Below are 72,089 nucleotides of genomic sequence, written 5' to 3' on the forward strand. Positions count from 1 at the left end.
CTGAGGACATTAATTGAATTTCTTGTCCTTTAAAGAAATCAAGAAAACAATTTCTTTTTAAGCAAAACAAATGTAATTGATAATGAAACATGTAGATTTTTTTTTTTTTTTGATAAAAGCACCGCCAGCAATTTAAAGAACAGCATGCTTAGGATTGCTTAGAACTTCTTGAACCTTGATACAGACTTCATAAAAGTGCACTTAAAATAGTGAATGCATACGTAACACTTCAAGGATATTCAAGAACTTTAACCCATCAAGTGCTGTAAGCAATGAAATGAGCTTACAATTAAAAAAATAAGATATATAAGTAGTATTCAACATATGATGATTGCAACTAGAATTTGGGTTGCTAAGCAATACAATCATTAAATGTCATCATGTGACCAGACCTGACTTTATGACCATTTTTACTATGATTGTTAAACAAATCATCACAGCAATTAAGCAAATCTGGCTTCTCCAGTTGATCACATGTTGGAAACCGGCTGGGAAGGTCTCAAATCATGATCACGTATCTGCGAGACACTGCAACTATTGTATATGTGAACCAATTGCCAAGCACCCAAACTGCAATCACATGACCATAGGAGTGATGCAACAGTCATAACTTCAAAAACAGGTCATAAGTCTTTTTCTGAAGCCGTCATAACTTCAAATCATTAAACAAGCAGTCATAAGGACTACCTGTAATTCAATTATGGCAAAAGAAATTCACACTAACAAACTGCAGAGAAGAGGATCAAAGAAACTAAAACTTGAAAATCAGAACTAAGCACATTTCATCCCTCCTTGATCAGTTATAAAAAAGTTGTAGATTCTAGGGTCAGGTGTAATATAGCATCACAATACTTACATGCTAAACTCACTGGGGATAATTCCAGAATATCCCATCTTTGAACAATACATTTTGCATATCCATACACAATAACATTAAATGATTAGTCACCCTACTAAGTGATGAACCAGGCCACAATGTCATATCGGTTTTATTTGCAAAGGAAGCACACAAAGTTCAAAAACATTTTTGTAAAAGGATGAGGGGGAGAGAAGAGCTCGTACTTGGCTTATTAATATTCCAGCTTTTATTTTTTTTAGTTTTTAAAACAAAACATAACACACATACAGACACAGTGTATACTCCTTTTTTTTAACAGCTATTTCATAACGGTAATTTTCTATTATTTACATCCCCCCCTATTCTTCTTTAGATATATTTGTCCTTGTTGTCCCGTTGTTTCTTGTTTACATTTTTCTTCCTTCATACTATACCTCATACTAAAAATAATACATATTATTATTACTATACATTATTATACACACATTTTCTACTTTTGACCTTTCCACATTTATTCTCCTCTATTATTTCTAGTCTCCAACCAGTCATACCACTTGTTCCATATTAGATAGTACTCTGTCTTCCTTTTCTTTTATCTCTTTTCTTAATTTGTCCATCTTAGCACAGTCCAGGACTTTTCTTATCACTTCTTCCTCTAATGGTATATTCTCATTTTTCCAGAACTGTGCATATGCTATTCTTGATGCCGTTGTTATATGTAGAATTAAGAACCGTATTTCTTTACTATATTTTCTGTTTAAAATACCCAGCAGACAGATCTCTGGTTTCCAGTCTACGGGTTGGTCTATTATTTCTTCCACCTATCTTCTTATTTTAGTCCAGTATTTTTTCACAACTGGGCATGTCCACCATAAATGATATTTTCCATGTACTTTTTTTACATTTCCAACATGTTGGCAAATTGTTCTGGAACATCTTGGCAAGCTTTGCTGATGGAAGATGCCATCTGTAAAACATCTTCAACTGGTTTTCCTTGAATGCCGCTGACATAGTCAATTTTATGTTTATTTCCCATATTTTTTCCCATTTCTCCAATTCTATATTATATCCAAAAAATTTTTCCCATCTAATCATTGTGTCTTTGACAACTTCATCTTCCATTTTATATCTCAATAGGTATTTGTATAAACTGCTAATTAATTTTATTTCTGTTCCATGTATAATTTTATCCAATTCTTGCAGCTTTTTGTATTTCATATAATTTTTTGTCCTCTGTATATTTGGATTGAATTTGTGTAAATGTCCACCAATAAATCTCTCTGCCTATATCTTGTTCCAATTCTTGTTTTGTTTTCAGATTTCCCTATTCGTTTACTAATTCCTTGTATCTAATTATCTTATTTATATCCAGTAGGTTTGGGTATTTCAGAGCTTCTGTTGGGAATAACAACATTGGAATTCTTATATAATGTTTTTGTTTTATTTTTTTCCCAAGTCTGTAGCAATGCATTCCTAACAATGTGTCTTTGAAAGTATCTATGTATTTTATATTTTTGTCCCATAGGAATGCATGCCACCCCGCTTGCAAGTCATGTCATTCTATTGTTAAAATTCTGGTATTTTTCAATTCCAACCATTCTTTTAGCCAAGTTAGGCTCGATGCTTGGTAGTATATTTCCCACTTTGAATATTCCAGCTTTAGATGTTAGATGTATTCAGTAGAATGAAAAGCTACAGAATGTCAAGAGCAGTATCCATGGGTGCCACATTTACTAAGCCTGTGTTTTCCAAGAATGAGATGATAGATTTGAAGTTCAACATTAATTAGAACACCACTGAAATAATGACGATTTTGATGTAATTTAGATAAAATCTACCTCTTGGTTTAAAAAGACAAAATTTCAGCTTTTATGACAATTTAGATGACATAATCATACTGAAATTAAGCTTTATTTTCTAATTATGCACCAGATTAAACTTATTATTTAAAACAGAATTTGATTTAATGTTACATATTAATGTCTATTATTTTCAAATCAGTTTTGTAAGAACCTTCAGCATAAATTCACCCCTGATGCATCACACTGTCCTCCCAGAATCTGGATAGCCCCCCCCAAACATTTGGGCTTTCATAAGGTATTAAAGATCTGGATGTTCCCTCAAATATTTGAACCAGGTTAAACCAGCCCTTTTGGTGGAGTTCCTCTCCCAGTTTTTGGTCTACACTGTTGGAAAATGAGTAGATTTTTAGATTCAGAATGTATGTTATACTAGTATTACTGTTATTTCTGATTAGTTCTCAGGATGTTTATGTTGCATATGAAATTGCTGTTTTTTATTTATTTAAACCTCTGTATACCAGTCACAACTGTGGCATAGGCAGCTATGTAAATAAATAAATCTAAACTATTTTTTCTGTTCTGACAACAATCTTATAGCTTATTCTTAAGAACAAACATCACTATTTGAAACATTTTATTGAAAATATTAATCTTTCATAACTGATTAAAATGTATTATAATCTATTCATAGTAAATGCATTGAAATAAAATTTTTATGTAAAGACAAAGAAGAAAAAAAGTTGAAGGGCAAACAATGAACAATGGTATCCAAGTTTACATAGGTGTGTTATGAGGGAACAACTAAGATAAGAAAAAGACTACGTATTGTTCAGATATTAACTCTGAAATGTTCTAGTATTAGATAAAATGCAACAAATAAGGAACAGAAAATAGCAGAAATACAAAGTGGGATACAAGAAAGAATGTTCAAATATCTAACACAAAAGAATTTGTAATCACAAAATGCCACTTGATCATAACCCTCCTAAAATATCTCTTACAGAAGAGCAGGATAGCACACACAGTTTGAGAAGATTAACACCAGATAGTCCAGTGTAGATGAATAGCTCAGCATCCTGGGATAATCTTCATTCCTAGACCGTTTTCAGCCCATTGAAAGAAGTCACACTGTTTATCCTTCCCAAGAGGACACACAAAGAAATTCTTTCCATTATTAGGGCCAATCTTCAGCACCGTCCTCATAATGCAGCGCTTCCCATGATTGCAGAAAGGAAAATGCAGGTCTGCCCACTGCAGAGAGAAATCATTTTCTGTTAACACCAGATGCTGAAGCCAAATTCCTGTTTTAGATGGGAAGCAACAAACTCCCCTTTAATTCTGCAAGGTAGGTGGTGACTAACAGCAATCAAGTTAAGCAACTTTCTCTAAAATTCAGTTTGCTCCACTAGCTGAACTTTACTTGTTTGACTTTGTGGGAGGACAGTTATAAAAAAGTCTTATCTGACTTTTGGAGGAAACACAGATTTAATTTATCCAAGTAAAACTCTTGATAGCTTATGACTTCAAAGCAATAGATCTCACTTCCCCAAACTCTAATGTCTCTCTCCCTTGGAAAATCTGAAGGTCAAAATTACACTGCATTGCATTAGTTACCATATGGTGGAACAGAATCTATTATCAAAGCTGAACGGAAGAGAACAAATACAAGAAAAACACCAGCACTCATTTTATGTTGTCAAGGTCATTAGAGAAAATATGAACTCAGATTCAGTTGTGCTGTTTTATTTCATTAATTTTGCCCCAGAATCTTTGCACACTTGATTAAGCATCCTTACACTAGAATTGTGTCTCCTTTGAAGGTTCTTGCTTTATGTTGCCTAACAGTGTTATTCCTTCTAGCTCATAAAAGATTAAAGGAAGTATGAACATATGAGTTTGATTCACTCACACTGAGTTTGAATCATTTTGATTATGGTAAATGTATTCATAGTGTTTGCCTAATGCTGTAAGTTTCATTGTTTTTTTTCTCCTTGTCTTTGCTTACTGTACTATTATTAAGTTACTACCTGACAATAGTAATCTAAAAAGCACCTAAAAAGAAGGAAGAAAACATAGCAATAGGTTTAGATGAAATGTTCAGAATAAACTAGCTAGGCAAGAAAGAAAGTTAAATTTGCTTAGAGCACGGGTGTCAAACTTGCAACGTCACGTGACGTGTCACGACATATTGTGACTTTTTTCCCATTGCCAGCAATGGGATAGGTACGGTTTTGGCGTGACACATCTGGCTCATGGGCCGGCAGTTTGACACCCTGACTTAGAGGATAGTGTACATCAACAGAATAAAGTCACAAAGTCACTTGTTTTTAGAACTTCAATTGTTTTTAAAAGAATATAAAATGAAATGCTATAATTATTTTCAAAAGTCCCCTTTTAATCACTCAAATACAACTGGGAGGTACATTGGTAAGGAAGAAACCCAAGATAGAAATAGGATAATTAAAATAATAAAATATTGTTATAAAGAACAGTATTATTTTTAACCTTAGTGTAAACAACTAACTCAAAGTCTAACAGTCTCATTGCTTATATATATAATTCAGTAGAGGGCAGAGAACCCATTTATTCTTCCCAAAATGCACTGAGAACTTCTTTAGACAAAGCTATCATCACAGCAATTCATTTTCCACTATGTTAAAATTAAAGAAAGAGTGAAATTTATAAGTAATCACAGTGGTTTGAGAAACCAATTTATCTTTTTCAAGGGTGTATGGTACTATACAAGCTTGCATACTTCAAAATAGTTACACCGGGCTTCTCTTGGCAAAGGACAAGTATAAAATGGCCTGCCCTTGTTTTCTCCGTCTTTCCTCACGATGCGAAGAACACAGAAGCGACTGTGTTTACTGCAGCGAGGACTGCCAGCATTTAATGTGCAAAAGCCATCTGTCATATTATCTGGAGGTGCTCTGTAATGACAGGTAATAAGATAAAAACCTGCATAAAATTAAGATTAGTTACAGCAAAACCAGCATCTTCAGTCTCAATACCATAGCTCCAAAGTCCATATAAACTCTTCTGCTTAAATGATACATCTGATCAAAGAGAGCACCTAGCAATTTTATCTGCTTTACTTTCTCTTTAAAATGAAATTGAAGGGCTCCATGTCAAAAATCCATTCTATTGAAATGAAATGGAAGCAGCACATTTTTTTAAAGTTCTCTTGCTGCTTTTTTAAAAAAACGTAAACTGCACCGTTCTGGCATTGCTAGCATAAATTTTGTACTTTCATGTAGTTTAAAAGGCATCCTGAATTGGCAACAGCAAGATGTACTAGAAAACCAATTCATTCCAATTATATTCTTCCCCTCTGGAAAGTTATTACACGTGTCTTAGACCAGACCATGGGGATATCTATCTACTTGTCTGCTTCAAGACAATTTTCCATGCTCTTTGATCAAAGCTACTTTAATGATCCCCATCATATACCACAGAGGAAGAAGTCTGACTGGCAGAGCAGAAAAGTGTATTTTATGAAGGTGATAGGAAAGTTTGCTCTCCTCTGATGTTAGCATCACCAGAATAGCTGGATAGCATCTGTTTACAATGCACAAAGGCATCTGCCTTGACTGTTAATGTTTAAACAAGTAATAGTAATAGTAGTAAAGTTGGAAGGGACCTTGGAGGTCATCTAGTCCAACCCCCTGCTCGGGCAGGAAACCCTACACCATTTCGGACAAATGGCTGTCCAGTCTCTTCTTAAAAACTTCCAGTGTTGGAGCATTTACTGCTTCTGGAGGCAAGCTGTTCCACTGATTAATTGTTCTCAATGTCAGGAAGTTTCTCCTTAGTTCTAGGTTGCTTCTCTCCTTGATTAGTTTCCACCCGTTGCTTCTTGTCCTGCCTTCAGGTGCTTTGGAAAATAGCTTAATTCCCTCTTCTTTATGGCAGCCCCTGAGATATTGGAATACTGTATCATGTCCCCCCTTGTCCTTCTCTTCGTTAAACTAGACATACCCAATTCTAGCAACCGTTCCTTATATGTTTTAGCCTCCAGTCCCCTAATCATCTTTGTTGCTCTTCTCTGTACTCTTTCTAGAGTCTCAACATCTTCTTTACATCGTGGTGACCAAAACTGGATGCAGTATTCCAAGTGTGGCCTTACCAAGGCATTGAAGAGTGGTATTAATACTTCACGTGATCTTGATTCTATCCCTCTGTTAATGCAGCTTAGCACTGTGTTGGCCTTTTTGGCAGCTGCAGCACACTGCTGGCTCATATTTAGGTGATTGTCTACTAGGACTCCGAGGTCCCTCTCACAGTTACTACTATTGAGCATGGTGCCACCTATGCTGTACTTGTGCATTTGGTTTTTCTTGCCTAAATGTAGAACCTTGCTTTTTTCACCATTGAATTTCATTTTGTTAGTTAGTGCCCAGTGTTCAAGTCTGTCAGATCCTTCTGTATCTTAAGCCTGTCTTCTGGAGTGTTGGCTATTCCTGCCAGCTTGGTGTCATCTGCAAATTTGATGAGTTCCCCATCTATCCCTTCATCCAAATCGTTGATGAAGATGTTGAAGAGTACTGGGCCCAGAACAGAGCCCTGGGGCACCCCACTACACACTTCCCTCCATATAGATGCAGTTCCATTGAGGACCACTCGCTGAGTACGGCCGGTCAGCCAGCTACGGATCCATCTGGTGGTGGTTCTGTCTACCCCACATTTTTCTATCTTGTCAAGTAGTAGGTTGTGATCTACTTTATCAAATGCCTTACTGAAGTCCAAGTAAATTATGTCCACAGCATTCCTCTGATCCACTAATTTTGTCACTTGGTCAAAGAATGCAATAAGATTTGTCTGGCATGATCTATTTTTGACAAACCCATGTTGGCTTTTAGTAATGACTTTGTTTGCCTCTAGGTGTTCGTTGATTCGTTGTTTGATTATCTTTTCCAGGATCTTCCCAGGTATTGAGGTCAGGCTGATAGGTCTGTAATTTCCTGGATCCATTTTTTTTCCTTTTTTGAGGATGGGAAGGTTAGATTGCTTCTTGTTTCTTAGGTTTAGCAGCAGCCAGGGGTTTTGGCAAGTATGTTACTAGTTAAGCTCAAAGGCATTAGATAATTTCACTCTAGGGTTCATTAATATGTAAGCAGCATTTCTCCCCAGCATTACTGTGACCTGATGGTTTTTTATGTAGTTTTCTCTCTAGACCCAGCTGGCTGAAGCTTCTTGAATGCAGCCTGTATGCCATTAGAAGGCCTACAGTATATATTGTTAACAAATGCTGTAAAATGCAGCCCCCAATCATACTATGGCATCTAGCAGCTATCTCTTATAAGGCTGCCTCTAATAATGGTAGTAGCATAAAGTACAATTATTATTATTTTACTGTAGCTCTTTTATCTTTCATCATTCTTAGGAAACTGAAGCTCACACTAAACAGCTGAGTTTTGCATTCTCCCATCTCTCATCTGCGGTGATACCATTAAGGACTGATTCATCTGTCCATTTCCCAACATGATTTATACTACCTGGCAACATCGTCCTTCTGCCATTTACATATGGCCAGACAGGTCAGTGAGACTTAACAAGAAATGGACACAAACCCACAGATTAAAAACGTTCATACTCAGAAACCAAATACTCCAACCCTAACTTAATGTTCTGTACAAGATTTAAAGGTCACCATACCTAACCAAATAATATTTCAGAAGCAACCTTTTTCTATTCCATGGGAACACTACTGAACCAAAATATGAGCAAATTTTATGCTATAGAACTTGGGAGGGAACTTGGAACCTTTTTTAGATATCTTGTGAAAGCTACAACAGTGCAATCAATGCTTGCCCTGTTCACCCAGATTCTCAACTTTGCATGAATAACAAGAATTCTACTGATGTTGCCTGTGTAAAATGTCCCTACTTTCCTTGACATTCAGGAATCTGAGGGGAAATTGCACAGCTGGAGACCAGCTGTGAACAGATTCACGAGCTGTCTAGAATATTCCTCTATGGAACCATGTAGAGGTTCCTCTAGTTTCTCTTTCTCCAAGAGGGACCAAGTTATCTTAAATAAGGCTGTTGGCCAACAGTATGCAGATACAAAAGTTATGCATTTGCTGTACGAGAATATTTATTATTGGAAACCTGAAAATTTCAATTTGTTTAGATTAAACAGGTTATAGAAATGCATTTTTAAAAATACTATTTTATTCCAAGGGTTCTTGTCCAGCATTTCCTGTCAGTTTGCCAGAACTATTCTACATTTTAAGAAGGAGGTAAGGCTACAACTCCTCTTTTTCCTTCCATTATGCCTACCAACTCTGTTCTCCCTTACTGCTTCTTTATTAAGTGATTGGTGACTGCAGATTTCAAATATTTTTCAAATGTTTTTGTTTTACAAGTACATCCCAGATATATACTGTATATACTTTAAACTTTCTGCATCATTTTTAATCATTTCTTTGAATCTAATAAGCTGCCTCGAACACAAGCCTACAGAGCTGTAGGATACAGCTACAAAGTTGTTTCATGAACCGGTATCTGCCAAAATATAAGTAATATTGCATGTTTCAAAGAAAAAATATAATACAAACAAATAGTTTTTCATATGAACAATTTTACCCAATATGTAATTGAACTTAACAAACCTGTTTACAACTTTCTCAGTAAGGCTTCCAACAGATGAGGTTGAACAATCAATTTTCTGCTTCTTTGATGCTGGCTTTAAAGAATTATGTTGATAGGGAAAAGGTATTGATGAATTTACTTCATAAGGGTTGGTACTGTTAAAATTGTTTCTCAAAGGATCATGCAGAGAGCCTCCATCTGGAGTTTGACTTTCACTTCTGTTATGTTCCAGTAGAATGTCTTTACCAGCAAAATCTGTCAGTACTAGAGTTGCTGTCCCAAATACCGTCTTCCTATTTATCTTAATTTCCACTCTTGATTTTCCAAAGTTGTTACATGGATATTTGACTAAGGAACCATTATCTGTTGTTAAACCTCCATTTTTTCCTATTTTTTAAAGATAAAAATATCCTAGTTAGTATTAATAAATCAATTGTTTCCATGTCTCCCTAAATTGTGTTACTCCAGCAATAATATGCTACATAGTGCTTCAATTTATGATCCTGATAGTCCAAGTAATCTACTGTAGCAATACAGAAATAGTTATAGTCATAATTCTGCGTAGAAATGCTTATTCCCATTTATATGAAGATATGTATTAAAGAAGAGCAGTCCACTATTATGGTCATGAACATCCCAATAGACATTAAGTGAATTGAAGGCATGAGAAATGATATTAATCTTAGTAGCAGGTTTTTTTGGTCTTTTCTTGTACAAAGCTGAATTTAACAACTGCTAATCAACTAAGAAGCAAAGGGAAAGCAAGATAAATGTTTGTAAGAATAAAGGTAAGATATATTAATTATAAGCACTGAGCAAAGTGTTTTGACATGCAATATCTTAAAATATACTGAATGCTATTTAGTGGGGGTGGGGAAGGGGATAAAGTTCCTTTATTGAAACACTGTAAAGAAGTCTTCAAATGGCAGGCACTCAATTGGAATGCAAGAATGAAAAGAGCATTATTGTGATTTTGTTCTAAAGCCCTAAGCTGTAGTGCCTTTGTTGCATAGTGTTTGCTTCAGCTTCTAGATCACCAGCTGGGCACATAAATTATAGAGGATAATTTAATTGATGAATTTGGTTTTCTGAAGGGATTAAAACCTTTAGATTCCTGAGGCTGGCTAAAGAATGAACTAAGAAAGGATAATCAAGAACTTACTTTGCAGCTGATACAAATACAAAATGGATAAGTCCTTAAGGCTCTTACTCCCAACACTGAATTAACTACAAAAAGACTGAATCAGCATTTTTTTCTCATGCCAGTCATTGGATTTTATAAATTCAGTTGTGAATGCCTTCTGTAATATCTTTAAGTATTACATATGTAAATCAGAAGCATTTTTACTACATTTTTAAATGGATTCTATGAAATAATTTTAATTTAATAATTTTACCAGTAATAACATATTACATTGTTGTTTTTATGCAACAGCTTAAATCAGGGATAATTGAGTGGGCTGCTGGGGCACATTTAGAATACCAAAAGTATGTCAGAAGACAACCTATTCATCAGACACCTACCATTCACAAACTCCTTTTGGTTCATAGGCAAATAGTGAAGCCATTCCTCGTGATTGACTCCCAATGCTTCACATTATCTAGAGCAAGGATGTCAAACTCACAACGTCACGTGACGTGTCACGATGTATCGTGACTTTTTTCCCATTGCCGGCAATGGGGTGGGCGCAGTTTTGCCATGCCAGTTTTGCCATTCGGCCTGCAGGCCGGCAGTTTGACACCCCTGATCAGAGACATGAAGCTATTTGAGTCTATAGCAGAAAAAAAATACTTAGGTGTTTGGCTTGCACCTGCCAATTCCGTAAGGACCGTTTTGAAAGAATCTGCATTTTTTTCCTGCTTTATTTGCAGACATGGAAAAATACATGTTTAAGTTAAAGAAGGCAATAACAGGAAGAGACAAAATCATTGTACCCTGAGGTCATTTCCTAAATATCTCCTTAATTCCAACACATATTTCCATGGGACTATCTGGCTGCTTTGCAAACCCAGGAAAAGACATACCTTCCTTGAAAAAATATTGACAAGTACATCAAGTGTGCCCAGAGCACTTCCAAAGATCTTTTTCTTTTCATGGGTCTACATTACCTATGTATACCATCCAACATGACCTTTCTGATTATCCACTATTCTATTAAAAAATGCCAATACAGTATGAGGTCAAGAGTTCTTCTTTAAGATAAAAATGCTAGACTATATGTGCTTCACAGCATGCCAACTTTTTATTTATAATTTATAATTTTCAAATAATTTTTTAATCTAACTTAGGGGTTTCTTGGAAGAGATTTCTGATGAGGAATTTGTGATGGACTGATGACCACAAACACAAAATTGCTTATTCCTTATCAAATGCTTTCCCAACAGCATTCATCATTAGAAGCATTCTTCTTGAGGCCCACAAACTACTTCAGCACTACTAAGGCAGAAAGAAAGTCACCTATAGTAGTAAGAAAAAGCTGGAAAGAATCTAATTGGAAATACACGAATAAAAAAGGTAACATGTTTTAAACAAAGGATCTTAAAGTAAATGACTTGGCATTTAAAACTTTGGAAAGAAAAGAATAAGCTAAAAAAAAAAAAGCTAAAGGAAAAAACTCATAGAAGAAAGTAGACGAAGCAAAATCAGAGTAAAAAAGGAGTGCGTGCTTTGAAGATTAGAAGCTTAAGACTATTGCTGAATACTGCCCCAGGTAGTGGAAGGCAATATTGAACACAGCTATTGCGAAGAGAGTGGGATATACTACAAATGGCAGTCTGAACATATCTCCACTGAGAATCTCAATGCTTCAGAATCTCTGTGCTCCAGAATCTTAAGCATTTTATGGATTGAAATTTAGAATCTCAAATATTTTATTGCTAGGTTTAAACATTTCTCAGTGCGCAGACTCTAGTATCCGGGAAATATCAATAAAGTGAAATACAGCAATGGCCCCTTCTAGCTATAAAAGGAAATATTTTCTCCCTGCAAATGTATTCCTTTTCAAATGTATGAAACATTTGGTTTGGCAATTCAGGAAGTGCTGAGACCCACAAAAAGTACAGAAGGTTCAACTCAATAATTCATTCAGCAGAGGATCATAGAACGGCTGTGAAAGTATAGATTTGAGTTATAAAAATAACATTCAATTTTAACGCAAACAATTGTTCCCTAAAGTGCCTGGGTTTATAATTCAGATTTTAAGCACAAGTCTCAGCTCACGATTTCTTATTTTTCCCCATCATGGTTTGTTTCAAAGAGAATTTCTTCTAAATTTTCTTCCTTTCTCAAGAGACAGGATTATATCCCTATGCTGCTCTTTTACAAGATCCATAAGAAGACATTTGCCATTTTATTGTTAATTAAAATTAACAATACGAACTTCATGTTGCTAATGGCATGTAGAATAGCAGTAATGTTGGACCAAAGTTTGTTGTAATAAAAAATGCAAAGTGCAGTACATACATATTAGAAAGCATTTGCAGCAAAAAGAAAATATATATCAACAGTAAATAATATGGAGCTGCACAAACAGCAAATTAATGATATATGTGTCCATTGATACATAATTTCAAACAGAACTATCAGAGAAAACAATATAGAACTGAAACCTTACTATGTTAATTCATATTACACACCTTACGTATGAGAATAAAAGTAATCTTTAGGTTATTGGAGTTGCATTACATAGTGACGCAAATAGGCAATCATAAAGCCTATAATACCTTTGGGCCGTGGAGTCAGGCATGCATCACATATTTTCATAGAAGGCTTGTTTATTAGAGTGCAGAGAATGCAGGCCCACTCTTCTTCTGACTTCTGAGCAGCTTCTCCAGAAGAAGAATCCCTGTTGAATGACCAGCCACTTAAACTACTTCTTCTTGGCTGTCTGCTGTGGGATGAAGGAAGGAGGCCAGATAGATTCAGTTGGTTGAACAACCATATTCAGTGAATGGTCCTTATTGGTTCAATGCTATATATTCAATATGGACGGTGATTAATATTTGTATGTAAGGGTGTAGGTATATACGTATGTTGTATAGGAGAAGACTCCTGCGAGTCCCTTGGACTGCAAGGCATTCAAACCGGTCAGTCCTAGAAGAGATCAACCCCGACTGCTCTTTAGAAGGCCAGATCCTGAAGTTGAAACTCAAATACTTTGCCACCTAATGAGAAGGAAGGACTCACTGGAGAAGGGCCTAATGCTTGGAAAGATTGAGGGCAATAGAAGAAGGGGGCAACAGAGAATGAGATGGCTGGACGGAGTCACTGAAGCAGTAGGTGTGAACTTAAATGGACTACAGAAGATGGTAGAGGACAGAAAGATCTGGAGGAACGTTGTCCATGGGGTCACGATGGGTCGGACACGACTTCGCAATTAACAACAACAATGTATGTTATGTATGTGTATAGTTTTGAGAACAGTAAAAAAAATGACAATAAAGGTTATCTATCCTATCTTATCTAACTTACTTGGAAAGAAATATGCAGCATACTTGAGGTTCTGTCCTGGACCTGGTGATTGTCAATATTTTCATAATTGCTTATATAAGGGATGTCCAACAAATCTGCAGTGACACAAAGCTGGGGGGGATTGCTAACACCTCAGAAACAGACTCAAGGTTCAGAAGGATTTTGATAGCCTTGAACAATGGGCCTTTTCCAGCAAATACAGTTCAGTGGCAAGAAAGGTAGATTTTACTCTATGTTTAACAGCCATTCATAAGAAAAATGGTCTGCTGCTAAGTTCGCCAGCTTAGATGTTCAGTGAAAGGAACTGGACTAGTACTATTCCTCAGAGCTCACTTGATTTTCTTTAAGAAAAAAAATCCAAAAACTTGCATTATCAGAATTACTGATGAATATTTGTGGCTCTATCTTGGCAAATGGCCTACTGCTCTATGGATTATGCACCAGAAACAAATTCCTTGTGTGTCTAATCACACTTGGCCAATAAAAAATTCTCTTCTCTTTCTCTTCTATTCTGTTCCCCAATTGCAATGGTTCAATATAAGCTGCTGTGATTTCACTGGCTGAGCACACATCCCAACTAATATGGAAAGAGAGAGAAGAACAAGGAAAAAAAAAATCCTCTTTAAAATTCAAATATTAAATTGTACTGAAATAATTTGTGAAATACTTCTAAAGGTAATAAGGTCCTTGACATACAACCACTATTGCGCCCAAAATTTATGTTGCTAGGTAAGACAGTTGTTAAGTAGATTTTGCCCCATTTTACAACCTTTCATGCCACTGTTGTTAAGTGAATTGCTGTAGCACAGTTACATGGCTTCCCCATTGACTTTGCTTGTCAGAAGGTCGCAGAAGGTAATCACATGACCCTGGGAGATTGCAATCGTCATAAATATGAGTCAGTTGCCAAGAGTTTGAATTTGGTTCACATGAATATGAAGGTGCTGCAATGGTCATAAGTGTGAAAAAACAGTCATAAGTCACTTTTTAATGTTCCATTGTAACTTTGAATAGTCACTAAGTGAACTACCTGTAAAGACTTACCCCAAATTCCCAGGCTGAGGTTTGTCGTTTTGGCACTGTGAGCAGAAATAGGTCATTCTGTTGTTCTCTCCTAATCGACATACTGTGATTTTTCCACTGCACTGGCGGCAAATGGTGCATTTATACACTCTGTAATGTTTACTTACTGCCAATCTCATCTTGCAACACTGGAATAGACCATTATTATTTATGTGTCTTCAAAAGCCAAAGATGCAGGTCACCTCAAATCATATTTATCTTGCAATGACTGAAAAGAACTTACAAATAAATTGAAAAACCTTCTTTTAAGTGTAATGGACAAAATAAATTATTTATTCTTTTCTTTGCCTTTTAAGGGAAGAGGTTCTCTAGTGATATCTGTCAGCTGCATTAAACTCTTCTAAACATTGTCCAGGAGAAGTTGGATTAAGTAGCATTTCTCCAATCACCAGATTTAATAGAGTACAGCATGTGTAGCCTGCAAAGGTTTTTTAAAAATACGTATCTCTATTCTAATAAAAGTTCAAATATAAAAATCATATTTAAGGGAGTGGAAGTGCAAACTTTCTTCAGAAAGATAATTTTTAATGACCTGGAATATTACATCATAGGATTCTTCTCTCTGGTATCCAGTGACATAGTTCCAAAAAGTCTACTTTCACTATTTTTAATGTGTAAGTTCATACATTTTTTTAGCTCCATATCCTAAAAAAAATTAAACAGGATTGTATTTAACAATGTACAAGGGAGGAAAAATCCTTTTATCAGTTAGTGGAATAATACTGAAAACTTTAAGTAACATTTACTTTAAGGCTGCATATTCAGCTTGTATTTTTTTTTTTTTTGCCAAATTCTTAGAAAAGATTTTTCCCCTACCTTATAAAAGAGAAGTGAGAAATCCCGAGTCATTTTCACCAAATGGCATATTTGCTTATCTGTTAATTGACAAACCTGTAATTTGGAACATTGGTTTTAAAAAGCTATTGTGAAGCCATGGCTCTTTTCTTTATATAACAGTATCTTTCCTTAAAGAGATTTTGATGACTGGATATCTTAACAATACAGGAAACACTGACAATAACAAGCCTACTGGGATTTTAATATAGCAATCATATACAGGAAACTAACTTTTGAATCACTATGTATAGAATTGCTCTATTAATAATATGATTCTTCATTTATGGAATAATTTTTTGCAGCTTTGTTTTAGATATCTACAACATCCATAATGGACTCATGTTTATGAAAAATATAACTGACTTTCTCACATTTCTTTATATTTTAAATTTTTGTTATGAAATTGGTAATCACTGGTTAATGACCATGATTTTGATTTTGAATATAAATTACCTATTGGGATTATCTATGGAAGGTAAGATTTCAATTAATTCCTGATGGAAACATTTTATTTACTATGTAACAGAGCGGTCATTGTGCACGCTACAATTTTCTTTTAGGAGCTCAAGACCTAAATCACTGTAAGCAAAATGTAAAATACAACTGAAAGCAACTAGAAATATTTTACATACTTTAACAATTGGATGCAGACCACTGTCATAAAGTGCTTCATTCTTTATGATATTTCCCACTCCAGGTAGGACTGCCTGATCAAGCAATACATCACATAACATACGACCCTTTTGCTTCTTAATTTCACTTTCTGCTCTTTGGAAGCTAAATTTTGAACAGCAGACATCTAAATCTCCCAGCATTCTAATTTTTTCTTCACATTGAACTGTGTTTCTGTAGGATTAAAAATAAAAATAATTGTCAGATCATAACTGCCCAGAAGGCAAACTCTGCCTAAAATAAAATATCCTATGGGGACTAACCACTTCTCCCCATGGCCTCAGAGAACAGCTGAATGTTATCAGATAATACCTGCATGGGTCTTTGGATGGAAGCCATTCCAGAGGTCAGGTATTGCAACAGTGCAGGCAGGCTTCCCGAGTGCTAATAATACTTATTCTGCCCAACTCCACTGGCCAGGCATAAACAGAGATAGGTGGTTCCTCAATTGTACCATACTATATACCCATCACTGCCTGCAGGACTGCATTCTGGACTAGCTGTAGCTTCCAAGAGGTCTTCATGGGCAACATATGCAAAGCACATTGCAAGAGCCATTGTGAGGTGACTAGGGAATAAGTGTCTGTCTGAAGAATCTTAACACATAGATTTCTGTGGTGTTTCAGCCACAACATCAAGCTGGAGCTATGAATCCAAAATGACTCCATGGGTTCATACCAGGCCCAAGTGGAGAAGTACAAACCAATTCAAGATTAAAGAAAATCCCTGGAAACGGGCACAAATTGCTTCAGCTGCTCAGCATTGGCAGGATTTGGCCGTGTTCACACAGCCTCCAGGCAACCCGGATCAAAATATACAATTAGTTATCATCAGCATACTGATTTAACCTGAGCCCAAACTGACAGATAATTTCACTCTCCTAGTTCTATGAATATGTTAAATAATAAGAAGTAGGTATGACTTCTGGTTTTGATATTGTGGTAAGATGGATGCAGGAAAGCAGGGCTCTGCCTCCTGTGCCCCATCTCTTCCTGCTAGGGGCCTGAAGTTGCCCTGGAGAGGCGACGAAAGAAGAGGGGACCATTGCCGATCGTGGGGAGACGGCGATCGACCTGCTTGATCCAAGGAAGCCCTCAGAACCGACAGGAGAAAGACTGGCTGCACCCACACAGCCAGTCGGAAGATGCTGACCTCCAGAGAAGTATTTAACAAGGGCAAACAACATGTTTGAATCTGGGTGAGATTGTTTTCCTTCCTCTACGATTTTAAAACCTATTTTTGGAAAAAAAAAAAAAAAAAAAAAAACCGATCTGAAAGCAAGGAAACTCCCAGAACTAAAAGTTTTTTTTCCCCTTTTTTCATCCCCTCCCCCAGAATACAAGCGCCAGTTTAAGCTTTCTTGGGGGAAAATAGAGAGACTATAAAATTAATTTGGATACAATAGAAAGAAAAAAAGTTTTGGGGGTTATAATTTCTTTTTTCTTACCTTTCTTGGAGAGTATTGGAGCAAAACTTAAAGAAAAAAAATTTGATTGGAAAATTACAAAATGGATACCTAATGACATCTAGTGGTGAAAAAAAGAACTACACCAAGCTCTATTTATATTTTGTCTGGAGTGAGGGAACTTGGCCTGAAGCCTAGACATAGATAACAGACTAAACTCTTTGTTTCTGAATTTCATAACCTTGCAAATTGCAGCTGAAAAAAGAGAAAAAACTTTTTGGGCTATCTTTTCTGCAGGATGGATTATAACTAAAACTACAAACTAGTTTGAAGCTATCTGGCTTCCTCGGATTATAAATATTGTTTGACCTGTAATTTTATAAACTATTTAGAGACAGACTGAATGGCAAGTAACTATCTAAAGTAAGACATTTTGGATTATAATTTTGGCAGATTGGTAACTTTGCATGTTGGGACAATTGGTTAGAGCTGGAGTCAGAAGATAGAAGTGGATTATAAACTTTTTTCCCTCTCCCCATTTTTTTCTTTTCCTTTTTCCTTTTGTTTTTTCTCTTTTTCTTCTTGTTGTCTGGGGAGCCTATTGGATTATAAACTTTTAGTCTCAGAACTACTTAAGGACAGTGGAAGCTTAACTGTTGGTGATTTTTTTGGGAGAAGGCCCTATGGACTATTAATTTGGAATAGTAGGACCTTGCAGATTATACATTTTGACTGAGCGATAATCTTGGATTTTGGACAACTGCTACGGAATGAGCCTCACAAACAGAAGTGGATTACAATTTTTTCTTCTTCTTTGTTCTCCCTTCTTTTTCAGGGAGTTTATTGGATTATAGAGACTATAGTCAAGAACTATAAGAGTTATTTAAGACAAATGTAAACGATATATTGTGGTATAGAATACAAGATTAATGGTTGGTATAAGGCGGGCATCTGGGAAAAGTATTAGAGTTGATAAAAAAATTTGGGGGTGGAATTAAAAATGGCTAAAATGGGCAAGAAAACACCCTCAGCCCCGTCCTCCACTTCTGCAAGCACTGTGTATCAGAGATCAATCAAATAAATGCTTCAACAAGAAAAATCTAACAATTTTCAGAAGGAGATGCAAGTGGCATTACAAACAATTCAAGAGGCAATCTCCTCCCACAAACAAGATACAAGGAAAAACCATGAGGAGACAAAAGACAACTTTGATAAAATGAATCAAGAAATTCATAACATAAACTCTCAAGTAGAAAGCTTCTGACAGATGGTCACAAAGAATGAAACAAAGAATTCAGAAAATAGAAGAAAATCAGTAGAGACTTATCAGAAGATGGCAGAAATAAAAGATGAAAATCAGAGGTTGATGCAGGCAAATAGAGAACTGGGAGATTCAATGACAGTTTTGGAAATGGAAAAGGCATCTTATTTTTTATGATTTCAAAACATAACGGAGGATAAGGAAGAGGATCTTGCAGATTTGATGATAGAGCTATTGGCTGAAGCACTGGAAATCGGGAAACAGGAAATTGAAGGATAGATAGACCAGATATTTTGAGTCAATTCAAGCTATGCGAGGAGAAATAAAGTCCCTAGAGAAGTACATGTTAGATTCATCAAAAGATCTATAAGAGATGAGATATTGAGAAGAGCAAGAGATGATCCTTTGCATTATAAAGAAAAGGAAAGCAGCTCCCCAAGAGGATAAGAGATTCAAGAAGAGAATACCAATTCCTGACCAGAAAATTAATTTAAAAAGGTGTGATCTTCAGATGGCTGATTCCAGAAGTGAGTTTAATTAATTGGGACATGAAAAGAAACAGATTGGACACCACTCAAGGCAATGAAATTTTATGAGACATACAAAGCATTTTTGGAAAGGGAAAATCCGGAATTTCTTGCAGAGAGAAAAGCAAAAAAACAGGAAGAGATAGCAATAGAAGGAGCAGCTAAACTAAGGGAAGAAGATGGGGCAAAAGCAAGAGAACAAAGACAGAAAAGAACAACTAGGAGAATAAAACCTAAATATAATTGAAGAAGATCGAGAAGGAAAATGGGATTCTTTCAATTAATATAAATGGATTGAACTCTCCCGCAAAAAGGAACATTTTTTTATATGACTACGAAAATTAAAAATGGATATAGTTTGTCTCCAAGAAACACATATTAAAAGACAACATTACAAACTGTTGGAACAACCAAAAATCGGGAAACTTCACTTCTCACTAGTACAACAAAAGAAAAGAGGAATAGCTTTATATATCAAAGAGATAATGAACCCCAAACAAATCTATGCAGATGAAGAGGGAAGAATATTAACGTTGGAAATAATAAATCAAAAACAGATATTAATGGTAGCAATATATACTCCTAATAACAAACACAAAGAATTTTATCAAAAATTACACAAAAATAATTGAATTGGAATATCAAAATATTTGTTTAATGGGAGACATACAAATGCAATAGTAGATGGAACGCTGGACTACAAAAGTAGCAAAACAGGAAAAAAAGGAAGGAAAGAAGTTGGTTTTGACAACTTTAATCATTGTAAAAATGATTAAAGTTGTCAAAACCAAGCTGAACTGAGGCGAAAACAGCCTTGAACTAAAATGGGGGGCAGGTGGAAGGAAATGATTAATTTTTGTTTGTTTTAGCTTCTATCTTCTGGACCCGAAAATGAAAAATGGTCAAGGGAACAAAGATTTAGCAAAGACTTAGGTGTTCTCAGAATAGCAGATCTTTCAATCATAGAATAGTTAAGTTCAAAGATAATACAACAAACAATGGCTTATTAGTAATAAGATTATCTGACTCTTAGATTCTCACAACCTTTCCATTTCTCCTTCTTTGTTGGAACCATGGAGAAATCAGTTTTAGCTCCTGTTTTCAATTAACCATAATACCAAAAGCAGAAATCACATATGTAAATATATAAGCTGCAGTAAATTAAAAATTATTAACCCCATAAAACATGAAAGGATATAAGTGAATGGGACTTACTCCCAAGTATGCTTGCAAGGAACTCAGTAGGAATGATTTCTTAACAAGCATGATCAAGAGCAAGCTGTTAATTATCATATAGGGGACTTAGAGAGACAAAGAAGTAGGGCATGCATTTATAAAGAATGTTTGCCACCTGCTCATTCTTATAATACTCATGCTAAATATTAATAGCTTAAACAAAATTTCTGTTGGGTGATTTTTAGGTGTATTTTTAATCAAACATGGCTTAAAAATCAATTACCCTAACTTTTTTATGAATACAACACTAGAGCTTAATACATACAAACATTTATGACTAAAAGGGGATTGTAACTTATAATAGAGATTGCCAAGTATGAATCACGGGAGTGGCTTTTTGTCATTAAATATACAATTTAAACATGCACTGGGATTTTAAAAACCTCTTTTCTCCATCTAGTCACAATCAATCTATATATAGCAAATGAAGTGAACTACTAGAATTAAGCATATTTTCAGTAGATTTAAGCAAGCTCCCACAGTTGACTTAGAATGGCAATATTTTCCTTCCTGGATGAAAGATATTCCAGTAAAACATATATTGCTTTACCTAAGCTCTACAGCTGCATCGTAGAAACAAATCAAATCAGTAGTAAATTGTATTTCTAAGGCTGTTAGTGTTATACTTCTGTTTTGGCTTGCATCTGGATTTATACGTAAAGAACCATTCATTCCAAAGTGGATCCTAGAAAAGAAAATGTATTTTAAAATATATTTTATTCAAAACCTTTTCTAGCTTTATGACTACTCAAATGCAATGATAATCATAAACAATTCTGGTTGTGATTAATAGCATGCTATAATCATTGGCCTAATTTCATTTGGCCTTCAGCCTAATGCCATCACCATCACCCTTTTTCTTTCTTTCTTTCCTTTTTCTTTTCTTTCTTTCTCTTGTTTTGGTGCCAAAACAAAAGTCCCAGTAATTGCCTGGACCAATTTACTTGGCAAGATTTCAGAAGTAGTTTGCTCTTGTGTTCTTCCTAGAGCTGAGTGATCAGCCCAAGCCTAGACTTCATGCCTAAGGCAGAACTAGAATTCAGGACCTCCTGGTTTCTTGCCTCAGGTGTTAACCATTTCCCCAACTGATCAAAAGCCCTTTACAAATGATAAAGTCAGAATCTAAAAAAAGACCTCTTGTCTTCCCAACTGTGCGCTATTAACTGAGGAAAACAAAAAAACCAAGAAAATGTTAAAAATACTTTTAAAAAGACATGTCTGCTTTTTTTTTAAAGTGGACTGATAGAAGGGAAAGGGAATGTGCCCATTAGGTCCCAAACACCAAAGTACCCTCAATATTGGCATGTGATTCAACAAACCATGCTTGCAAGAATGTGTCTGAAAAGTCACTTCGCGTGAGATGAGTGACTATAAATGTGAGACATAAATAAAAAAGAAATATAATTGTTCTTCGTGTCAATCTTATCTTAGAAATTGTTTGGTTAAAGCTAATTCATATAAATATATACAGTAAGCGTGGGACAGCTAAACTAAACATTTATTTACTGGAAGATTTAAACATACACATATGATTTTAGTGGGGTCTAAAATAACAACAACAACAATAATAGTAATAATAAAGTTGGAAGGGACCTTTCCTGCTCAGGAAGGAAACCCTAAACCATTTCAGACAAATGGCTGTTCGGTCACTTCTTAAAAACTTCCAGTGTTGGAGCATTCACAGCTTCTGGAGGCAGGTTGTTCCACTGATTAATTGTTCTAACTGTCAGGAAGTTTCTCCTTAGTTCTAGGTTGCTTCTCTGTTTGGTTAGTTTCCATCCATTGCTTCTTGTCCTGCCTTCAGGTGCTTTGGAGAAGGGGCATTGTCACCATTTCTCAGCACGGAGAAAGATAATCCACCAATGGGTTTAGACTGTGTTCCTGCCCAATCAGATCAAGTCAGCCAAAGTTGCAACGCCTGTCCTGGGTTAGAGTGTCCCAGTCTCAACGCAGGCGAACTCATGACGGACAGCAAGATGTGTTGGCTCATAAATCTAGCCCTAGGCCTAAGTAACCTGCAAGGGCGGGAGGTAAGACAACCCCCCCTTCTCCAGCACTGGAGATGGATAATCCACCAATGGGACATACCAAATCCTACTGTCCCTGAAGGAGGGGAGCAGGCCGGTCCGGCATGGCACTTTGAGGTACGACCTATTGGAGAACCCTCCTACCGAGGCGAACCTCTCAATCTTGTAATGCCTTATAAAAGGAGATGGTGAAGACCATGGGGCCGCTCTGCAAATGTCCTCAATGGACGCCTGAGTGGCCCAGGCTGCGGAAGTAGCTGCGCTACGGGTTGAGTGGGCCGTTAACCAATGTGGAACTGGCAATGATTCAGCCTGGTATGCCCCCACAATACACACCCTAATCCATCTGCCAATCGTGGAGGAGGACACCTTCCAAACCTTGGAAGAAGGATGGAAGGAGACAAAGAGGGCCTCAGAGTTGCGGAAGGCAGCTGTCCGTGAGATGTAGTAACGGAGCGCTCTGCGGATGAACAGAAGGTGCCACTGCCGTTCCAGGGCATGAGATGGGTGAGGACAGAAATCTGGGAGTACAATTTCTTGAGCCCTGTGGAAAAGAGAACTGAGTGAGACCCGATCTGGGGGAACCCTCCATGGGGCCATTAGAGAGAGATTAACTAGGTCGACGAACCATGGTCTCCGTGGCCAATATGGGGCCACTAGAAGAACCTCCGCCTGCTCCCGAAGAAGCTTGCGGATCACCGCCGGAAGAAGAGGAAGAGGAGGGAAGGCGTAAAGCAGTCCCTCTGGCCATGGGCTCCGAAGAGCATCCGCTCGTTCCGCCTCTGGAGACGGAAAGCGGGAAAAGAATTGCTGGAGATGAGCATTTATCGGGGAGGAAAAAAGGTCTAGAACTGGTAATCTGAAGTGGTGTCAGATCTCCCTGAACATACTTGGGTGCAGGCGCCATTCCAAATGGTTCATCATCGCCTGGCTCAGGAAGTCGGCCTGAGTGTTTGCCTCCCCTGAAATGTGCTCGGCCTTGATGGAGGCCAGGTTGGAGTGCATCGATCAAGAGTGCATGAGATCGGGTGTCCCCTTGCTGGTTCACATGTGCCTTGGCAGCCACGTTGTCTGTGAGGACCAACACGCGATGCTTCACTACTGCGCTGCAAAAGTGGCGCAGGGCCAGGTGTACGGCCCTGAGCTCTAACCAGTTGATATTGTGCCAACGGCCCTGGGCCCACTGTGAGTGAAGGTGCACTCCCCAGCCAAACAGGCTGGCGTCAGTCGTAAGGGTGAGTCGATTGGGCTCCTTGAAGTAAGACCCTTTGAGCATGGCCAACGAGAGCCACCATGTGAGGGATCACAAGACGTTAAGCGGAAGTCTCATCCTTCGATTGGAGGAACTGATGTTCAGTCTCTGGAAGGGGAGCAGGAGCCACTGAAGGTTCCTGGAATGGAGCCTGGCCCAAGGTACAATCGCAATGGCCGAGATCATCTTCCCCAGTAATTGCGAGAGGCTGGCCAATGTCACCGTTCGACCTCTGCACAATTGGAAAATCAACTCCCTGATGCTGTCTCGGCATTCTTGGGATAAATAGACCGGCATTCCACCATGTCTATGATGGCCCCTAGGTGTAATAACCTTGTTGTGGGGACCAAATGGCTCTTGGAGAAGTTCACCGAGAACCTGTGATTCTGGAGCAGCATTATCACCAGTTCAAGATCCGCCTGAGCGGCCTGGATCGATGATGACTGGATTAGAATGTCATCCAGGTAGCACTGGACTCTGGCTGGCACCATTCTGAGGTGAGCTGCTAGAACCGCCAGGATCTTGGTAAAGACTCTCGGAGCCAAGGATAGGCCGAACGAGAGTGCCCTGTACTGATAATGATGTCCGCTGTGGGCGAATCTTAGAAACCGGCGGTGGGTGAGAGAGATGGGGATGTCGAGGTATGCTTCCGTGAGGTCAATAGACGTCAGGAAGTCCCCCCTTCTTATGCTTCCCAAGATGGACTGGAGCATTTGCATCTTGAATTTGTGGTATGCAAGATGATAGTTTAATCCTTTTAGATCCAGGATGGCTCTTCATCCCCGATGCCTTGGGGACAATGAAGAGGATGGAGTAAAATTCCCGACCTCTCTGATCCAATGGCACTGGTTCTATGGCCTGTATGTTTAAGAGGTGACCAATGGCCTCTTGCATTAGTTTTTTTTTGTTGGATTTCTTAGTTGGGGACAAGAAATTAAGCGATTTGGGGGGGGGTTGGAGATGAACTCCAGGGACAGTCCATGCCGCTCGGTGTTTAGGACTCATGCATCTGTGGTGGTGGCTTCCCACTGGCAGGCAAAGAGAGAGAGTCTGCCCCTGATGGGAGGATCCGCCTGAGAGTCACCTGGATTGGTGGAATGGGCAGCCACTCCCACAAAAGGGCCGTTTGCCCTGAAATTGTTGTCTGGGTCTGGAAACTTGTCTGTCAGACTGTCTGTCTTGCCTGATAGGGAAAGAAGGTTGGGCTGGGAGTAGTTGGACCTGGCTCCAGCGCGAAAGGGCTGCCTCCGTGAGTAGGTGTTGGGACGTTTGTCCGACCGTTTAAGGAGGTGATTGAGGACCTTACATTTATCCTTATTTTCAGTGAGGTAAGGATTCAGAGCAACACCAAACAATTTCCCTCCGTGATAAGGGGCTGCTGACAAGTGCCATTTGGACTTGGCGTCAGCGTGCCAGTGTTTCAACCAGAGCATACGGCGACCAGTGACGTTGGATGCCATGGCTCTGGAGAAAAATCTGGCAGCCTGGAGGGTGGCATCGGAAGCATATTCTGTAGCTGCCACCATCTTACTTAGATCTTGATGCGTGCGGATATCATCCGCCGGTATCCTGGCCTGAAGCTGTCTAAGCCAGCGGAGAGCAGACCTGTTAAAAAAGGATGCAGAGGTAGCTGCTCTGATAGCCCACACTGCGGCTTGATGTGTTCTACAGAAAGAGAGCTCACATTTACAGTCCTCAGCCTTGAGGGCCTCAGAAACGTCACCAGGAATGACGGTTGGAGACACAAGGGGTCCTAAAGGTTCATCTACTGCGGGTACCTCCAGAACCACCTCCAGGTCCTGGGCCATGTTATAAAGTCTTTTCTCATTGCTACCTGGAAGGGGAAAAGAGGCTGGGGATACCCATTGCTTTCGGACCGCGTTGAGGAACATGGGAGGGCAAGAAATGCGGTATTGTGTTGTTACTGGTTCGATGAAATTCGGATCCGCCTCCGAGTCTGGAGTGACTGAAGTTGCCGGCGTGAAAGGATCGGGTCCAAGATGTGCCGTGGAAGTGGCCTTACAAAGCAGGGTCACAAAAAAGGCAGGGTTAAAGAGACTGCTAAGTGATAGTGTCTTAGGTGAGGGTTCCTCCTCCTCAGATATCGGAATCTCCAGATCAGCCTCTTATTCACGAGATGACGAGTCCCCAGAGTAAATGGACTGTGAAGGGGAAGAAGGCGCGTGATAGGACTCAGTAGCCGGCTGGTGGGTGGGTAGAAAGGTGACCGCGGGTGACGGGGCGTTTGCGATCTGGCCTCCAGAGCGCGTTCCACCGCCTGTGCAATCATCTCAGCTAGACGGTCCTCTGTGGGGAGGGGGACTGGTTCACTTGGCCTATGCCTGAGCGCAATGGAGGTGAAAGTAGATTCAGGGGCCACGTGTTGAGCCCGTGGAGCAGAGGGCGGAGTGATGGGATGAACCCTGTCCATGTCCCTCGATGCAGGAGACGGGGCATTGTCTTACCTGAACGCCTTTTCTCAGCATGAGGAATGTAGACTCCACGCATGGGTTGATTTAGTCTTCTAGCCCAATCAGACCAAACAATCAAAGTTGCCACGCCTCTGCAGGGTCTGACCATGCCCCAGTTTTTGAAAGGGCGGAGCGAATGATTGTGTGATGAGATGGCTCCGAACTGCTGACACTAACCTAGCTGCTAGTAATAATCAGGGAGGGGGTGGAGTCTACATTCCTCATGCTGAGAAAAGGCGTTCAGGTAAGACAACGCCCCTTCTCCAGCATGTAGAGGAATGTAGACTCCACGCATGGGACATACCAAAGCCCCTATGATTCCACGGGTGGGAAGCAGATTGGTTAAGTGTCGTTGCTGAAATGGACCACTTGTTGTAAAACCCGACGGCCAAATGCAGCCTCCGCGGAAGCAAACTTGTCGAATTTGTAGTGGTGAATGGTGAAGGGGACGACCACGTAGCTGCCTTACAGATCTCCTCTATGGACGCCTGAGTCTGCCACGCCGCCGATGTGGAAGCGCTACGAGTAGAGTGCGCTGTCAGGCGGCTTGGGACAGGTAAAGAGGAAGCCTGGTAAGATTGAGCGATACAGGCCTTGATCCACCTGGCTATAGTAGAGGAGGAAACCTTCTGTCCCTTGGAAGTTGAGTGGAAAGAGACAAACAATGCCTCCGATTTGCGAAAGGAAGCTGTCCTCTTAATGTAATGACGTAATGCCCTACGTACATCTAGGTAATGCCACTGCTTTTCTAGTGTGTGAGAAGGATTGGGACAAAAGTTTGGTAGTACAATGTCCTGAGCCCAGTGAAACAGGGTATTCACCTTGGGAATGAATGAGGGATCTAACCTCAGCACCACTCTGTCCTGATAGAAGGTACACAGGTCTTCCCTAACTGAAAGAGCAGCCAGCTCTGACACGCGTCTCGCCGACGTGATGGCTACTAGGAAAGCCACCTTGTGGGACAAAATGTGAAGAGGACAAGACCTTATAGGTTCAAAGGGAGACCTAGTGAGTGCCTGCAGAACACGAGGTAGTTCCCAAGATGGATACCTGTGTACTACCGGAGGTCTGGTGTTGGAGACTCCTTTCATAAAGGATCGGACCCTGGGATGATGGGACAATGGAGTGGCGTTGGCACAGGTGAACACCGTGGAAAGAGCGGCCACCTGTCTACGCAAGGTGTTGGGCGCTAAGCCTTTATCCACTCCATCCATGAGGTATTCAAGAATCACTGGAATAGTGACAGAAGAGATAGACAAACCCTTACAGGTACACCAGTCACAGAAGTTCTTCCAAGTGGCATCATAGATTCGGTTCGTCGCCGGCCGTCTGGAAGCTTGGATCATAGCTATCACCCTTGAAGAGTAAGATCCGCACATCAGGAACTGGCGCTCAGATGCCAGACGGCTAGTTGTAGCCACTGTGGGTTCGGATGGCATATGGCCCCCTGTGTTAGAATTATCCTCTCTGGAGGGATTTGCCAAGGGGGGGCTACGGCGAGGTTCATGAGATCCGCGAACCATGGACGCCTCGGCCAATACGGGGCCACAAGGATTAGCTCCGCCTGTTCCTGTAACAGCTTCCTGATGACAGCCGGGATCAAGGGAAGGGGTGGAAATGCATATAGAAGGCCCGCCGGCCAAGGGCTGCGGAGGGCATCTGCTCCTTCCGAACCCTGGGATGGGTACCGAGATAGAAACCGGGGAAGCTGGGCGTTCGTTGGGGATGCAAACAGGTCGACTTTGGGCCAACTGAAATGGTGAGTTATCTCCCGAAAAAGATGGGGATGTAGACGCCACTCCGAATGATCTATCGTAGATTGACTCAGAAAATCTGCCTGGTTGTTTTCCACCCCTGAAATGTGTTCTGCCTTTAGGGACAACAGATTCTGTTCCGCCCATGACCCCAGACACTGGGCCTCGGACGTTAGAATCCGCTATCAAGTGCCGCCCTGCCTGTTGACATGGGCCTTTGCCGCCACGTTGTCTGTCAGAACCAGCACGTGGCGGCCCGCCAACTTCTTGTGGAAATGGCGAAGTGCTAGGTGTATGGCTCTGAGCTCTAACCAATTGATATTTTTCTTGAGATCCCGTTGGGACCACCGCCCCTGGGCAAATTGGGATTGCAGATGTGCCCCCCATCCAAACAGAATGGCGTCTGTGGTCAAGGTTACCCAAGTCGGTTCTCTGAACAGGGATCCTTTGGACAGTGCTGGGGACAACCACCAGATGAGGGACGTGAGTGTCTGTGGTGGGACTCGCACCCTCTGTGGAAAACATGCTACACCCCGTTTCTGGTAAGGGAGTAGAAACCACTGTAGTTGTCTCGTATGAAGCCTGGCCCAAGGCACTATGGCAATACATGAGATCAGTTTCCCTAACAGCTGTGACAGCAGGAGCAGGGTTACACGTTTCTCCTTGCGCACCCTGGTGACCATCGTACGTATGCTGAGCTGACGCTCCTGAGACAGGAAAACTCGGCACTGGCTGGTGTCTATTATTGCGCCTAGGTGGAGCAAACGGTTTGTTGGGATCAGATGGCTCTTTGGGAAGTTGATTATAAATCCATGATCCTGGAGTGTCTTGATCGTCAGTGCCACGTCTGAACGGGCGTTCAGTGCCGAGGACGACTGGATTAGGATATCGTCCAAGTAGCACTGAACGCGGACTGGTACCAACCTGAGCTGTGCGGCGAGAACCGCCAGGATGTTCGTGAAAACCCTTGGAGCTGATGATAGGCCGAATGGCAGGCCCCTGTACTGATAGTGATGGTTGGAATACCTGAATCTGAGGAAACGCCTGTGATTTGGATGTATGGGAACGTGCAGGTAAGCTTCTGTCAGATCTACGGATGTAAGAAAATCCCCCGGCCGAATACTGCCCAGAATAGAATGAAGAGTTTGCATCTTGAATTTTTGGTAAATTAGGTACCGATTTAGAGCCTTGAGGTCTAGGATCGCCCTCCATCCTCCTGAGGGTTTTGGTACCACGAACAGGATGGAGTAGAAACCCAGTCCCCATTGATCTGGGGGTATCCACTCTATTGCCTCTATGCTTAACAGATGACAAATGGCCTCCTCCATGAGACCTTGTTTCACGGGATTTCTGGATAGGGGGCAGGAGATGAAGCGCCGAGGTGGGAGTGTGAGGAACTCCAGAGATAGTCCGTCTCTGATAGTGGTTAGAACCCAATTGTCCGTGGTGGTACTTTCCCATTTGTGGAAATATAGTGCCAGTCTTCCGCCAATGGGAGGAATCCGCCTCAAGTCACTTTGACTTTCGGAAAGGACGACCTCCTCTGCCGCGAAGGGGCCTCTTAGCCTGGAATTGTGGCTTTGGCTTGTCTCTGTAGCCGGACCGGTCCGATGAGCGGTCCGGCCCTCCTTGAAAGGGCCGATACCCGCTCCATGTAGTTCGGTCTGAGCCAGACTTGAACGACGGACGCCGGTTGTATGGAGAAAAATGTCTGCCCATTTTTTTGACAATATGAGTTAGTACCTTCAACTTTTCTTTGTTTTCAGTCAGGTAAGGAGTGAGAGCCTCTCCAAAAAGGCAACCCTTATGATATCGTGCCGCAGCTACTCTCCATTTGTGCCTGGTATCGGCCTTCCAATTTTTTAGCCAGAATAACCGGCGTGCGGCCACGTTGGAAGCTATGGCCCCAGCCGAATATTTGGCCGACTGCAGAGACACATCCGCCATGTATTCCAGTGCGGCCCTTAGTTTAGTGACATCCTGGTGAACCCTTACCTCGTCTGGGGATAATCTGGCCTGTAATTCCCTGAGCCAGATTAATGCAATTCTAGCAAAAAAAGAGTTAGATGTTGAGGCTCTTATAGCCCAAGCCGATGCCTGATGGGTCCTTTTGAGGGAAATCTCAGACTTCTTGTCCTCAGCCTTAAGGGCCTCCGACATATCTCCTGGGATTTTGGTGTCTGACAGTATGGGGGCGAGAGCCTCGTCTACACTCGGAACTTCGAGGACATCATTGAGGGAAGGGACCGTATCTAAGAGCTTACGATCTAATCCCCCAAGAGCAGAGAACTTCCAGGAGATCCCCACTGATACTGAATGGATTTGAGAAACATAGGGGGGCAAGGTATCTGTAGGTTCTTCATGACCGGTTCCAGAAACAGTGGGTCAGAACTCTGTCCAGAGTCCTGATCGGTCGTCCGTGGTTTCACGGGTTCAATTTTTCCGGTGACATAGGCCTTTTGTAAAAGAGGATAGAAGGAATTTGGATTAAACACCCCTACCATAGGAGTGGCCTCCGCCTGAATGTCTTCCCCGTCTGACCACATGCCTTCTTCCGGAATCTGAGCAGAAAAATCTGATATCTCGCTCCCTTCCGATTGAGGTGGAGAACCGTGATCTGAAATAACATACTCCCTGGGATGCCTAGTTTCCGTGGGCATAGGGGGGGGTTGACGGTCCTTGGACCGGAATGGCCCTCCCTGAAGCCGCCATTGCCTGAACCACTGCCTGTGAGATCATGGCTTGGAGCTGGACAGTAAATCAAGGATGTTCGGGGCCCCGAAGACCCGTCGCCATCGGTGTGAAAGATGCTGAAGGGATTTGGGGAGGGACGACTGTAGTAACCTCCCCCTGAGACCCACAAGACACTGAGGAAGGTCCTGGCTCAGCAGCTGGAATTGAATCTTGGACCTGTAATCTCAATTCTCGGTCAAAGAGGGACAGATGGTCCCGTTCATATCCCAGCAAGGGACCCTGGTCCAGGGTCTGCTCGGGAGACCAAGCCTGTGTAAGAGGGGAAGGTCGATGCTCCCCTGATGTGGATGCAAGAGGAGGTGAGGGGATAAGCTGCGTCTCTCCTGTCTGCCGCTGGGCTTTGGAGAATTGTCGCTCCAGCACCCCATGTCTGCTATCTGCTTGCTTGCCATCGACCTTAGAGGTCCGTTTGACCTTGGCCTTGGCTTTTGCAGGTGTATCCAGACTGGATGGCTTGCGTTTTATATTTCCACTGGAGGTGGATGCCTGTGAAATGGTGTTATCCGCCATATTGAAATAAACAATAGGAAATAAACAACAGGTGTTCAGCAGGAGATCCCTGGATCTGGCCTGTACTGCAGTAGAAGAAAAGACAGGTTGTCACCAGGAGATCCCTGGATCAGTCCTGTTCTGCAGGAGAAGAAAGGGCAGGTTTTCACCAGGAGATCCCTGGATCGGCCCTTGGTCTGCAGGAGAAAGGAAGGCCACGGCCCACCTGGGTGGTACAGGCCTGCACGAGGGTCTGTGAGGTCCGGCCCACCGTTAAGCACGGAGTCACTACGCGATATAAGCCACGCTACGCTCAGGGCCTGTCCTCCCCATTCAATTTTTCAGGCCCACTGTAATAGAGACAATTTGGCCGAAAAGGTATCAAATTAAAGATAAGTCTATATATGAATATAGATATATATCTTGTTTATTTTAATTCTGTTTTATTTTAATTGATTTCTTTTGACCCTCGTGTCTCACTTAGTGACGGCTAGGACAGTAAGTGCCGACCACTATGCAGACAGCGGAAAACAGGCAAGGCAAGCAGCCATCCAATCTGTTGGCACTGGATATTTAAAAGGTACTGGTAAGTCACAGTCTGGAATATTACCAGATAAAATGGAGTGAGAGACTCAAGGTATTTTCCCTATGTCCACTAGGCAACCTGAGATGGTGCTTATTAAGCAGCTGAATGAAGATCTAAAGGAATGTAATTAGAACTCTTATTCCTCCCCCCACTTAGGGAGAATCACCAAATAAGTAAGTTACTTCGTGACTGAAAAGGCTGTAATTAGGACAAAGCAGTCAATTTAATGTGTGTGATCGGGCAGAGCCCAAAATGGCGGCCGGGACAATCTGATGAGAGATGAAACAAGCTGAGAAAAAAAATCCTCTCCTGCAAGTAATCTGGTAATCAGCTCTTTTAGTCAAACAGTTCACCTGCTTTTTTTTTTTTTTTTGGTAATTTACAGCTGACAATCAACAGTAACAAGGAAGTACTTGAGTAGTGTGAGGATCGAGCCTTCTAGAGGCTCAAAATGGCGCCCGCAGGTTGTTTGAATTGGTAACTAACCTAAGAAGGTGATTTCAGTTTTCAGCTCAAAATTAGTAGTTTAGCTTCGCATTCACAGCGAAGATCTTGGGAGGGGGTGGGGGAGGTGGATTGTAATGAGGAGGCAGCAATCTACGATCAGCTGTCTGCCTCTGAAAACTCACGGAGAAGGGATTGATTAAGAGAGAAGAAATGGTGCAGCACTGAGCTCAGAGCTGAACCAATCCCCCCCCCCCAAAGAAGGAAAAAAAGGATAGAGAAGCCACGAATGGCAATAACTACCTTTCTGAATCTAAATTAGGAGCCAAATTCTCATGTGTCTTCAGGGCTGAGACCAAACGAAAACTGGGGCATGGTCAGACCCTGCAGAGGCGTGGCAACTTTGATTGTTTGGTCTGATTGGGCTAGAAGACTAAATCAACCCATGCGTGGAGTCTACATTCCTCTACATGCTGGAGAAAGGAGAGGTTCCTCTGTTGACCATGTCCCCAGTGGAGAAGCGGAGGGCCCCAGGAGCAGATCAAAAGGCGGCACTTCGGTTTGTGAGGTCTCCAACCTGGCCAGCCTCTGTGCTTTAGAGAATTCCTTCTCTAGGGCTTGGTGTCTCCTGGTAGCCTGTTTTTCAGTTCTCTTGGAGGTCTTTGGGGTAGACCTGGCCTCGGCCTTGGCCAATATCTTACCTGCGGCCTCTTGATTAGAGGATTTGTGGCGTTTTGCAGTCGAGAAGGACAGCAAGATGTCCTTTGTGGGGGGCTTAGTATACTCCATTCTCGGGTAACAAGATTACGATAGGGGGCCCCTGGTATCCGGAGACTGCTATTGGTTGGATAAGAACAGGCACACTATAGGGGACGCCTGGAATCCAGATAGAGCTGATTGTGTGGATAAAAACAGGCGCACGGTAGGGGACGCCTGGTATCCAAACAGAGCTGTTTGTGTGGATAAGAACAGGCGCACAATAGGGGACGCCTGGAACCCAGATAGAACTGTTAATATAATTGGCCCAGGATCCCAAAGACTAATCCTGGTTTTCAGAGAGACCTGGAGACACCAAGAACCCAGAAATTGAATCCAAGGAGATTAAATGTACGTGAAAGAAAAGGAACAAACCAGATAGAGCCAAACCTGCTAAGCAGGCTGTGAAATGGATATATTACAGGCCTGAGTGACTGTGGAGATCAAATACTGACTGAGGTCTGACAGGCCTTGGAATGGTGTTAGGTAAGGTTGTATTTAGAGCAGATGAAGAAAGTAGGCCTGAGGAGTCTAGCAGGTCTGCTCTGAGGCAACAGTGGCTGTGCAGGATCCCTGTGCAAACTGAGGCTCCAGAGACTTCAAATGATGGCTGCAGGGGAGAAAAGAGCGCAGAGCAGGCCCCAAGATGGCGGCCTCAAGAAAGACCCAGTCCCAATAAGGGACTCAAAAAGGCTGCCACACCCAAAAAGGCTGCCACACTCCAAATGGCAACTCAAAATGGCTGCCACACTCAAAATGGCTACCTGTCAAAATGGCTGCCACAACCAAAATGGCCACCACACTCAAAATGGTGGCCACACGAGGTCTGGCCACAAGCTCCGATCACGAAGAAAGACTGGAAAAGAGGTAATTGGCCTTCCAAACACGCACCAGCTGCATACAGCCGTTTTTAGCCTTCGCGCATGTCCAGAGGCTTTTCCAGGCAATGGGGAACTGTGGAGGGCTGAGGAGCAGCACTGAGCCCAATGCTGTCCAAGAGGAGAAGGAGGACTGTGTTACAGAGGGGAAGCAAGCCTTTATGGTTGGAAGTGGGGGGGGGGGGGGGAAGGAACGAAAACCTCCGTTCCTAGCTAAAGGCAAACAGTTCTTCAGCCAACTGAGAGGAAAAAACACAGTGCTGAATACAGCACTGTCACAGAAGACTGAAGAGAATAGAGAATAAAGAATCCACCAATGGAAACTGTACCTGCCTAAGAGCCAACTTGCTACATCTGTCTTGGGCAAGATCAAGTCGAGACTGGGACACTCTAGCCCAGGACAGGCGTTGCAACTTTGGCTGACTTGATCTGATTTGGCAGGAACACAGTCTAAACCCATTGGTGGAATTTATCTCCAGTGCTGGAGAATAGCTTGACTCCCTCTTCTTTGTGGCAACCCGAGATATTGGAACACTGCTATCATGTCACCCCTCGTCCTCTTCATTAAACTAGACATTCCCAATTCCAGCAACCATTCCTTGTATGTTTTAGCCTCCAATCCCCTAATCATCTTTGTTGCTCTTCTCTGTACTTTCTAGAGTCTCAACATCTTTTTTAGATCGTGGTGACCAAAACTGGATGAAGTATTCCAAGTGTGGCCTTACTAAGGCATTGTAAAGTGGTATTAACACTTCACATGATCTTGATTCTATCCCTCTGTTAATGCAGTCTAGCACTGTGTTGGCTTTTTTGGCAGCTGCAGCACACTGCTGGCTCATATTTAAGTGATTGTCCACTAGGACTCCAAGCTCCGTCTCACAGTTACTACTATTGAGCAAGGTACCACCTATACTGTACCTGTACATTTGGTTTTTCTTGCCTAAATGTAGAACCTTACTTTTTTCACCACTGAATTTCAGTTTGTTAAATAGTGCCCAATGTTCAAGTCTATCCAGATCCTTCTGTATCTTAAGTCTATCTTCTGGAGTGTTGGCTATTCCTGCCAGCTTGGTGTCGTCTGCAAATTTGATGAGTTCCCCATCTATCCCCTCATCCAAATCATTGATGAAGATGTTGAATAGTACTGAGCCCAGAACAGAGCCCTGGGCCACCCCACTACAGACTTCCTTCCATGTAGATGCAGTTTCACTGAAGACCACACCCTGAGTATGGCTAGTCAGCCAGCTACGAATCCATCTGGTGGTGATGCTGTCTAGCCCACATTTTTCTATCTTATCAAGTAGTAGGTTGTGGTCTACTTTATCAAATGCCTTACTGAAGTCCAAGTAAATTATATCCACAGCATTCCTCTGGTCCACTAATTTTGTCATCTGGTAAAAAAAAATGCAGTAAGATTTGTCTGGCATGATCTGTTTTTGACAAACCCATGTTGGCTTTTGGTAATGACTTTGTTTGCCTCTAAGTGTTCGCCGATTCATTGCTTGATTATTTTTTCCAAGATCTTCCCAGGTATTGAGGTCAGGCTGATAGGTCTGTAGTTTCCTGATTCCATTTTTTTTTTCATTTTTTGAAATACTATGGGTTTGATTGGCTCATGATCCATAAAATGGCGGGGAGGTGTCTATTTCCTTACTGTAGTACTACAATTTATGCTAAGTCGTGTTCATACTTATGAAGTTCATAGTCTTTAATATAGCTGGTACAATCAAATGTTTACTTTGTATCTGGGCAAGAAGAAAATAATTTTCGGAGAAGGATAAATAAGTCATGATAATTACTTTGAATTATACAAGCTAAGAATATATCTTTCTCACCTTAAGGTTTTCTCTCCAAAGTACATGAAAAGTTCCTTCCCCAAAGTTTCCACGCCATAGTACATACATCCATTAAGCACCTTTAAGAAACTCTGGCACAAATTCTTATTTCCGGAAATCTAAACAGTTTGAAAATATTAACAAAATAAATGTTAGGAAATAAGTTTAAGTTTGTTTTCACATTTATCCATTTATGAGACATAATTCATTTCAGGTGGTTCTCAATATATGACAACAATTGAGCCCAAAATTTTTGTTGCTAAACAAGGCAGTTGTTAAGTGAGTTGTGCCTTATTTCATGATCTTTTTTATCACAATTGTTAAGTGAATCTCTGTGGTTAAGTGAATAATGTGGTTACTAAGTGATTCTGGCTTTCCCTTTTGACTTTGCTTATTAGAAATTGACTAGAAGGTTAAAAATAGTGATCCCATGACCTCAGGACAGTGAAACTGTCATATACATGCCAGTTGCCAAGCACCTGAATTTTGATCACATGACTATGAGGATGCTGTAACGTCATGTGATAAAATAATCATAGGTCACTTTTTTTCAAGTGTTGTAACTTTGAACGGGCACTAAATGAATGGTTGCCTAAGTCAAGGACTACTATATAGGATACAGAAAGAACTGCCCTTATGCCAACAGTATATTAAAAAAGTCTAGTTTCCTCACCACTGAGTTAAAGCATTATTTACTCAGTCAGTACAAAACAATGCTGACATAATATTTGATATTTTCTTTGTCAATTCCTATCCCACCTTGGCTGCATCTATTCTAAGTCATTTCTAAAATAATTGGTTCGCTTCTCTGGTTTTGCTACCATTACTTTTTAATACATCACAGCTATCATGGAAAACACCATCCAGTGCTTTACAGCAGGAATCCAAAAGATCTCATTGAAATTTTGCCTAAGCTCCGCTTGGCTGACATGTATCTCTTCTTCCATATCCCATTTGGGCATCACCCAAGTTAAAATAATTAACATTATAATAATTAAGAACTACAAAACATATGGAAAGACTTCAGGGCAGAATAGGCCCAATGGAGATAAAAACAGACCTTATTATGGGTATATAATTATTTCTATCCAGGAAAGCAGGAATAACTAAAGCTGGCTAGCTTATGAAGAACAGGATTTCATGCTTGGCAAGAAAGGCTGTGATTGAATATAGAGACTTGGCATACAAGTGCAAATTTGTTCTTTTTCTTCAAATGAAAGAGTTGGGGGTCTGCTGACCTCTTAATTATTTAGTTGGAAGCCTGGAAACATGTTGATGTCAAAATTATGTCTGGTATTAAAAAAATCTCAGTGATGTCTGCAAATGATAATGGCACATCATAGGCATTACTGAGGTCAAGGCATGATGGTGACATAGGTAAATGCAAGTAATGAAAAAGTCACAGCATTGTTAATATCATTCAATATAGATCCTATAATATTAGTCTTGTCTTTTATGTTCATCAGCTGAGGCCCTCCTTTGTCAGTACCCACCGGAGTGTTATTTTGTTGTGATCCAAGAACAAGATCAAATTCAAATTATGCAGAATCTGAAAACTACTGCCCTACTTATAAACATTTGCTAATGTTTTATATTTGACTACTGTGTAGAAGATATATATTTAATATTGTACCATATAGAGATGTATGGTTTGAAAGGTGATTCATACTTTAATAAACAACAGGTTTTCATAAAAATGCTAATATAAATGCTATATTCATATTAGTTTAGAAGCTGGATGTCATTGAATCAAGCAATTCTGGAATTCTTAAAGAAACCATCTTTAAATACTATTCTCAAGTGTTGTAGTTGGATATCTGAGAGAAGGAAAAACAATCTTGTTCCCAAGCAATTCAGATAGGAAACTTTAGAAAAATATGTAATATGAGGTTATTTTCAGATGCAATACAGATTCTATCTCATTATTTCATAATCTATTTTTACAGCTGAATGCCTATAAGAATATGTAAACATACTTGGTAGTGACCTATATTCATATTTATTTGCTAATTGCCTATGAAACTCATAGGAGAAAGGAAAGGAAATTTATCCATTCACTCAAAGCAATCACCACTATTGATAGAAAGCTGACATCTAAAAACTCAAATAACTAAATAATACTGCTTATTTAAATTATAAGTTGATTTTAATGGACTATGGGAAAAGAATTCTAATATCAAAATTGCAATTGTGAGGTAAGAACATTAGGCAAAGATTCCATATATACAAAATGTGGGTAAGATAGCATCACCACAAAATGCATTCACAGCTGGCTGACCGGCTGTACTCAGTGTGTGGTCCTCAATGGAACTGCATCTACATGGAGGGAAGTGTGCAGTGGGGTGCCCCAGGGCTCTGTTCTGGGCCCAGTACTATTCAGCATCTTCATCAATGATTTGGATGAGGGGATAGATGGGGAACTTATCAAATCTGCAGACACCAAGCTGGCAGGAATAGCCAACACTGCAGAAGATAGGCTTAAGATACAGAAAGATCTTGACAGACTTGAACATTGGGCACTATCTAACAAAATGAAATTTAATGGTGAAAAAAGTAAGGTTCTACATTTAGGCAAGAAAAACCAAATGCACAGGTACAGTATAGTGGTACCTTGCTCAATAGTAGTAACTGTGAGAGGGATCTCGGAGTCCTAGGGGACAATCACTTAAATATAAGCCAGCAGTGTGCTGCAGCTGACAAAAAAGCCAACATAGTGCTAGGCTGCATTAACAGAATCAAGATCATGTGAAGTGTTAATACCACTTTATAATGCCTTGGTTAAGTCCACACTTGGAATACTGCATCCAGTTTTGGTCAGCACGATGTAAAAAAGATGTTGAGACTCTAGAAAGAGTACAGAGAAGAACAACAAAGATGATTAGGGGACTGGAGGCTAAAACATACAAGGAATGGTTGCTGGAATTGGGAATGTCTGTTTAATGAAGAGAAGGACGAGGGGTGACATAATAGCAGTGTTCCAATATCTCAGGGGTCAAGCTATTCTCCAAAGCACCTGAAGGCAGGACAAGAAGCAATGGATGTTAACTCATCAAAAAGAGAAGCAACCTAGAACTAAGGAGAAATTTCCTGACAGTTAGAACAATTAATCAGTGGAACAATTTTCCTCCAGAAGCTGTGAATGCTCCAATGCTGGAAGTTTTTAAGAAGAGACTGGACAGCCATTTGTCTGAAATGGTATAGGGTTTCCTGCCTGAGCAGGGGGTTGGACTAGATGACCTGCAAGGTTCCTTCCAATTTTTATTATTATTATTATTATTATTATTATTATTATTATTATTATTATTATTGTTGTTGTTGTTGTTGTTGTTGTTGTTGTTGTTGTTGTTGTTGTTATTATTATAAAATGCAGATATATTTTTCTTAATCCTTCAGAAATTAGAGGGAAAAAAAGTTGAAAATGTATTTTAAAAGCCGAACCCAAATTTCATGACATTTAGCAATTAATTTAGCAATATTTTAGCAGTATTTGCCATTCTACTATAATATCTTGACATTCTTTATGGAGTATCTTCCCAGCTACATACACAATAGTAAATAATTAAAAGACTCAAGATTGCTGTTTTCGCAGTTGCTAATTTCCTTTTGAATTTTTAAATTCCTTTGTGAAATAAACATGTTGTAAACTGAAGGTCATGGTGTAAGTTGATTACTTCAGATACGATTAGACATTGTCATTGGGTTCATGAAAGCAGAAAGTGATTAGGGATAATTTTAAGCTTTCTTGAATATAACTTTCAGTGCCAGAATCAGCTGTGAATAGCTAGATGTAAATCAAGAGAATATCACAGGAATAGTTTCTTCTTAGTATATTCTCTTTAGTGATATGTTAGATCAGGGATGTCAAACTGCCGGCCCACGGTCTGGTTGCATCATATGGCAGCCGGGCCCACCCCAGCTGCGGCAATGCAAAAAAAGTCATAATATGTTGCAGCACATCACGTGACATGGTGAGTTTGACACCCATGTGTTAGATCATTGCTTACTTTTTTTTAGTTGCATGCACTTCCGCAGCTTCTTTGATCCCTGTAACAACTTCCCTTCCCAGCAAGAGGTGATCAGGTGGGAACATATCTCACAACTGACTTAACCATGAATATTCAAGCACTCAGTAAAGCAGACTAGAAAAATGACAGGGCTTTCTTGCTGTGAACATTATGTATGAGTGAAGCTTACTTTTAAACAAATAGTAGCTTGATAATATAAAAGTGTTCCTGAATTATATATTTCTACAGAGGGAAAATTTCTTGCTTTTTTGCTACTACAATAAGGAAAAACCATCCAGTCCACAAAAAATGAAAGTTTATAATCCATCCTTTGTTGAACCATACTCCTAACCAGGGCCATAATACTGTAGGTACTAGCAGGGCTTTTTTTGGTCATAGAACGCCCAGAACGGAGTTCCATCACCTGTTTTGAATAGAACCTTGTACGGTAGGCAAGGTGGGTTGTATGACGTATGTGAGTTCTGGCACCATTTTTTTTTTTTAACAAAAAAAGCACTAGGTACTAGTATTGAATATTAAGTCATACAAGCCAGGAAAAATTTTACTGGATGAGCTGCTATATGTGCAGACTGATCTCTGGTTAAACCCAATCATCTAGCTCAATATCCAAGATTATAGGAGTTTAATATCTAGCACTGAGCCCAGTTGTAGGACTATCTGTGGGGCAGGATAGTAATGCCAGGACACATTTAATGTAAATGCACTTGTAAATTATCTGCATAGTAGTAGCACTGAGATATTTAAAATAAATGCCAACCATGACCTTCAGCTACAATCAACAAACCAAAATATAGAATCTACCAAATATTTTTCCTCTAGTTAAAAATCCATGAACACTTTGTGGATCATGTTCCCACTAATGGCATTTCTTTGCCTGCATTCAAACAAAGACAGAGACAGCAATTCTCTTGGTATATCCATCCCACCAATCAGAATTCAGGCTTAGCTCTTCACAGCTCATTAATCCAAGCTGCTCATTTATATTCCAACATCTTTTCTCCTATAAAGTTCCACAAGCCCCAACAGGGTAATTTTATGCTGGCAACACTAGTGATCAAAACTTGCAGAGAAGTGGCATGCTGTGTACATGGGAAGCAAAGAAAAAAAAATCCTCTTGTCCTAAGCCTTTACACCAATAGTATGTCTCATTAGCACATTTTTAAATAAACAAGTCCATCCACCCAGTTTATATATTTATATAGATGTATGCCAATTTCTGAATGTGATCTTTTTGCATGGTAATGGCAGTTATTCTATAGTGGATGTTCTATAACTGACTTCTTTATAATAAACAAATAAAATTACCATCTTTCTAATTAGACGGAGTGAGTGGAAAACACTTTCCTTATTATTTCTTACATGTGTTCGATGTTTGCCAGAGTTCTTCCAACTCTTTATATTAATCAGACTTGTTACGGTTGATTTATTATGTTTATGATAGGAATATATTACAGATGTTGGTTATTTTGTTTTAAGAGTATTGTGAAAGGAGAGAAAAAAGCCACACAAAAAACCCCTGCCAGAAAATCTCTCTGGTAGTCAAAAAACTTATGATTACCGAGAAAGAGATGACTGTGCTGGTTATGTTAACCTCATATCAATCAGTCATGTCTTTTGCAATTCTCATATGCAAAGGACTCTTGTGATAAACGATTATTTAGTAACTGGGCAGCTTGCATATGCTTAATCTTTAGGAACAAGAGGCTGTCAAACTCTACAGCAGCCTGCACAGTACTGCACATTGCCAATCAGATGTACTGTAGATGAAATTCAGGCCAGGCTTGCCATACAATTAATGAAAGAACCAACTGGAATGCCTAAAATTAGGGATACTTTAATCAAGCATATACTCATTTTCCATTTTATAATCCGCAAAGTAGCTTGAATTCAATAACTTAATAGGTTTAACCCAACCGTAAAACAAATACTAAGGATTAGCCTAGATGAGTTGTTTAAGTTGGTTACCTGTCTATTGAATGGCACTGATGTCTTGGCAGAAATGATTCAGACAGGAATTCTAGCAGTTAGAATCTGTTTCTGCTACTCCGGATTTTAGTCATTATTAACAGTATTTGTGAATAGGTACCTGCCTCTCAATGGTATGGGAACCAACTGCTACTTATGAATACTTTCTGCTCTCCACAGACTTCAACACCAGAGCATGGTTGCCACAACCGCTTTCCCTCATTTAAATGAGTTAGGGCAATTAAGTGACATGGATTCTTGGTCCTACCTAGTGCTATTAATTTCATATTTACAATTCCGCACACACAAAAAACATGCTTTGAAAGATTCCTCAGTGTGGTTTGCTGCCCTTGTCTCGGGGAAGAGCGCAGAAAAGGAAACTGCCGCATCCAGCTCGGGCCTAATTGCAATCCAAGAGCTCTGGGGAGGAATGTGAAGTTTGTGCCCGCTCCTCCGTGGTAGAACTTCGGGCGCTACTAACCTTATCCGAGACGCCGTCAGCGGCTCTTCTCTTTGAGGCTCCATCTTGCGATGCAGAAGGGACCAGTGCAGTTCCCCGCACACACCTCACGATTTGACCCGGTGCTATTCGACTACTGATCTTCTCCCCGTTCAGCTTGCAACCGGGACCTTCCACCATATTGGAGGGAAAAGGAAAAACGGCTGGCGAAGCTTTATTCAAATTTCGCGCCGCCACTCCTGCATAACTATTCCACCCAAGCCGAGACAGTGAGCTTTTGGTGATCTCACAAACACAAGCAGAGAGAGCGTGGGAGTCCGATTTCTCCTGAAAAGTTTTTGAACAGCGGGCTCCGGATGTGAGTCTTATTTTTCTTTCTTAAGCATAAAATGTGCTCCTTTTCATTCGAAGTTCATGGGCAATATAAACAGTCGAACTCCTTTTCCACAAACAAGAAAACGAAAATAATTTCTCCCAGCATCCAAGTTTTGGATTGCTTCAGGTTAAAACTTAAATTAAATTAAATACCTTGTTGCAAGCTGCTTCCACTGTTTCTTTTATATTGTAAAAGATATTGAGATTTTTTTTTCAGTAAAGGTTATCTCAGTCTATCCTACCTTTAACAAGATTGTTGTAAGGAAAAAGGAATGTGGCTTGTAGCTGGAAGAAAGGAGACCTATAAAGGTGAAAATAATTTTTAAAAAAAGCAGGAGAAAAGGAAACTTTTAAAAGGGGAGCTATAGAAGCTGGTTATTTTAATTGGGATCAGACTGTAGGGAAAGGAAGCCCAATCTTCACATTTTGTAAAACGTTCAATTTCATTGCTCCTTTGCATTTGTTAGATCAGTCTTCCCAACATACGTTTTAAAATTACTCTGAATCAGGCTTTCTGGTTATACTGACTGATGGAAGGTATACTCCCATCTCAAGACCCCAGGAAGGAAGAAAGAAATGGAAGAAAATTTCCAGATAAAACTGTTAACACAGCATATTCCATATTTTACTTTTTAGATTACAGGTAGTCTTCAATTTACAACTATTCATTTAGTTACCATTTGAAGTTAAAAGGCCCCTGAAAAAAGTTATTTATGACTGTTTTTCACACAACTGTTGCAGCATCCCCACAATCACATGATCAAAATTCAGATGCTTAACATATTTCTGACAATTGCAGGGCCCCCAGTCTTGTGATAATCTTTTGAGACTTTTTGACAAGCAAAGTCAATGGGGAACCCAGATTCAGTTAACCATGTTATTAAACATCTGCAGTGATTCACTTAACTTGACAAGAAAGTTCATAAAATGGGTAAAAACTGTCTTAGCAACAGAAATTTTGGGCTCAATTGTTGTCATAAGTGGAGAACTACTGTATTTTGTTAGTTTTAATTTGTCATATGATGCAATTTATTGAATATGTGTGTATAGTTGGTGTTGTACTGTTTTGGTCATGATTCTTATTGTTTCTGAAAATAGATCATAACATTACTTTCCTAGATATATATATATGATGGAAAATCAGATTATTCTATCTCTTACAAAAAAATTATTATATTGGAATATTTGAAGCAAAAAGATCTCAAATTGCCCCCAAGGATTATTAGAAACTTGGCTGTGACCAGCAATATTCCAATATGCCTTGCTTCATTTAAGTGTGAGAAGTAGCATTAGTAGAAATAATATTATAAGCTCATCCTATCAAATGTGACTCTTTCTTTGGTCAAATGTGCACTAAATCTAATCTTAGAATAAGGCTCCTTCTCTGCATGCCTGTCATGATGTTCTTCAAGAAGATTTAGACTGTACAAAAAAGTACAAAATCTTATGGATGCTTCTAATTTGATACCTAGTAGTGCTATCAGTTAAAATGTGCTTTACAACTCACATGCATGTGAGATGGAAAAAGTAGTTTAAGGTTTTCCACTTAGCCTCACAATTGTCCCAGCATTACTCAGGAATTTAAAAGAGCCAAAGAAACTCCTGAGCTGAGGTTTCAGCAAGCAAAACAACTTTTATTTTGATCAAAATAGAGTTAGGTGACCCCATCTCTCTTGGCTAGTAGAGAGATGAAGGCAACAACCAGGAAAGATGTCTTCCACCTTTTATACCTTTCCAGAACAAAGAGATCAGGTCTTTGTATCAGGAACGAAAAGATACAGAAAAATAATTCCAAGATGATGACTCATACACAGCAACCCAGGCTCCATCCGTAATTCCTTTTCCCCCTCCCCTTATCGTGCTCTTTTCATATAAGCAGCCACCTGTACCTAAAGCATGAAACATTTCCTTCTATATAACTAATTTACCCCCTTTATGGATTACTGCCTTGTCATGGCGAAGGGGCTTGTGTAACTCAATGAAGCTATAAGCTATGCCGTGCAGGGCCACCCAAGACGGACAGGTCATAGCAGAAAGTTCTGACAAAATGTGATCCACTGGAGAAGGAAATGGCAACCCACTCCAGTATCTTTGCCATGAAACCCCATGGACAGTACTAAAAGGCAAAAAGATATGACGCTGGAAGATGAGCCCCTCAGGTTGGAAGGTGTCCAATATGCTACTGGGGAAGAGCAGAGGGCTAGTACTAGTAGCGCCAGAAAGAATGAAGCGACTGGGCCAAAGCTGAAAGGACGCTCAGCTGTGGATATATCTGGTGGTGAAAGGAAAGTCCGATGCTGTAAAGATTTTTTCTCCATAGGAACCTGGAATGTAAGATCCATGAATCAAGGCAAGCTAGACGTAGTCAAAAAAGAGAGGACAAGACTGAACATCGATATCTTAGGAATCAGCGAACTAAAATGACAGGAATGGGTGAATTTAACTCAGATGACCATCAGGTATACTACTGTGGGCAAGAATCCCTCAGAAGAAATGGAGTAGCCTTCATAGTCAATAAAAGAATAGGAAAAGCAATACTGGGATACAATCCCCAAAATGACAGAATGATCTCAATTCGAATCCAAGGCAAACCATTCAATATCACAATAGTCCAAATCTATGCCCCAACCACTGGTGCTGAAGAGGATGAAATTGACCGTTTTATGAAGCCCTACAGCACCTTATAGAATTAACACCAAAAAATGATGTCCTTATCATCATGGGGGATTGGAATGCTAAGGTAGGAAGCCAAAAGATAACCGGAATAACAGGCAAGTTTGGCCTTGGAGTACAAAATGAAGCAGGGCACAGGCTGATAGAATTTTGTCAAGAGAATACGATGGTCATAACAAACACTCTTTTCCAACAATCCAAGAGACGGCTCTACACATGGACATCACCAGACGGTCAACATAGAAATCAGATTGACTATGTGCTCTGCAGCCAAAGATGGAGACATTGTATAAGAGGTAGCAACTAAAACCATCCCAAAGAAAAAGAAATGCAAGAAAGCAAAATGGCTGTCTGAGGAAGCGTTGCAAATAGCTGAGGAAAGAAGAGAAGCGAAAGGCAAGGGAGAAAGAGAAAGATACACCCAATTGAATGCAGAATTCCAGAGAATAGCTAGAAGAGATAAGAATGCCTTCTTAAATGAACAGTGCAAAGAAATAGAAGAAAACAACAGAATAGGGAGGACCAGAGATCTCTTCAAGAAAATTGGAGATATGAAGGGAATGTTTCATGCAAAGATGGGCATGATAAAGGACCAAAATGGCAGGGACCTAACAGAGGCAGAAGAGATTAAGAAGAGATGGCAAAACTACACAGAAGAACTATACAAGAATGAGCTTAACGACCCAGATAACCACAATGAGATGGTCACTGACCTTGAACCAGACATTCTAGAATGTGAAGTGAAATGGGCCTTAGAAAATCTGAGCAACAACAAAGCTAGTGGAGGTGACAGTATTCCAGCTGAGCTATTCAAAATCTTAAAAGATGATGCGGTAAAAGTGCTACACTCAATTTGCCAGCAAATTTGGAAAACTCAATAGTGGCCACAGGATTGGAAAAGGTCAGTTTACATTCCAATTCCAAAGAAAGGCAATACCAAAGAATGTTCAAACTATCACACCATTGCACTCATTTCACATGCTAGTAAAGTTATGCTTAAAATCCTACAAGCTAGACTCCAGCAGTATGTGGATCGAGAACTACCAGAAGTACAGGCAGGATTTCAAAGAGGCAGAGGAACTAGAGATCAAATTTCCAACATACTCTGGATCATGGAGAAAGCTAGGGAGTTCCAGAAAAACATCTACTTCTGCTTCATTGACTATGCTAAAGCCTTTGATTGTGTGGATCACAACAAATTGTGGCAAGTTCTTAAAGAGATGGGAATACTAGACCATCTTATTTGTCTCTTGAGAAAGCTATATGCGGGTCAAGAAGCAACAGTGAGAACTGGACACGGAACCACTGATTGGTTCAAAATTGGAAAAAGAGTCCGGCAAGGCTGTATACTGTCGCCCTGCCTATTTAACTTATATGCAGAACACATCATGAGAAAGGCAGGGCTAGATGAAACAAAAGTTGGAATTAAGATTACCGGGAGAAATATCAACAACCTAAGATATGCAGATGATACTACGCTAATGGCAGAAAGTGAAGAGGAACTAAAGAGCCTCTTGATGCGGGTGAAGAAGGAGAGTGCAAAAGTTGGCTTGAAACTCAACATTAAGAAAACCAAAATCATGGCATCCGGCCCTCTCAATTCCTGGCAAATAGATGGGGAAGAAATGGAGGTAGTGACAGATTTTATTTTTCTGGGCTCCAAGATCACCTCAGATGGGGACTGCAGCCAAGAAATTAAAAGACGCTTGCTCCTGGGGAGGAAAGCTATGGCAAATCTAGACAGCATACTAAAAAGCAGAGACATCACCCTGCCAACAAAAGTGCGTATAGTCCAGGCCATGGTTTTCCCAGTTGCAATGTATGGCTGTGAAAGTTGGACCATAAGAAAGGCTGAGCGCCAAAGAATTGAGGCCTTTGAACTATGGTGCTGGAAAAGACTCCTGCGAGTCCCTTGGACTGCAAGGCGTTCAAACCGGTCAGTCCTAGAAGAGATCAACCCCGACTGCTCTTTAGAAGGCCAGATCCTGAAGTTGAAACTCAAATACTTTGGCCACCTAATGAGAAGGAAGGACTCACTGGAGAAGGGCCTAATGCTGGGAAAGATTGAGGGCAATAGAAGAAGGGGACGACAGAGAATGAGATGGCTGGATGGAGTCACTGAAGCAGTAGGTGTGAACTTAAATGGACTCCAGAAAATGGTAGACAGGAAGACCTGGAGGAACGTTGTCCATGGGGTCGCGATGGGTCGGACACGACTTCGCAATTAACAACAACAAAACTAATTTATCAATATAAAGCACTTACAAAGCTTCTTGCACATAAACAAAGATATGTATATATCTTTGTTTACAAAGTATCACTACTAATATAAATATTACTAATATCGACCTTAAGCATAATAAAATCCCTTCAGTAGGATAACATGGAAAGCTTAGAGACAGCAGATAATGTTGCCTGCCTTCTGTCACCTTCCATGAATGATGTGAGGTATTTTGCACAATAAAATGTAGCAATATTTAGGATGTCAGTCATCCGTTGTTTTGCTACAGGACATGAACAAAACTGTTCTCCAAAAATTGCTGCAATAAATATTTTTGTATTAATAAACATCTCAGAAGAACAAAGGTCACTTTATAGCACTGTTATTATCTTTTACTGATATCACTTTTTTATATATATCACTTTGGTGCCAGTTCTTACTTTGGTTTACAGATATGCATACCTCTGCACAAATATGTAGAAACAACATTGTATAATAAGTTGAGGTGATTTTCTTCAACTGAATTTGCTTTTGCTGATAGCAAAAGAATTGCAATTTCATATGCCTGATTTACAGTGGACTCTATAGTACTAATATATAGCTGGAATTGTGAATCTGCCCACTATGATCTTTTGGTCACTAAAAGGTCAACGAAGCATGCCTTATTTCATATTGATGCAACAGAGTTAATTTCATAGCAAACAATTGTAACCCCACCCCCACCCCGAGACCTCAGAAGTATATGCCAGTGCTTTTCAACCTTTTCACAGATTGTACCACTTTTAGGACATGACAATATTTGAATACCACCACTGTTTAGCAAGGTGTCAAAAACTTGGCTAAAAAAAGTGGGGATTTTGTGTTTTACTGATTAGATTCATTTGTTGTTATAGAAATGGCTAGTTTATAATATTATAGAAAAGTAAAAAGTTGAGGTTCAATGTTAATGCTTCCTTCTACTGCAACAGAGAAAGTCTGTTCTTTTTCCCTTCTCCCCCTCACTTTCCCCCCCTTTTTCTTCCATGGTGTCCTACTGTGCTTTTGTATTTTTGTATTTTATTCTATAATCTAATAAAATGTTACAAACTATAGGAAAAAAGAAAAAAAAATACCAGTTCTCCAGCATGTAAAGGAATGTAGAATCCACAGATTGGTTGATTTAGTGTTCTAGCCCAATCAGACCAAACAATCAAAGTTGCCATGCCTCTGCAGGGTCTGACCATGCCCCAGTTTCGTTTGGTCTCAGCCCTGAAGAGATATGAGAATTTGGCTCCCAGTTTAGATTCAGAAAGGTAGTTATTCCTATTTGTGGATTCTCTACCCTTTTTTTTCCTTCTTTGGGGGGGGTTGGTTCAGCTCTGGGCTCAGTGCTGCACCATTTCTTCTCTCTTTAATCAATTCCCTTCTCCGTTGAGTTTTTCAGAGGCAGACAGCTCATTACAAACAGCTGCCTCCAAATTATAATCCACCCCCCACCCCCTCCCAGGATCTTCGCTGTGAATGCAAAGCTTTAAACTATTAGTTTTTGGCTGAAAACTCTCAATTCACCTTCCTACGTTTATTACCAATTCAAACAACCTGCGGGCGCCATTTTGAGCCTCTAGAAGGCTAGATCCTCACACTACTCAAGTACTTCCTTGTTACTGTTGATTGTCAGCTGTAAATTACCCCAAAAAACCCATAGGTGAACTGTTTGACTAAAAGAACCTATTACCAGATTACTTGCAGAAGAGGATCTTTTCTCTCAGCTTGTTTTATCTCTCATTAGATCATTGCGGCCACCATTTTGGGCTCCGCCCGATCGCACACATTAAATTGACTGCTTTGACCTAATTATAGCCTTTTCAGTCACAAAGCAACTTACTTATTTGGTGATTCTCCCTACGTGGGGGGGGGAAATAGGAGTTCTAATTACACTCTTTTAGGTCTTCATTACCTTGTGCTTCAGCTGCTTAATAGGCGCCATCTTAGGTTACCTAGTGGACATAGGGAGAATACCTTGAGTATCTCACTCCATTTTATCTGGTAATATTCCAGACTGTGTGACTTACCAGTACCTTTCAAATATCCAGTGCCAACAGATTGGACTGCTGCTTGCCTTGCCTGTTTTCCGCTGTCTGCATAGTGGTCGGCACTTACTATCCTAGCCGTCACTAAGTGAGACACGAGGGTCAAAAAAATTGAAAATTAATTAAAATAAAACAGAATTAAAATAAACAAGATATATATCTATATTCATATATAGACTTATCTTTAATTGACATTTGATACTTTTTCGGCCAAATTGTCTCTCCATTACAGTGGGCCTGAAAAATTGAACGGGGAGGACAGCCCCTGAGCGTAGTGCGGCTTATATCGCGTAGTGACTCTGTGCTTAACGCCGGGCTGGACCTCACAGACCTTGTGCAGGCCTGTACCACCCAGGTGGGACATGGCCTTCCTTTCTCCTGCAGACCAAGGGCCGATCCAGGGATCTCCTGGTGAAAACCTGCCCTTTCTTCTACTGCAGTACAGGCCCGATCCAGGGATCTCCTTGTGAACACCTGTTGTTTTTTTCCTATTGTTTATTTCAATATGGTGGATAACACCGTTTCACAGGCTTCCACCTCCAGTGGAAATGTAAAACGCAAGCTATCCAGTCAGGATACACCTGCAAAAGCCAAGGCCAAGGTCAAATGGAACTCTAGGGCCGATGACAAGCAAGCAGTTAGCAGACATAGGGCGCCGAAGCGACAATTCTCCAAAGCCCAGCGACAGGCAGGAGAGACGCAGCTTATCCCCTCCCCTTCTCTTGCATCCACATCACGGGAGCATCGGCCTTCCCCTTTTACACAGGCTTGGTCTCCTGAGCAGACCCTGGACCAGGGTTCTTTGCTGGAATATGAACGGGACCATCTGTCCCTCTTTGACCAAGAATTGAGATTACAGGTCCAAGATTCAATTCCAGCTGCTGAGCCAGGACCTTCCTCAGTGTCTTGTGGGTCTCAGGGGGAGGTTACTACAGTCGTCCCTCCCCCAATCCCATCAGGGAGTATGTGATCTCAGATCACGGTTCTCCACCTCAATCTGAAGGGAGTGAGATATCAGATTATTCCGCACAGATTCCGGAAGAAGGCATGTGGTCAGACGGGGAAGACATTCAGGTGGAGGGTGTTTAATCCAAATTCCTTCTATTCTCTTTTACAAAAGGCCTATGTCACCATAAAAATTGAACCGGTGAAACCACAGACGATGGATCAGGACTCTGGACAGAGTTCTGACCCACTGTTTCTGACACCGCTCAAGAAGAACCTACAGATACCTTGTCCCCCCATGTTTCTCAAATCCATTCAGTATCAGTGGGGATCTCCTGGAAGTTTCTCTGCTCTTCGGGGATTAGATTGTAAGCTCTTAGTTACGGTCCCTTCCCTCAACGATGTCCTCAAAGTTCCGGGTGTAGATGAGGCTCTTGCCCCCATACTATCAGACACCAAAATCCCAGGAGATATGTCGGAGGCCCTTAAGGCTGAGGACAAGAAGTCTGAGATTTCCCTCAAAAGGACCCATCAGGCATCGGCTTGGGCTATAAGAGCCTCAACATCTAACTCCTTCTTCGCCAGAATCGCATTAATCTGGCTCAGGGAATTACAGGCCAGAATATCCCCAGATGAAGTAAGGGTTCACCAGGATGTCACTAAACTAAGGGCCGCACTGGAATACATGGCGGATGTGTCTCTGTAGTCGGCCAAATATTCGGCTCGGACCATAGCTTCCAACGTGGCTGCACGCCGGTTGTTCTGGCTAAAAAATTGGAAGGCCGATACCAGGCACAAATGGAGAGTAGCTGTGGCACCATATCAAAAGGGTCGCCTTTTTGGAGAGGCTCTCACTCCTTACCTGACTGAAAACAAAGAAAAGTTGAAGGTACTAACTCATATTGTCAAAAAAATGGGCAGACATTTTTCTCCATACAACCGGCGTCCGTCGTTTAATTCTGGCTCAGACTGAACTACCTGGAGTGGGTATCGGCCCTTTCAAGGAGGACCGGACCGCTCATCGGACCAGTCCGGCTACAGAGACAAGCCAAAGCCAATTCCAGGCTAAGTGGCCCTTTCGTGGCAGAGGAGGTCATCCTTTCCAAAAGTCAAAGTGACTTGAGGCGGATTCCCCCCATTGGCGGAAGACTGGCACTATACTTCCACAAATGGGAAAGCACCAGCACGGACAATTGGGTTCTAACCACTATCAGAGACGGACTGTCTCTGGAGTTCCTCACACTTTCTTACATCCATAGATCTGACAGAAGCTTACCTGCACGTTCCCGTACATCCAAATCACAGGCGTTTTCTCAGATTCAGGTATTCCAACCATAACTATCAGTACAGGGCCCTGCCATTTGGCCTATCATCAGCTCCAAGGGTTTTCACCAAAATCCTGGCGGTTCTCGCCGCACAGCTCAGGTTGGTACCAGTCTGCGTTCAGTGCTACTTGGACGATATCCTAATCCAGTCGTCCTCGGCACTGACGATCAAGACACTCCAGGATCATGGATTTATGATCAACTTCCCAAAGAGCCATCTGAACCCAGCAAACCGTTTGCTCCATTTAGGCGCAATAATAGACACCAACCAGTGCTGAGTTTTCCTGTCTCAGGAGCGTCAGCTCAGCATACGTACGATGGTCACCAGAGTGCGCAAGGAGAAACGTGTAACCCTGCTCCTACTGTCACAGCTGTTAGGGAAACTGATCTCATGTATTGCCATAGTGCCCTTGGCCAGGCTTCATACGAGACAACTGCAGTGGTTTCTACTCCCTTACCAGAAACGGGGTGTAGCATGTTTTCCACAGAGGGTGCAAATCCCACCACAGACACTCACGTCCCTCATCTGGTGGTTGTCCCCAGCATTGTCCAAAGGATCCCTTTTCAGAGAACCGACTCGGGTAACCTTGACCACAGACGCCAGTCTGTTTGGATGGGGGGCACATCTGCAATCCCAATTTGCCCAGGGGCGGTGGTCCCAATGGGATCTCAAGAAAAATATCAATTGGTTAGAGCTCAGAGCCATACACCTAGCACTTCGCCATTTCCACAAGAAGTTGGCGGGCCGCCACGTGCTGATTCTGACAGACAACGTGGCAGCAAAGGCCCATGTCAACAGGCAGGTCGGCACTTGATCCCGGATTCTAATGTCCGAGGCTCAGTGTCTGGGGTCATGGGCGGAACAGAATCTGTTGTCCCTAAAGGCGGAATACATCTCAGGGGTGGAAAACGACAAAGCGGATTTTCGGAGTCAATCTACGATAGATCATTCGGAGTGGCGTCTACGTTCCCGTCTCTTTCGGGAGATAACTCACCGTTTCGGTCGGCCCAAAGTCAACCTGTTTGCATCCCCGACGAATGCCCAGCTTCCCCGGTTTCTATCTTGGTACCCATCCCAGGGTTCGGAGGGAGCAGACGCCCTCCACAGCCCTTGGCCAGCGGGCCTTCTATATACATTTCCACCCCTTCCCTTGATCCTGGCCGTCATCAGGAAGCTGTTACAGGAACGGGCAGAGCTAATTCTTGTGGCCCCATATTGGCCGAGGCATCCATAGTTCGCGGAACTCGTGAACCTCGCCATAGCCCCCCCTTGGCAAATCCCTCCAGAGAGGATAATTCTAACATGGGGCCATACGCCACCCGGACCCGCAGTGGCTACAACTAGCTGCCTGGCATCTGAGCGCCAGTTTCTGATGTGTGGATCTTACTCTTCAAGGGTGATAGCTATGATCCAAGCTTCCAGATGGCCAGCGATGAACCGGATCTATGATGCCACTTGGAAAAACTTCTGTGACTGGTGTACCTATAAGGGTTTGTCTATTTCTTCTGTCACTATTCCAGTGATTCTTGAATACCTCCTGGATGGAGTGGATAAGGGCTTAGCGCCCAAAACCTTGCGTAGACAGGTGGCCGCTCTTTCCACGGTGTTCACCTGTGCCAATGCCACTCCATTGTCCCATAATCCCAGGGTCCTGTCCTTTATGAAAGGAGTACACAGGTAGTACACAGGTATCCATCTTGGAAACTACCTTGGGTTCTGCAGGTACTCACTAGGTCTCCCTTTGAACCTATAAGGTCTTGTCCTCTTCACATTTTGTCCCACAAGGTGGCCTTCCTAGTAGCCATCAGGTCGGCGAGGCGCGTGTCAGAGCTGGCTGTTCTTTCAGTTAGGGAAGACCTGTATACCTTCTACCAGGACAGAGTGGTGATGAGGTTAGATCCCTCATTCATTCCCAAGGTGAATACACTGTTTCATCAGTCTCAGGACATTGTACTACCAAACTTTTGTCCCAATCCTTCTCACACACTAGAAAAGCAGTGGCATTACCTAGATGTAATAGGGCATTGCGTCATTACATTAAGAGGACAGCTTCCTTTCGCAAATCGGAGGCATTGTTTGACTCTTTCCACTCAGCTTCCAAGGGGCAGAAGGTTTCCTCCTCTACTATAGCCAGGTGGATCAAGGCCTGTATCTCTCAATCTTACCAGGCTTACTCTTTACCTGTCCCAAGCCGCCTGACAACGCACTCTACTCGTAGCGCTTCCACATCGGCGGCGTGGCAGACTCAGGCATCTATAGAGGACATCTGTAAGGCGGCTACGTGGTCGTCCCCTTCACCATTCATTCGCCACTACAAACTCGACAAGTTTGCTTTCACAGAGGCCGCTTTTGGCCGTCACGTTTTACAACAAGTGGTCCATTTCAGCACCGACACTTAACCAACCTGCTTCCCACCCGTGGGATCATAGGGGCTTTGGTATGTCCCATCTGTGGATTCTACATTCCTTTACATGCTGGAGAAGGGGCGTTGTCTTAACTAAACGCCTTTTCTCAGCATGAGGAATGTAGAATCCACCCCCTCCCTGATCATTACTAGCAGTTAGATTAGTGTCAGCAGTTCGGAGCCATCACGTCACACAATCATTCGCTTTGCCCTTTCGAAACTGGGGCATGGTCAGACCCTGCAGAGGCTTGGCAACTTTGATTGTTTGGTCTGATTGGGCTAGAAGACTAAATCAACCCATCTGTGGATTCTACATTCCTCATGCTGAGAAAAGGCGTTCAGGTAAGACAACGCCCCTTTTAATTTCTTCGGTGGCTGTTTCTTTGCTGAATCCCTTTCCCTTTGCACTGACAAACGTATGATGAATTTATCCATATTTATTAACATGCACCACTACCAGCTGGCTGGTTGGCCGTTCTTCCTCTCTCCCTCTCCTCTTCTTCCTCCCTGCCTTCTGAGCTCTCCTTCCACAGTGTAATAAGAATGTGTGTGCACATTCTTACTACACACACACACACACACACACACACACACACACACACAGTCCCTTCACCGTACCCTTAAAGACATAGGAATCAAGAGCAAAGCAAGAAAGGCTCACAAAAGCCTCCCAGAATAAAAAAAACCCACTAAACTCCATTTTTTTCTTTAAGCTGCCTCAGGCGTGTCTCAGTTTTAAACAATGTAGCAACCTGAGCCTAAAAGGCTTGGCAATTGCAAAAAGCGATAACCCTAAATTAAGCCTGTTTGCCTCCAAAGAAAACTTGCTAAAAGCCATAGACAGACTCAAGATAAGGGGGTAAAACTAATTACATTTGTTTAAAGGGCTTAAACCTACGCAAGCCAACACTTTGGACTCATTGCTAGCCTTTGTGAAACAGACTAACATATTCCAATAACCAAAGCACACAAACCAAGCCTCTGAATTACAAAACGCTGTAAAAACTATATAAATATGGCAATCCATTCAAGCTGCCAGCTGACCAGTAACCCATCATTTCTTCAGTGCTGATTGCATTCTCCTGGCTGGAGAAAACGAACCAAGGGACTTTTCCTTCCAGCAACAGCTGCTGCTTCTTCCGTCTCTTTTTCCTCCCTGCCTGCTGAGCTGTCCTTCCACAGCTTCTTCTCCATCCCCCTCTCTTTCCCTGTTGTTTTTTCCCCCTTTCCCATCAAAACCATTTCCTTTTATATCCTCTTCTCCCCTCCCCCCTCCTTTTCTCTTCAGTTCAGTTCCAGCTCTATGCTGTTTCAGGAAGCGCCAATCAGCTGAAGCCCTGCGGCGATCCTGAGACTTCTGCTGAGACCTGACAGTCCTGCAGCTCCAGCTGCCTCTCCCTCAGGCTTGGGTTGCTTCAGCTCATTCCCCTCCCCTGCTACACTTGTCTACACGTACCACCTGCCACGTGCCAAAGTACCACTGGTGGTACGTGTACCACCACTTGAAAAGCCCTAGTATATACCATTCAAAATCAGCCCTCTCTTGGCGCATGTGAGGTTGTGAATCCCAAAGGTATCTACAACAATCACATATAAGTAAGTTAACCATCTGCCATTTTTAAATAATGGCCTTTTCTAGATTTTGACTGGCTTTCTCTATTACTAAACTTAGAACTATGGCTCTGATGTGGGTCAGTTAAACTGAATATTGAAAGACACATGGTACACTCTGCTGTTTTTAAAAGACATTGATTATAAAAATTTGTCTGCAATAGAACTTAGAGTAAACATGTTAACTTCAGATGATTGCTCAGGTAAATTAGAAATTTCCTATCCACTGTCTATAGATCTGTTTAGGACGTACCTCATACACCAACTATATGTAGTTACAACAATGATGAAAAAATAACTTTACAAGTCTGTAAAGCAAAGAAAAGCTGAAATAAGATTGTAAGCACGATTGTGGTTTCACTTAGCGACTACTTCATTTAATGACCACTGGTCTCAATAGTGGCTGCTAAATGAGGACTACCTGTAGTAAGATATATATATTTTTGTGAAAATCAGGCAAACCGTTTGCATCTTTGATCAGAAAAGCTATGATTGAGTGTAATTAAGAATTCCCAGTTTGAAAATAGTGATAGAAACTTTCTATTCATGATTGGCTTATTTTCAGTTCTCTTTTTTCTCTCTCTTTTTGTTTTCTGATGCCATCCAAACGCCTAGATTCCAGGTGCCTGGTTGCAGCACTTTATCAGCTGTCTGCATATGTGCAACACTTCATTTTAATTAGCCTCAAGATCTAAGTCTCAGATGGAATAGCAGGGGTCCCTAATTATCATCACAAATTAGTGTTCTGCCCAGAAAATGAGGAATGCATAAGGCATTAAGCTGTCAGAGGCCAGTAGTACAATTAAGAAGAATAGCTAAGAAAGTGAGAGATAAGAAAATCTTTTTTAAAAAAAAACTTGCCAGATTTCAAATTAGTTTTAGTGGTTTATGTTTATAAAACATTTTGACTGATTTTAAACACTGTTAGTCTAGTCTCTCAAAGATATATCTGACACTATACATGTAATATATCTTTTAGAATTATAAGGATATTTATGAAACAAGTATTTTAATCATATTTTTGAGACATCAGTAATTCTTAAAAGTGTTGCCTAGTTCTATAATGGGCTCAAAAGATGGAGCTGTCCTCCATCTTTACAAGCTGGACTGCAATGGGCAGGAAAATGGCCTACTATCCTGTCGCCTCAGTAGTCTACCGATCTAGCTGACAATCTGTCGTGATGTCTATATTACTCAATACATTGTGACCATGTAGCAAATGACATACCAGCAACCTCTCCAATATCATTCCAGTGTGAAGACATCATCGCTGTCCACTTCCGGTTAGCATAGCTCTTCTAATATATGATCAGCTGGTCTGTTACTCTATGACAGAGGACTGTCTTATTGAAAGAACATAGAGTGCACATTTTAGCATCAGATGCTACAAATAAGCTTTCTTGACTCCTTACCTTTCTCCTGTGAACTTTTACCTGTGGTTGAAAATTGGAGAGGCAATGTTCTTCCATCTTGCTAATATGGCAGAATGTCTATATTAATATCCGTAAATATTTTCTATTGTTATGCATCTCTGTTTTAGAACCAGTTTATGTGGAGTATGTAGAACTTTGTATTTATTGCTTAGTTTGCTCCTTATACATTGCTAATATTTTCTGATCTAATGGAGCATGGAAGCCAATAGTCCTTTTCTGAGACTCACAAGCTAAAATGAAATATGTGATCATCATGAAAAATATGAGATGGGAGTACACAAGAAAACTTTTTTCTTCTTCCTTTAGAGTACTTTATGGTGATAGCTCAGTCCTCAGCATTCTTACCTGGAAGTAAATCTTATTGGGATAACTAGGATTTGTTCCAGGTAATCTATTTCTTAAGCTACATATGTCAATCTTGTCACAAACATAGTATCTATTTTGCATAGAAGTTAAAAGTACATAAAATGACAAAAATGAAAAAGCAATTCATTTTTCTACTTTTACTGGCAGGGTAAGGAAATGAACTTATCCATTCTTTTAGCAAGTGAGAGAATTTTAGCTAAATTAAACAGTAAAAAAATTAATTATTTTTCAAAACTTGGAAAAATTGATACTAAAGCCTCTGTCCATGTGATAGTGGTTCATTATAAGTAGATCACATTTTCAAATAAAGGACATGCCATAATTTTAATTATAGATGCAAAGGCTGGACTTGAAAGATCTTGAAAGCAAATAAGAATTGAAGTGATGTAACTGATAATGAATTTCTAAAGAGTTAGCCATTATTAGTACTCTGAAGAAAAAATGTCTGTATCTCTTAAAACTTGCAAGTGTAAATAATAATGAAGATGTGAACTCTAATCTTTCCTTGTGTCAGAAGTAAGTCTTCATACTGGTTCATCCAAGCCGGGGATAAATAAGCAACATGGCGACTGCTTTGGGAAGAAGGTTACAGTTTATTGAAGAAGCAGGAAGATGGTCCTTGCAAGAAAGAGCAGAGGAGAGGAAAGAAGAGTTGAGCACATGGGCAGTAGGTTTTTATATCCCCTCTAGCCTTGTTTGGAATAGTTTCCTGTTCCTGTGGCATGAACCTTGAGGCTATTTCTGAGTGTTTTTCTAGGCCTTGATATCTGTGGTTTAATCCTATTATCATACCCTGCTTCCCAGGTGATGGGGCTAATGACTCCTAGAGTTTGGGTGGAGCATGCAGATTTTCTCTTTGTCTTCTTGAGTGCTCTGGCTTCAACTTTCTGATGGTTTTACATCTGCATTTGTATGGGACTAGCTGTTGCTTGGGGCAGAGAGATAGATTTGGGGCCAGGTTCGGTTTTAAAAAATCTTTTTGAGGAAAAATATATTTTGCTGCCCTTTTAATATTTCCTTTTCTGGGCTAACTTCCCTCACTTGCTCTTGTAGTTTGTTTGTGGAAAAGAACTGATTTTAATTCTCAGTAACAGAGATGAAATGATAGAAGGTGTTGAAGCCATAGGAACCCTGGGAGGAAGTGATCATGCAATATTGGAATTCAACATTATAGAAGCACAAGCAATAGAGCACAGTCAAACTAGAGTCTTGGACTTAAAGAGAGCTAATTTCAATAAACTTAGAGAGGGCTTGGGAAGGATTCCATGGATGAGAATCCTCAAGGGGAAAACAACTCAAGAAGCTTGGGAAATTTTGAAAAATGAGATAATAAAAGCCCAGTCTAGCACAATACCAACAAAGAGGAAAAACAACAGCTCTCAAAAGAAACCAGCATGGGTGCATAAAGAACTCTCTGACAAATTGAAAGATAAAAAGGACAAGTATAGAAAGTGGAAAGAGGGGCACATAACTAAGTCAGAATATCAGCAAATAGCCCGAGCCTCCAAAGATGAAATGAGGAAAGCCAAGGCTCAAATTGAACTAAGGCTTGCGACCAAAGTCAAAAATAACAAAAAAAAACCTTCTTTCAATATGTAAAAAACAAGAAAAAAGTGAAGGAAATGATTGGTCCATTAGTGGGTGAAAGTGCCAAGAAGGTGACAAGCAACAGGGAGAAAGCAGAATTATTTAACTCGTTTTTTGCATCTGTCTTTACACAAAAGGAAAAAACAGACCAACCTATCAAAAATAGTGCCATAAAAAACAGAATAGAAACACAAGATAGGCAAGAAAATTGTAAGTGAGCACCTGTCCAGCCTAGATGAGTTCAAATCACCAGGACCAGATGGATTACACCCCAGGGTTCTCAAGGAACTGGCAGATGTGATCTCAGAACCACTGAACTATATTTTTCAAAGATCCTGGAGCACTGGGGAACTACCAGAGGACTGGAAAAGAGCTGATGTAGTTCCCATCTACAAAAAAGGAAAAAAAAAATGAACCCAAGAAATTACAGACCTATCAGCCTGACCTCAATACCTGGGAAGATTCTGGAAAAGATAATCAAACAACGAATCAATGAACACCTAGAGGCAAACAAAGTCATTACTAAAAGCCAACATAGGTTTGTCAAAAATAGATCATGCCAGACAAACCTTATTGCATTCTTTGACCAAGTGACAAAATTAGTGGATCAGAGGAATGCTGTGGACATAATTTACTTGGACTTCAGTAAGGCATTTGATAAAGTAGATCACAACCTACTACTTGACAAGATAGAAAAATGTGGGGTAGAAAGCACCACCACCACCAGATGGATTCGTAGCTGGCTGACCGGCCATACTCAGCGTGTAGTCCTCAATGGAACCGCATCTACATGGAGGGAAGTGTGTAGTGGGGTGCCCCAGGGCTCTGTTCTGGGCCCAGTGCTCTTCAATATCTATATCAACGATTTGGACGAGGGGATAGATGGGGAACTCAACAAATTTGCAGACGACACCAAGCTGGCAGGAATAGCCAACACTCCAGAAGACAGGCTTAAGATACAGAAGGATCTGGATAGACTTGAACACTGGGCGCTATCTAACAAAATGAAATTCAATGGTGAAAAAAGTAAGGTTCTACATTTAGGCAAGAAAAACCAAATGCACAGGTATAGTATAGGGGGTACCTTGCTCAATAGTAGTAACTGTGAGAGGGACCTCAGAGTCCTAGTGGACAATCACCTAAATATGCGCCAGCAGTGTGCTGCAGCTGCCAAAAAGGCGAACACATTGCTAGGCTGCATTAAGAGAAGGATAGAATCAAGATCACGTGAAGTGTTAATACCACTTTACAATGCCTTGGTAAGCCACATTTGGAATACTGCATCCAGTTTTGGTCACCACGATGTAAAAAAGATGTTGAGACTTTAGAAAGAGTATATAGAAGAGCAACAAAGATGATTAGGGGACTGGAGGCTAAAGCATATAAGGAACGGTTGCTGGAATTGGGTATGTCTAGTTTAATGAAGAGAAGGACAAGGGGGGACATGATAGCAGTGTTCCAATATCTCAGGGGCTGCCACAAAGAAGAGGATGTCAAGCTACTTTCCAAGGTGCCTGAAGGCAGGACAAGAAGCAACGGGTAGAAACTAAGCAAGGAGAGAAGCAACTAGAACTAAGGAGAAACTTCCTGACAGTTAGAACAATTAATCAGTGGAACAACCTGCCTCCAGAAGCGGTGAAGGCTCTAACACTGGAGGTTTTTAAGAAGAGACTGGACAGCCATTTGTCTGAAATAGTATAGGGCTTCCTGCCTGAGTAGGGGGTTGGACTAGATGACCTCCAGGGTCCCTTCCAACTTTACTACTATTATAATCCCATCTAACTTATTTCAGGGATATCTGATTATGCAAAGCAGTGTATTCATATTTGGTCAAATGTTTATCCTGTCACTTTAATTCATTTCTATTATGATGGGAAAGTCAAATGTAATCATGACTTAATGCCCATTGCACTTAAAATATTTTTAAATTTTACTTCCAGTTTTGACATCACGGCAGAATAGATGCAGGGAAGCAGGGCTCTGCCTCCCGTGCCCAATTTCTTCCTGCTGGGTGCCCGAAAAGGGCCTGAAGTTGCCCCGAGAGGCGACAAAGGAAGAGGGGGCCTTTGTAGATCGCAGCGAGACGGCAGTCGACCTGCTTGATCCAAGGAAGCTCTAAGAACCAACAGGAGAACTACTGGCCACACCCATGCAGCCAGTTGGAAGCTGCTGACCTCTACAGAAAAAAGCGGCATCTAACAAGCGTAAGCAACTTGTTTGAATCTGGGTGAGATTATTTTCCTTCCTCTACGATTTTAAAACCTGTTCTTGGAAAAAAGGGACCTGAACGCAAGGAAATTCCCAAAACTAAAGATTTTTCCCCCCTTTTTTCACCCCCCCTCCCACAATAAAAGCGGCAGTTAAAGCTTTCTTGGGGGAAAATAGAGAAGACTATAAAATTAATTTGGACATAGCAGAGAGAAAAAAGTTTGGGGAGTTATAATACTTTTTTTAAAAAAAAAATTACCTTCCTTGGAGAGTGTTGGAACAAAGCCTTAAAAAAAATCCTGTCTGGAAAGTTATAAAACAGACACCTAATGGCATCTAGTGGTAAAAAAAAGAACTACACTAAGTTCTGTTTATATTTTGTCTGAAGTGAGGGAACTTGGCCTGAAGCCAAACACAGATAATAGACTAAATCCTTTGATATCTCTGAACTTCATAGCCTTGTAGACTGCAGGTGGAAAAAGACAAAAAATTCTTGGGCTGTCTTTTCTGCAGCATGGATTACAACTAAAACTAAAAACTATTTTGAAGCCTCTGGCTTCTTTGGATTACAAATACTGCTTGATCTGTAATTTTACAAACCATTCAGAGACAGAGTGAATGGTAAGGAACTATCAACAGTAAGTCAGTTTGGATTATAACCTTGGCAGATTGACAACTCTGGATTTTGGCACAATTGGTTAGAGTTGGTGTCGGAAGACAGAAGTGGATTATAAACTTTTTTTTCCTCTTCCCATTTTTTTTCTTTTTTTTTTCTTCTTGTTGCCTGGGGAGCCTATTGGATTATAGATTTTTAATCTCAGAACTATTCAAGGACAGTGGAAGCCCAACTGTTGGTGATTTCCCTTGGAGAAGGCACTATGGACTATTAACTTTGAATAGTAGGATCTTGTGGATTATAAATTCTGACTGAAAGATAACCTTGGATTTTGGACAACTGCATCAGAAGTGAGCCTCACAAACAGAAGTGGATTACAAATCTTTTTTCTTGTTCTCCCTTTTCTTTCAGGGAGACTATAGACAAGAACTATTAGAGTTATTCAAGACAAATTTAAATGATATGTTGTGGTATTGAATATAAAATTAATGGTTTTGTATAAGGCGGCCATTTGGGAAAAGTATTAGAGCTGATAAAAGATTTGGGGGGGGGGGTGGAAACAAAAATGAGTGTTTCAAATTTAGCTAAAACTGGCAAGAAAACACCCTCAGCCCTGTCCTCCACCTCTGCAAGCCCTGTGTATCAGAGATCAATCGAATCAATGCTTCAACAAGAAAAATCTTAACTATTTTCAGAAGGAGATGCTGTTGACATCATATGAAAAATTGATTAAGAAACTGTATATGTTGACGAAATTTTTGTAATTTTTGTATTGCGTCGCTGAACCATCACTAAAGTAGTATATTCTTGTAATCTTCATTTTAGTCGTCAAAAACTCAATCAACTTCTGAATGAAAATGTGCACAGAAACCGTATCATGTTGCATATGATCAGAAATTATGCAACAGTTGACAATTTGCAGCGTGCCATCTTTATCGACATAAGCAACAAACGTATGCACTGTGGCTTGTGAATTCTCCCAGTGAAAGCCTTCAGCAGCATCTTGGACAACAAACGAGTAATTCTCCACAAAATCCATCAGTACAATTAGTTTGGTTTCTTTTAGGCTGGCTTTCAGCGACTTCAAATATTCGCTTTGATGTTTTGAAACAAAGTGGTGGCCAGTCAGTTTCCACATTTTGCTAGCAAGTTTTTTGATGAAGCCATCAACACTGAGAACATTTGTTTCCAGCATTTTGCGGTCGATATGAACCCATTGTTTGAATTCTATTGATTCTTCCGAATCCCAGTACTCGAATATTTCGTCCAAATGCCCTATCAGTGCCTCTTCACCAGGGCAGTTTTGGCATCGCTGCAACATACAATCTTTGGTGTTCAGATAACAAACTGCCTTTCCCATGACCAGCTTGTAGTCCTCTTTAATGTTGGCACCTTGTAGCATAAGCTTAACATTGTGATGAATGGTGCAGACGCAGATGGAATGTGTGCTTGAGGCACAGACAGTGACACACCACTTTAGTCTGAGTTCACAGAATTTGGAGAAACCAATTTCAGTACTATATTTGTTTTGATATGTCACATACAGTTCTTTCAGATTGCACAATAGCAACCGCTTTTGTTTGTGAACCTTGACACCATCAAGCCGAACGGAAACACAATTCTTTAGCAATCCTGCTAAATTCGTCGTCCTTGTAGAAATCTCAAACTCTGTTGGCAATTTCCTTTGCCAGCGGTTTGCCAACTTTTGCATCTGGTAGTGCACAAATGCTTCTCTCTTTCTTTATTTTTCTTGCTGTTTTAACCATACGTTCTGAAATGCCAAACTTTTTTGCTGTCACCAATGTTGACCAACTCTTTAGGGTCAAAGTCAATAATTGAACTTTCGTCGATCTAGTGAATATTTTAATTTTTGTTTTCATGTCTTCGATTAGGTCAGTGTAATCCTTAGCAGCAGACTCACTAGTTTGCCCAATATCTTCAGCTGCTACTCCAGCAGCTAACATTATTTTGTCTGCTACCACTTTCTGCACACATTCAGTTTTTTGTTTCACATAGCCAGTTTTATCCCTACTGCTCAACTTCTGAATTTTTAATGAAGTCCCTAAATCGATCAAACTTTGATTAATAGTGTCTGAAATGTCCATATTGTAATTATCTGATGACGAAGAGTCTGCCATGCTTTGTACCATGGAAACATATTTGGCTTTACACTTGGAACAAATCTTTTGACCTCGCTTCACATTGGTTTTCGCCACTTTTGTTAAATCATTGGACATGGCTAGATCAACTTTCAACAGTCCATGTTTAGCTATGTGATTTTGTTTGTCAAATGGGTTGCAGTCACACAAGGCTTTGAAACCTCGAGGAAGAAACCAAACTACAGACTTGGGATCCTGAAGCAAGAAACCCTGGCTGGTGTTGCATGGCTATTGGATGTGCCCCCTATGGCAATGGGGTTGCTGGTTCAAGTGCCTGAACTGGCAGTGACAATATCACCATGGACCAACACAATATAATAGTAGTAATGATGTCTATATAAAACAAATAAGAAAAAAATAATAGAATACATGTGAAGTTGCCATAGCAATGTCCTCAACTTTGTCCCTATTTTTAGGGCTTTATACATCAGCGATGAAGAACCAACCCTATTTTTTAGGGGGTTTGAAACTTATTCTTTCTAATGGGAATGATTTAACAGAGTTTCCAGAAGGCTGAAAATACCCTATTTTGGTGTTTTTACAAAAATAAGTCAACTTTACACTCAATTTGTAAACTATTGGAAAGCAGTAGGAGAATGAAATTTTATATTTGAAAACCTTCTGTTGCTAAGTGATTACACGCAAAGTTTTACGTTTATCATACCTTTCCTTCCAGAGATATAAAAAGTGAAACTTTTTTTTGAGCCACAATATTTTCGGCCAACTTTGCTCCAAATTATCAAGATGGAGATGGCTCATGAGAATGTGTTTATTATTTTGTTTAATAGAGCACAAAAAGTTGTACAAGATGGCCAAGCTTTGTTTCTCTCAACAAAATATTGCCGGAGATATTATGTCTCAAAGTTTCTGGAATCTCAGAGTCATACTGTAGAAGCCTGCGGTATGGGGTCAAACAAATGACTATATCTCCGCAAGTATTGCACCAGCAAACGTAACACTTTACCAATGTTCATTGGGGACATGTGTGCATGTTCACACAAAATTTCATCAAAATCCGTGATGGTCGAGCAGGGACTCCCAGACCACTTGACATGGAATGACCCATGTACTAACTGCAGCAAGAATTGTATTTGCTCAACATTGGAAAGATTAAGAATTACCAGTGGAGGAAGACATAATTAAGAAAATTTTGGATTGTGCAGAAATGGACAAACTTACATTGAAAATGAAAAAGAAAGAAGATTCAGAATACTTTAGAACATGGGATACATTTTTTCAATGGCTAGAAAAACGAGGTAGAAAGGAGTTTAACATGTATTAGTAAGCTAAATATTGGAATCCAGACAACGTTGCTGATAAAATATTAAGGATTTGTGATTTTAAAAAATTAATAAAATATTGTTAAAAAATAAAATAAAAATGATTGTACCCACAAACATTTTTTTAAAATTATCTAGGTCCCATTTTTCATAAGAAAAATATCAGATCTGTAAATAATTATTATTTCTGGCACTATATGTAGTTGTAAAAGAAATTATGGAAGCAAATTTCTATAGGTAATGTTAATTTATCTTCATTTTTATTAGCAAACTAAAATGTAAAGCAGCATTAATGGCCCTAGTACTGTCTAGTAGCCTTATTGCCAATAGGTGCACCATAGAGAAAATATTTTTTATTTGACCATAAATACATAAAATTGAAAAGGATATAAACGTACATTGTGCAAATGAAAGAAATAAGGTTTGCTAATGCTCTAGTCTGTACTGGTGGTATCATATACAGTCTTCCATTTAATTGATCACAGCCCATATATTCTCATTATGCAGAAAAACATCAAGATGAACTCAGCTTTTCAATATCTGACTTCGGAATTGTGTTCACGTCTAAATCCTCATTGCACTGAGATGGATGAACTGTGAGTGCCTATCCAATAAGACTTTCATACAAACTGCCTGATTGACAATATTGTAGGCCATGGCCATAGGATTGCTAGATTAGTAATTCAAGAGTATCTGGAGAGTTCTAGGATTCTTGGCCATGCATTATTGACTGATTGTAGACAGATGACAAAACCAATATTCTTTCCTTTGATCTCTGCTTCCTTCTATTTTTCTTAGTGAACTTTTCTCAGAATTTTGCCTCTTCAACTTTCCTAATTTTTTTCCAGTCCTCCTTTGCAAACATTTTTGTGACTGGTGCTTCTATCTTTTCTTCCAGAACATAGTCTCAGCCTTCTCTTATTTTTTATTTGCTTTGATTCTAAAATATCATTACATTCATTTATCCTGCCTTTCTATGCTATATGAATAATTTCTCTACTATATGAGTCTATGAGTAATAGGAAAAGAAGCTAATTCTCAGCTCTGTACATAGGGATCATACATTGACTGTCAGAAACATGTCAATATCTGTAATAGATTGCCAGTTAGAAAGCATGTGTTGAATATCAATATTTAATAGTAAGGAGTAAGTTTTAAAAAACCCTTTCCATTAAGATATTCACTAGATAGATGTAGCCATCTAACAATAAAAATAATGAGTAGCCTGGTGTGTATTCAAGTCATGCATTCTGATTAGTCCAGCTGAAGCTTATCTGAAACTATAATTCAAGCCTTTTGTCCATTTGCTGCCATAAAGACAATGGCATCAGATTCACAGAATTAATTAAGAAGGTCTTTCTTTCTTTCTTTCTTTCTTTCTTTCTTTCTTTCTTTCTTTCTTTCTTTCTTTCTTTCTTTCTTTCGACTCATTTTTGTATTGTTTATCATTTTATGAGTTTCCTCATTACAGCATACAGGTAGTCCTTGAGTTACGACCACAATTAAGCCCAAAATTTATGCTGCTAAGTGAAGCATTTGTTAAGTGAGTTTTGCCCCACTTTACAACTTTTCTTGCCATAGTTGTTAAATGTATCACTGCAGTTGTTAAGTTAGTAACATAGTTGTTAAGTGAATCTGGCTTCGCCATCGACTTTGCTTGTCAGGTTGCAAAAGTTGATCACATGACTCCAGGACACTGCAACCATCATAAACATAAATCAATTGCCAAGTGAATTTTAATCACGTGACCATGGGGATGCTGCAGCGGTCATAAATGTGAAAAGGGTCCTAAGTCACTTTTTTCTGTGTCATCATTACCTCTCCCTTTTTAATGGGGCAAAATAAAATGTTAAGAATACTTCCCTCCATTTTTTCAGCAACCTTCAGCTTTTGGAAGGAGTGGGAAGTATTCTAAACAAAGCATGATAGGAAATTGCAAGGACTGACAAGGACAGAGAGAAGCCACATAACTATTTTTTGCCTATTGTAAGACAATTCAAAGTTGTTAGAATTAAAGTATTCAGTTGTTCTTTTGTTTTTCCTGCAATAATGCCTAACATTTCATCCCACACTGTTCAGAGCAGTTATTAAAACTCTCTAGATTTCACCCACATGGCACCATGCAGTTGTGTGGACTTTAAGTCCTAGATTTCTCAGCAATGGCCACACTAATAATTCTGGCAGTTGAAGGATGGATAACAAATCCATATAGTACTGTTCTGGAACTGCTTGAGGAGGGTCATTAATGCTACAGCAAAGGTGTCCTACTGTATAGGACAGAATCACTAAATCATAGAAAGGGAAAGGATCATAGAGATAATCAAAACTAACTGCTCAGTGTAGGATCTCTCTTCTATAAATATGTTTAAAATAATTGTAGTAGGACCCAAGACTACATGTGTGACTGTTAAATCTGAAAAAAAAATGTAATGATATGTGGGAGTGACCTTGGAAGACAGGAGTAAGAGTTATAGACTGGACAAGTTAGATAAGAGGTAGCTGAGTCCGCAGAAGGAATGGAAGGTGGTAAGGTCTTGTATGATACCCTCATTATAAAGGACTATAAAGGGGAAATCTTTCAGACTTGCAAGGCAGGGGTGTCAAACTCGCAACGTCATGTGACGTGTCACGACGTATCGCGACTTTTTTTCCAAACTGTAGGCCAGCAGTTTGACACCCCTGTTTTAAGGTAGCCTTAAAATAAAATTAAAGCTAGTCCTCTGGGTACTTTTATTGTCTGGACTACTTTGCAAGGGTGACAAATGTATCCTAAACATGGACTAACTATAAGCAGTTTTGTTTTATTAAATTTCATATAAGCATATGTCTAGTTTGTGTATCTTTTAGAAAATACTTCTATTTTGGGTTTAGAGAAAGGTTTTATATTCCAAAACTTAGTTTATGTTCTTTCTTAGACATTTAATGGGTGCTTATTTATCTGCTATCTAACAAAAAAGCTAAGTTTAAATAGGAGGTAAAACTCCTCTCTCTCCTAAAATAGAAGAGAAAGATCTATCTTTCATTGTTAACAATCTAAGTAGTTTGAATTATAACCCACAAGAAATAAAAATTTGGGGAATTTTTAAATAATTGATATGAAATGGCACCTGCAGCTAAGCAGGTGGGTTAACTGGCTTACTGTGTATCAATTGCACCAAACAATCATTTTCAAACAATGAGTGATGATAAATTAGTCTTGTTTCCTGACAGAAAGATGTCTAGCAAAATTCAAGAGGTGTCATTATTAATGATGGTCTTGCTTAACAGATTCATTAACAGCCTAAAAGAGAGATTAGGTAAGACACCTGTTAAATTGGTATAGTCCTGGAGAAGTAAGGTCCAAATTCCAAGATGAATACAAAATACATTTTTGTAGTGTTAAATATTGTTTTCCTCATCATGTAGGTCCAAATATTACTAATATCCTGCTATTCAAATATATTTGCCATCCAGAAAAGTATATGATCTAGTGCACCAACCATATACAGTTCTTTAGTGACCGTTCAGTTACAACAGCACTGAAAAACGTGATTTATAACCATTTTTCACATGATTTACATTCAGGTGCTTGACAACTGACTCACATTTATGGTGGCTGCATTGTCCCAGAATCATGTGATCCCCTTTTGCAACCTTCTGACAAACAAAGTCAATGGGGAAACTAGATTCACTTAACAAGCATGTTACTAATTTAAGAACTGCAGTGGTTCACTTAACAAATGTGGCAAGAAAAATCGTAAAATGGGGCAAAACTCACTTAACAAATTTCTCACTTAGCAACATAAATTTTGGGCTCAATTGTGGTTGTAAGTTGAGAACTACCTGTATTATCTTTTGTGTACATTTGGAGCTCCTAAGTCTTTGATTCCCCCTCCCCCTTTTATTTCAGAAAGGGAACACACAGTTAAGTGAATGAATTGCCACATCTTTCCCCACAATTTTTGCTATATCATTAAATCTTTTTGTCTGTTTATCTAGCCCAGTGGTTCTCAACCTTTCTAATGCCGTGACCCCATAATACAGTTCCCCATGTTGTGGTGACCCCCAAGTGGGTGTGGCCACCAATAAGAGGGAGTAGGACAGCTAGGGAAAAGGGAAAAAAATGGCGGACGGCGTTGTTTGGCGACCCCCGTGAAATGGTCATTCGACCCCAAATGGGGTCCCGACCCACAGGTTGAGAACCACTGATCTAGCCAGCCAGCCAGCCAGCTATCTGATTGTATAGGTAGTCCTCAAGTTACAAATGTAATGGAGCCTGCCATTGATAGAATCAGTGACCAGTCATTGCTGGGTGCAAAGATGTCTCATTGCTTTCGCAGTGTTTATTGGTTTTTATACAAGTATTCCAAGTAGCATAAAATAACATGGCAACAGCATTTTTATTGGTGAAACCCCTTGCCAATCCTTAAGAATTTACCAGCCAGGAGGCCCCAGACAGGGAGCAGTTTGCTGCAACATCCTGTTGATGTAACCTAGCTGATATCAGGCAGGTGAGGTCATTGTACCAGCCTGGGGTAGTTTCCCACATTGCCATGGTGATGTGAACAGATGAGATCATGTGGAGAGAAGAGGCATGCGGGCTTTGGAGGGGCAGTTTGCTGCTCACGACCTCTACCTGACCTCCATCTCTACATGCCATTCCATTCGTAACTTGGAAACTTGTGGGAGTGAATCTCATACCTCATGGCTTGTTAAGTGCACATGAGGTATCTCAGGGTGGGGAAGACCATGGAGGGCCTAGTGATGGAACAGGTCCCCAGGCTTCCCTGACCCACTAAGATACCTCATGCTTTTCCCTTCCTTCCTGCTGTGCCGGACTCATCTTGCAAAAATCCTCTCTGCTGCGGTTTCTTTCCATTTAAGGGAGAGGAGAGTTGGCTTGGAAATGCTTTTCGCGCCGACAATGGAAGCTTCTAGATGCCATAATATCATGTGAGTTCAAACACAAATTCTGTGCAAAACAGATCATGGCCCCCGGAAATTTCCATTTTTTTGGGGGGGGGAGTGTTTGCTTCGTTTGCATGCCTATGGGGCAGAGTGTAGAATTGGAGTCAGCTGGTCGCAGGAACCAATGCCATCCATGGCCCGGGTGGACTGCTCACTTGCGTGTGCTGGCCTTAGTTTCAGGGCAGGAACAAAGCTTTCAACTGAGTGGGGAGGCATCATGGGGCGAGTCCCCTTGCACCTGCATCCAAGCTGCTGGTGGCGGTGGCAACAGTTACCTGAGCAGTCAAGATCTCTCCTCCTCAGCCAACCACCCACCCTGCCTGACCTACTCCTTGCCTGACCTGATGGTAGCACAAATCCTGACCACTCTTTTCCTTGTCATCATCCCCACTCAAGTGACAGCAGCAGCCTGAGTTTCTCGGCTTTGTTCGAAAAGAAGAAAGCAGAGGTGCAGAGCAGGATTGCTCTCAAGAAGACATGGGTGTACTGCTTGCTCGCGGGTGCCAGCCTTATTGAGAGGAGACAGATTTTGCAAGTTAAGTGAGTCCGGCATGGCAGGAAGGGAGGGGGAAGCATTTGTGAGGAGCGGGGGGGGGGAAATAGGGTGAATGTTGCAGAGCCTCTGTGATTGTTTGTAAGGGCAAATGACTGCCGTGGTGCTGCAATATTCATAATTTTGGGACTTGCTCATAAATACTAGGGGGCACTGATCGCATAACTCCGAACAAGCATTAAGTGAATGCTCATAACTCAAGGAGTACCTGTAAATGCCCTTTAAGTATTCATTCAGAAATAAGTTCAATCAAATTATTATTCCTAGGTCATGCTATTATAGCTTCAATTATTTAATGTCAAAAAGCAGAATGTCAAAAAAGCATTAAATATATTGGGAAAATTGTAAGAAACATATGCCTCAACTGGAGTTGTAAATTTTTGGCCACTGTGAAATTCAGACTCATGCATTCTTTAAAATACAATTGAAAGCTTCCTGATTGCTTCATAGTCACGATTATATGAAATATGGAAGTCTCGGGTACACGATGACTAATAATGTGACAGTGGAGATTTTTTTCTGTCTATCTGTGTATGTGTGTGTTTAAAATTCATTATATTCACATTTTTAAAACAGATTCTTTGCAAAGGGAAAATCATTGCACCAAACTGTGGTATATTGCTGTTATACAGTAATGTGCAATGTCTGTCTTTTGTTCAGATAACAAATGGTGTCGGCAAATAAAAGTACAATATCTATGTTCTCCAGACTGAACTAACATTCAAGCATGCATGTATTGTAAGCTTGGAAGCAAATGGTGGCTTTTATTTATTTTTAAAACACAAGTGCAAAATAATGCAGCAGCACCCTCAAGAGGAGATTAATATTATAGCATGGCCTGTGAATAAACTATGGAAAACTGAAAATACAATAGTATTTAGAAACCAAGCCACCC

At 40.5% G+C, this 72,089-nt stretch overlaps 1 protein-coding gene across 4 annotated transcripts; it reads right to left on the reverse strand.

Annotated features, from left to right (window-relative positions):
- Window positions 1-2,311: 2,311 nt before the first annotated feature.
- On the reverse strand, window positions 2,312-42,762 carry NEIL3 (nei like DNA glycosylase 3). 4 transcript variants are annotated; one of them, XM_039320652.1, is made up of 10 exons: window positions 42,443-42,762; window positions 35,972-36,090; window positions 21,276-21,410; window positions 16,257-16,470; window positions 15,604-15,678; window positions 14,749-14,915; window positions 12,957-13,123; window positions 9,254-9,620; window positions 5,452-5,570; window positions 2,312-3,891 (listed from the first exon to the last, which is right to left on the reverse strand). In XM_039320652.1, exons 1-10 carry the CDS (start codon window positions 42,599-42,601, stop codon window positions 3,815-3,817), a joined length of 1,599 nt encoding a protein of 532 aa, XP_039176586.1. In that variant the 5' UTR covers window positions 42,602-42,762; the 3' UTR covers window positions 2,312-3,814. The 4 variants fall into 4 exon arrangements, with proteins under 4 accessions (XP_039176586.1, XP_039176587.1, XP_039176585.1 ...); XM_039320650.1 differs by having other exon boundaries at window positions 2,313-3,891; window positions 5,396-5,570; window positions 42,443-42,760; XM_039320653.1 differs by lacking the exon at window positions 35,972-36,090 and having other exon boundaries at window positions 5,396-5,570; window positions 42,443-42,761.
- Window positions 42,763-72,089: the final 29,327 nt, after the last annotated feature.

The sequence above is a fragment of the Crotalus tigris genome, unplaced genomic scaffold, assembly GCF_016545835.1.
Source record: "Crotalus tigris isolate CLP2741 ecotype Arizona unplaced genomic scaffold, ASM1654583v1 scf7180000023675.2660513, whole genome shotgun sequence".
Taxonomy (NCBI): Eukaryota; Metazoa; Chordata; class Lepidosauria; order Squamata; family Viperidae; genus Crotalus; species Crotalus tigris.

What these genes read in the sequence shown, in the direction of transcription:
- NEIL3 (XM_039320650.1), bottom strand. Translation starts at nt 42,601, where the DNA reads ATGGTGGAAGGTCCCGGTTGCAAGCTGAACGGGGAGAAGATCAGTAGT. An exon ending in CCTCAGCCTGGGAATTTGGG is followed by an intron (nt 13,124 to 14,748) that starts GTAAGTCTTTAC and finishes TTCATCCCACAG; the next exon opens with CAGACAGCCAAGAAGAAGTA. An exon ending in CCCGGTGTAACTATTTTGAA is followed by an intron (nt 3,892 to 5,395) that starts GTATGCAAGCTT and finishes TTCTCTCTGCAG; the next exon opens with TGGGCAGACCTGCATTTTCC.